General features: G+C 40.8%; 1 protein-coding gene across 1 annotated transcript; it reads right to left on the reverse strand.

Moving 5' to 3' along the window:
• Positions 1 to 9,218: 9,218 nt before the first annotated feature.
• On the reverse strand, positions 9,219 to 57,030 carry LOC126428323 (uncharacterized). Its single transcript, XM_050090262.1, has 4 exons — positions 56,688 to 57,030; positions 38,687 to 38,894; positions 27,666 to 27,903; positions 9,219 to 9,738 (listed from the first exon to the last, which is right to left on the reverse strand). Exons 1-4 carry the CDS (start codon positions 56,869 to 56,871, stop codon positions 9,562 to 9,564), a joined length of 807 nt encoding a protein of 268 aa, XP_049946219.1. The 5' UTR covers positions 56,872 to 57,030; the 3' UTR covers positions 9,219 to 9,561.
• Positions 57,031 to 72,089: the final 15,059 nt, after the last annotated feature.

Raw genomic sequence — 72,089 nt, forward strand, 5'->3', positions numbered from 1 at the left:
ACCCTCGCCATCTGGACCCTTCCCCCTTACACCCAGCTTCTCCGACTGATGTCAGTCTCCTTGCAACACGTTCTTTAATCCCGTAACCCTTCCACTAGCCCCCTGCCCCTTCACTCTCACCTACCTCTTCCTCTGTTCTGTACCCCATTCCTCCCTGTGACTGTGCGCTACACACAACTCCCCCTGCTTGCAGCCAGTTAAGACTGTTGCCACATTCCTATCCTGTGCACCTGTTGTATCTCCCTCTAGCTATTACCCACCCCCACATCCTTTCTCCCATCAACCCTGTCGAGCTTTGGTGCACACAATAAGCTGTGCTTGTGTACGAGTATTCGGCAGCTCTGAAGGAAGATTTGTCCAAAAGCTAGCAATGTTTTCAGTCTTTATGTTCCTATAGGCATTTCAACTATATCTTTGCTCCTCTCACTATTTATATTCAACAAAGTACTTTCAACTACCACACCCATATTGGAAACATTGTAGAAAAGATAACTGGGGTCTCCCAGTTTCTCAAATGAAAAGACCACAATGTAGCTTGCACAGCTTAAGGAAAGCAAAACATCTATAATTTTACAAAAGTCTCACGTTAGTTTAAAAAAGTGAATGACAAAATGTCTCTTCATTCACAGGAGTTTGAGGAACCTGTTGCTCACCAATGAGAAAATGTTTGCTCTGTACATTCACGATCAAAGTTTTCTACTGCAGCCAACATGGCTGCCCTGGAAAAGAAAACATTCAAAAAATCCAACAGATCATTAGATCCCTTCTCCCAACCACATTTCTGGCTGTGTGTAGCATTCCCTTATTACCATAATACTACAGACAGTCTACAAATGGTCAGAGCATTCTGATCACATTACTCTACATTTCCTGTGTTCCACTACCGATATAAATTCCCAGCTATTAAGTATGTAAACACTACTGTGTAGATACTGAGAAACAGTCCTCATCACTACATATAAAAGCCTAAAATGTTTTTACAAGAACTGGAACTAACTACAAGGAGCACAGACAAAATGCAATACAAGTGACAGTATCTCAAAAGTAAAGATAAAAAAACAATCCCTCTTTCAAAATTTCTATAAAAGATAATTTTTTTCATATTGAAAAATAGTGCATAAAAATCTGTTCAGGGATCACGTCGGAACACACATCAATTCCATGTAACAACGTTGTTGTCGTCATTTGAAAAACAATTCCTTTTGTGCTTAAGTAATGCTCGACTGTGCCACTGTGTTAGGCTATCATCTATACGCAGTGCAAAAGTGTGACAGTTCGAATTTAATGATGATGCCCAAGGGGAATCTAAGTTAATCTAACTTACATTTTACCAGAAATGAATTCTTATTTTATAAGAGGTACAAGCAGACATTTAGGTTACACAAATTTTAGTTTATATTTGAGTCAATATCCAAAGTAGTTACAAATATGAAATATGGATCAACTGAATTCTGTACATACCCTCTGTGTAAAACTATACGTTCCTCATTAAAGCTGTTTTTTAGACTGCACAAAAACAGAAAAATATTACTTGCATGTGATATAGTGGAATTCCAGAACATAAACTTGCTTTCAGCAAGGTTCACCTGTCAAAGCATTCAGTTGATCCAACAGTCATAACAGTATTTTACAAGCTACAAAGAAATATGGAAGGTATTTTTACAGATATGCAAGATATCCCATCAAATTATGACAGTACATTTGTCCATAGCTGCATGTCGCCAACACCCGTTGTTTTAAATACTTGCTGAGGCTTTTGTGGGAACTCCACGAATACCAAAGTCTCTTTGGAAAAAATAATGTCAATAACAATAAGAATATTAAGTAGCCATGTAAACGTTTTGTCTGATGTCCAATAAAGGATTGTGAGGGAGAACAGAAATAGCCACAAATGCTTACCATTTCTGTTACCAGATGAGAGCAGTTGCGCCCCTCTTCATGTAGAATAAACATGGTAAATGTATCTGTCATTGATACTGGTGTACCTAAAAAGCCTTGAACAGACCAGCAACTGTTATTCTGTTACATTGCTTTATTTCTCCATTATATTGCATTGTGATGCTGGGAACTCATCAGTTCCAGTGTACACAATTTGTGTTGTATGATAAGATGTGGAAGTTCACACTGATCCATGGAAGATGACATTTATATTCACTGCTATGTTATTAAATTCTGAAATAAAACTGTATAGAACACTCAATAGTGGCAATGGTTCCACCAACAGAGGAAGAACATGTATGCTGTCATAAAAATTGAAATGCTGCACTTCACATGTGGTAATGTTTTCATTATTTTCTATGCTACAGCATAGTAAAATTGATTAGTGCTTCAATACTTTTGACAGCAAAACATGTCTGATAAAAGGGGGAAAAAATTCTGATATTGTAAAATGCAAGACATTTATTTTGCATAAAAAGTGAAAAATTTTAACAGAATATGTAGCAAAATAGTCACTCAAAACATTAAAAATTGGTTCTGAGCTGGCTAAGCGGACGAAGAAAGGTGGAAAAAGAATGTTTCAACTGGGAGTTCTGTGTGATGAGAAGAGTAGGAAAAGATGGGTGGTAGCAATACACTGAAGGTAAGTTTTATTGAAAATGGTTAGGCAGTATGAAACTATGGAGCACTGAATGATTTGAGGCTGGAAAAAAAAAAACCAATGGAAGAAACTGGAAATCTGCCATCATATTTCCAGAAAGATGCTGCCATCACACTACCAAAGTAGAATCAATGCATTATTTTCATTTACAAAAGAAGCCTGCATTGGTTGTTAATGCAGAACATGTCATTACAATTCTTTAATGGGCTCTACTATGTGAGAATGAATTAACTTGAAAACTAGTGGGTGATGAGTCAAGCATCTAACTTTCATACACTGCTGTTTAGAATAATATATGGAAGAGCAGATGTACTGAAGGAAGATTAAGCAGGTAAACATTGCAGAGAGCCAAATCTGGTCTTGCACTTATTAATGAAAGGAAGACTAATAAAAATCAGGCCATACTCATTGCATTTGTGGACCTAGACAGAATGTTCAAATATGTAAGGTAGAAAAAAATCATTTGAAACCCTGAGATGAATACAGAGAGAGAAGTAATTTACAATATTTCCAAAAACAGAGTAGGAGTCATAAAATATGAGTGAGAAAGACAATGATGTGAGGCAGGTCTGTAGCTCTTCGTCACTGGCAAATTTAACACACATGCTGTGGTGGGGTTGGAGGGTTGATCGAGACTTTTGTAAAAACAGTAAACACACACGAGGATCTGCTACCAATGTCAGGATTCATAAACAGTGTGACTCTTCAGGTTGACAGTGAGAAAGATTATTCAGTGGAACTACCAGAAACTTTATGAAGAACAATTGGCAAATAGGAACCTGGTAAACATCAAAATTGTTATTAGCACAGTTGCAGAAGTTGTACCTTCTCTTACCTATGAAAGACAATAAAGGATGGCCCAATCAAGGAAGGTAGCAAGTGATACAGTGCACTTCAACCAAAAAACTTTACTGATGTGGAAATAAGGAAATAGTGCTCAAACGTGTCCATCTGGAGCACAAATTGTATGGATTGGAACAAAGGCCGTGTGAAAATCATAACTGGAACCATTTAAAATGTACTGATACAGAAGGGTGTTAAAAATTAAGTGAACAGGTAGTCCATAGAATGAAAGGCATAGATGATAGAACACGTAAAGAAAGATGCCTATGGAACCCATTACTAGAAGGAACTACTTAAAGATATATCTACTACAGTAGATATGCGTGAAGGAGCAATAGAGCAGATAAATTGTAAGAGTGGGCAGCGATTAGAAAACGTGCAACTGGTAGCAGAGGGAATCAGCTGTAGCAGATAGATGAAAAAAAATGATATACTAGAAGATAGGCCAGAACTGAATCGGACAAAAGGTGGTGATATAAGAAATTGCAACAAACCAGTAGATAGTGACGAAAAAACACAACAGGAAGATGATGGTTAGGATGTGATATGTACCCTACAGAGATGTAAAATAATCACTAGCTGACAATTTACCTCCCCATCTCTTCTGCAGTGGCAGAAGATACATGAAAGTTCTGGAGACATCATCTCAGCACCTCCGATACATATAAATACTGATCAGTTTCATTTGCAAGTAATAAATAGTTTTAAGTAACCCACCAATCCAAAAGCTTCTCACACCTAAGAATATGACTACCATGACATGCAGCTATTTCCATAACAAACGCCTTCTAATACACATTTTACACGTAACATCATGTGTACATTTGAACAACTTGATAAAAAAAATGATTTCAAAAAATTAAGAAACAAACAGGAAAATAATGGTCACTCAAATTGATAGCAAAATATATACATTTTTATTTTCTCTCTCAATTTTTGAGTGCAGTCAAGTCATGAATATTAGTTAATTTCTTCTTTTATGAAAGTGACACATTTGGCATTCATAATAACGACATCTTTTCCATTTTTAAAAAAAATATAAATTCTCATATACATCATGCAGTTCAATTACAAAAATTTATGTATATTGCAAAAATTTATTGATGCTGTAGTCATACGGATCATATCATTTTTAAGACTGTCATTTATCTATGCAGTGCTTGATTTGTAAAAACAGAGGTTCTGGTACTGTGGGAGTATTTCTTTTGTTATAATTTAGATGTCTTGAAACATTATTTTAATGCTTTTTTGGCCAGAGGTACCAGTAAGCCATACTGTCAAATCAAGCACTAGATATTTGTCTCCAAATATTTAGCACTTAATTGTAATATACAAAAAAGACCGTGTTTATCACTCTTATTGATAATTTAAAAGCCATGTGCCGGCTTCACAATACCTTTTTAAAGCCATGCAAAAAAAAAAAAAAAAAAAAAAAAAAAAAAAAAAAAAAAAAAAAAAAAAAAAAAAAAAAAAAAAAAAAAAAAAGATTAAACTAGGCCATATGTAAATCTTGGATGGCTGTTTTGGACGGAATAGACTGACACGCACAAACAGGAGAGGTATAACAGCCTGCCTCCTTTTCAGGAAAGACATAAATACTTTACAGAAGAAGAATAAGGAGAAATCAAATTGTCTGTGATGAAGCAGAAGCCAAAGAATAAATAAAGGAATGAAAAACAGATCCCTGACATGCAGCCTACTGAGATATGACCAAAGATAAGATACTAAGGTCAGCAAGTCGTATCAAAAATGTGGTATTCAACTTGATGGCTTCCACTGCTACAAGTAATTTTTCAGAAAGAGCCTGTCAGAGCAAGATTGGCAGTAGCAAGCATTTTTACAAGAATCTTGTTTAATTCACTGTTGACAGAAGTCCACTATTCATGGGGGAATTAATGAGCTCCCTGACACTTCTCTGTATGTTCTAGCACCAGACTTTTGTAATTATCCATAACATAACCAGATTCACAAGCTGTGTGCATTGCAGTGATCTAAATGATGCTGCTATATGTGTTATACAAGAAAGGTTGATCAGATAAATACAGCATACCAGCATCTCCATTATGACACTTCCCTACCCAGCACTGTGGAATTACCACATTCTTCCTAAAAAAAACACACAGTAAACATGAAGAAAATAAATTATTTGTTTCACAAATAAACACCACATATAAAATAGCCCTCTCTATACCATGTTAATATATTTCAGTGCAATGATAAAATATTAAGTGCTATAACCAACGAAAATAATCAATTTTTTTTTTTTACAAAATAAAGTAACTGGATAGATAAAAGACCTACAAGAAGGCGCCACTGGCTCCGGAACGCCCCCCCCCCCCCCCCCTCTCTCTCTCTCTCTCTCTCTCTCTCTCTCTCTCTCTCTCTCTCTCTCTGTGTGTGTGTGTGTGTGTGTGTGTGTGTGTGTGTGTTCCTGCTGCAAATGTGAATATATCTTTTTGTCTATCCAATTACTTTACCCGAAAACACAATACCTTCATGCACTTGATTGGAATAATTTCTGATGGCACAAACACACCAAAAGCAAAACCCTGAGAAAGTAATAATATGTCAGTAGAACAGGCATTACTGTGATGGAGTACGTCACTGTATGTAGACAGTATACTAACAACAAATTACAAACATTAAATTCCCGCTGTAATAACTGTCATGTACTTGTGTTTTCTGCAAATTATCATCTTTGATGACAGTCTAACCTTGCCCAGTGATGAGCGGGGAAAAACTGTAGCGCAACACAAGTAATGTAGTGCCCCTTTTGTTAAAAACCACAGTCGTCTGATCTGACTGTCAGAAAAAACACAAAGAATTTGCAATTTTCATTTAGTGAATCACAAGCACAGTTCTTATGAACAACAGTGACAACTCCATCTAAAAATATCAGTGACTACAGAGAATAATTCTGTTTACAAGTAAAATATCTGTGGCAACCTTACAAACTGACAGAATGTGGAATCAATATATACATTTAACAAAAAGGAAGACCACAATAAGCTTTGGAACACACTTGTGGAACAGAACTCTGAGAGCAAAAGACACTCCTCGGAAAGAACACAGGTAACATGTACACTGGAAGAGTAAGAGTTAGCGCAGCTGTTTCATACATCCGTATTCGAATAGAGAGTCAGTGGATTCTTTTTGTCTCAGAATTCGAATGTTTATGGATATATGTTAGGAATGATGATGATGATGATGATGATGATGATGATGAGTCCCATACTTCTTTACAGAGCGTAGGGGAGCGACACGGGAGTCCCGCGCCGCCTTACTAGGCAAGGTCCTAGTGGAGGTGGTTTGCCATTGCCTTCCTCCGACCGTAATGGGGATGAATGATGATGATGAAGACGACACAACAACACCCAGTCATCTCGAGGCAGGAAAAATCCCTGACCCCGCCGGGAATCGAACCCGGGACCCCGTGCTCGTGAAGCGAGACCACGAGCTGCGGTTAGGAATAACCGTCTATATAGTTAGCTGTTGCTTTAAGGTTTTCAAAGTCCAATGGACTGTTCTACCAATGCTGGCAATAACCTTAAAAGTTGAAGACAGGTCATCAGTTCAACACAATTAAACTACTGACAGTATTATTATTATTATTATTATTATTATTATTATTCTTTGTATTTTCTTTCAAATACTGTTACTTGTTACTTTGTTAACACAAAGACAGAAAGGTAAAAGTAGGATTAATATGCTCAATATGGAACAATTGACACGCTAACAACAATAACATGATCAGATAAATAGCAATATGCATTAAATATAAACTATGTCCATTTTAAGCCTTATGTACAAATCACATAGTGCAAAATATACAGGTAAGTTACACTGGACGGCCTCCATTACAGACACGGTAATACTTGACAACATTGAAAATGATGTTCTCGATAAATGTAACAATTATCACCAAACAAAAACTGCAAATTTATATAAATAACAAGAAATAGCTATAAGGAAAAATACTGCTGATAGGCTGGAACATAACACGAAATTATTACACAAACTTGTGAACAAAACTAAAAATTTCACACCTGGAAGGGTGACATCTATTTTTATTTTACACATTCACAAAAAAGAATCTGTGGCAAATCAGGAATGACAGATGATTTACAGAATTGGGCACAACAGCAAACAGCTACAGGAATGTACTCTGAGGCTGAGAAGAATTAAGTAACTGGAGGGCATATTAAAAAAAAAAGAAAAAAAAAAAAAAAAAAAAAAAACCAAAAGGTGTGCTTGCGGCCACTATGCTATACCATACATTTTAGACACTGCATCAGCACGTTTGGTGAGGTACTGGGAGTGCAGCCATATCATCAGTATTTCCCAGATCAACATTTCAATTAGGAACTTTCCAGTCATTTTAGGCAATTCACATTTATTTCTTCCAGGCAGGCCATTGAAGTGAGTGGCAGGCATCAGGATACCCAATAGTGAAATTTCAGAGCAAAAATTCTTCTTACAGAGAAGGTAAAATGAACCAATCTCCATGCTCCATCAAAATGAAAACACACACATGCTGCCATGGAGTAACATTAGGGTGGCTTTGTAAATGTAATTTTTTTTAATTATGTAAAGTAAAGTAAAGGAAATGAAAGGCAACCACTCACTTATATCAACTGATTTATGGTACATAACAGAAAACATTATTCACACAGCTTTCAAGCTCTTGCTCTTTTCCTAACAATTCCCGGTTAGGTCAGATTTTCTCCACTCAGGGACCGGGTGTCCTGTTGTCCTAATCACCATCAATTCATCCCCATCAACATACAAGTTGCCGAAGTGGCATCAAATCAAAAGACTTGCACCAGGCAAACGGTCTACCCGACGGAAGGCCCTAGTCACACGACATTTACATTAAGTGGTGTATGCCGTATTGTGACTGTTTTCTTAGCACAAATTCCCAAAAGATGAGGCATTGCCTGTAACCAGAATGTTATGTTTCATTAAATGACCTACATAGATTACCTACATAGACACTATACACAGCTGCATTACATTTACTTCCCTGAAGAACCAGTTGTACCATTTGTCTCATACTACACACACGGTCCGTTTTGTAGGATGGCTCGATAAATCGGCTGTATTCCTAAAACCTCATCAAACATCATCTCTGCTAGTAAAACTTCAAGAATCACAATTTCTATGTCCTAAGTAAGGCAACGCAAACATCTGTGGTGCGTTGAACATACTGATACCAGACGTCAGCTTTGATCTGTGATGTAAAATTGTTACGGCACATGTCGAAATAAGAGTGCTAAGTGAGACAGTACAGGACACTGGCAATATTTATTTTGTTTCTGTATTATTTTTGCAACTTTAGGTTATGGTGATAAACTGATCTGTAGCATAACCCGTGGCCTCGGTTAAACTGGAAGGTGACAATTTGATTGCGAGTTGAAAAATCCAACAAACGTGGCATTACAAGACTGACTATAATTCTTGTAACATCATAAATTTTTCCCATATCGGATTCTGACAAGTGTTGTATGTCCAATTTGCTGACATTGTGGGTCAAAGCAGAAGGATGGTATCAGCAGGTATTATTTTGTAATACTTCCATAAGGAAGTGCATAAAAACGTAATTGCACAAAATCTTGTACTAGTCAAGAAAATAAAAGGGTAAAACTACCTACAAAATAGTAGAAAACAAAATAACTAACAAGCAAACTGTTTACTCCACAGTACCGTGCCAAATATGTTCTGTCAGCAACTCACCTCGAAGATTGCTACAAGATTATCAGCCGAAATATTGGAAGAAGAAATATTATCCCAGATAAACTCAACAGTTTGCTCGCTAATTTTTTTAAATGGGCATGTAAGCTCCTTAAATAAAATGAGAGAAACATCGGTTGACAATCTATAGAAGAGAAATGAAGAGCTGCCTGGATTAAGTGACGATCTAATTTCCTTAGCGAATAAACATACTTCCACCTTCCAGACCTGGAGCAAAAGGCTTCTGAGGAGACGTGTGGAGTTCAACAAAATACACAAAATCTGCTCCAAGATGCAAGAAGTGTAGCAAACCCAGAACTAAATGCAGCACACAATTTAGTATCAGAATCTGCAGTGTGGGGTCAGGCAAACCCCGACCCAGAGCCACACTACAGCTGCTCACAAACGATGAATCCGCCCACGACAAGCAGGACGAGGCCCGTCATTTCGCGGCGTAGCTGGCTGCCGAAACTGGCCGACGCGCGGTGCTTGCTGCGCGCCAGTTCCACCAACGGTAGCACCAGGTGCAACACGTCCGGCACCATGAGACCCAAGTCACGGACCACCTGCAGAACATCAAATACAGTACAAATTCAGCATTAATCTTCCAGTCCGCAGTGGGCTTAACTAAGTTTTTATAGCTGCAATATTTTTGTGTTCGAACATCCCCTATAATTTTGTAAGGGTGCATCGGCCAGTTCAGTAACGGTTTACACGACACAATTGCGGTGACTCGGAGAATTTGAGAGTTCCTCGTACAGTTTTTGTGACAAGCAGTTTTGATCAGATCATTAATACCTTCCGAAAGGCAAGCTGTCACATATTTCATACACCAGTGTGGTCCTGTCAATCTACCTCAGTTTTGCAACTGCAAAAACATTTATTTGGTCTTGTGCATTATTTTGTAAAGCTACGATATCTGTCAGATTATAATTTTTTTTTATAATTTTTGTTCAAAACTTGTAAATTGAATCAGATGATTTGTTTTGCACCATTAAATGTTCAATTAGAGTTTTTGCAATCACTACACTCAAGTTTGAAACTTGACTGACACATAGAGGAAAGCGCCCACATGACAATGTCGGGTGTCAATGTAACTTTGCACACGTACATACCGTCGGTGGCGATGTAGATGACTGAAGATGCCATTCTCTGTGACAAGTCGAGGCTGCATAAGGGGTGTGAATAGTGTCAAATGTCGAATGATAACTGCAAAGGACACAAAGATGCTGTGCACTGATGTGTGTGGTATCAGAACCTGACACAATCTGAAAGGGACATCATTTCGGGTCACCATTTGGCTGACCAGTCGAATTGTGCAATATCTAGATTTGTGGGGCATCCGATTATGACAGTGGCCCGAAGTTAAACTGCGTGAGAACACAGTGATAGGAATACTCGGTGCACTCACTGCCTGTGAACAGATAACAGACTCCCTGCAACATTGGTCAGAGACCGGCAGTAGCCGGACTAGAGACTTACCGTACCACGCGTAGGCTGCCGTTAACATCACAATGCAAACAATTGCATTTCAAGTGGTGCCGTTACTGGGAATTGTGGACTGCTGACGAATGGCAGTGCATTCCATTCAGTGACAAATCACAGTTCTGCACTACCCTCGATGACCACCGTTAGTGACAATGGCAGCGATCTGGGGTGCGCTATAGTTCTTTGAATGTTTTAGAGGGGCACAGCAGAATTACTCCTGGCATCACAGTGTGGAGACCCATCGGATACGATTACAGATTGTGGATAGTGCAGATTGAGGGAACTACGATGGCAGAATGGCATATCACAGACTTCCCGCATCCTCACGAGTTACCTCTCACGGTGCCATTTTTCGACAAGGCAATGCCCACAGCTCTCAAACTGTCTGCGAGGTGTCGAGGTACTCCTGTGGTCGACAAGAAGCCCAGATCTGTCTCCGATAGAACACATGTGTGGGACCAGTCCCAGGATGTATCTGGGAGATCGAAGACCAGTTACGACAGCTGTGGGTCAGCTCGTCTCCGGAGAGGATACGACGGCGTTACAACACCCTTCCCGGCCGAATCAGTGCACGCATTCACACCGTAAGGGATGCAACACCGTACTGTGTGTCGGTGTAAGCTGTCACTGGCACACCAGTTGGAAAAGGTGAAATGCGAAGATCGACTAGTAGGTGCCGGATCGAGTGCACGTTTCTCGAGAGAGGCCAGAGACACACCTGCGAGCAACACACTACCGACGTCCTCTCGACAGCAGGTATTTAGGCTGCCGTCTCTGACTGGAGGGCCTCAGTCACTGACTCACTCTACAAGTCTGCCTGCCATCTGTTACATGCAGAGCGAGTTTAGTTCATCACCGTCTATGATAGTACGTAGCAACCAGATTAGTGACTATTGTGGGACTTGTACTTTACCAGGAGTGAGACTAAAGTTTGTAATAGCGAGATTACCGATACTGTCTGCGAGACTACTGTTACTGATGAGCTTGTACCACAACACGTGGACTCTATTCAAGTTATGTAAATATTCATGTAAATAAAGAACAGTATTAATCCATGTGTGCATTTGTGTTGTAGAAAGACGATATCGGCTACCCGTAACAACATCCTCTCCCTCGCTTCCTTCTGGTACGAGACTCTACATATTGATAAGTGGGTTCATAGTGCCAATTTCTTTCTAAATTTTAATAGTGAGGTGTAACACATAATTGTAAGCAAAATCATGGGTTACACTGTCTGTCCTTCTCAATGATGAAAGATTATTGTGATATTTATATTTTTTTATTAACAGTTATGGACAGTATATTGTCAGAGAAATGGTTTATTATTATGTGCAGGTAATACGGGCACAGCATATCCGTGAGAAGGTGTGATAAATTTAGTGCCTCCACCTGCTATGGGTCACTCATTCTTAGATATCACGGCTTGAAGGTGTATTGTGGTTATGGAAGAATGGTGCTTACACTAACAATAGCTTCATCATAAAACCAAAAACCAAAGTTTTAAAAGTATCATTTTGGCATTTGTTTTTGGACATTTTGATCTTTCAGAATGTGTTCTTGTTGTCGAGTCAAGTGAGACACAATCTTTATAATTGAGGCAGTTGAGCAATGATTGTATGATATTTGATGACAGTTATCTGTCAGTGTAATTATGTGTTTCATTTCACTATTAAAATCGACAATATGAACCCACTTATCAATAAGATGTTGCACCCCTTATGGTATGAATGCACGCACTGATGTGGTTGGGAAGTATGTCATACAGCTGTTATATCTTCTACGGAGGCAACCTGTGCCACATTGTTGTAACTAGTCCTTCATATCCTGGATGCTGGCACTGAGACGGAGTTAACGTCCAAGCTGATCCCACTGTTCTATCAGGGACAGTTCTGGGCTTGTTGCTGAATGGTGTTGAAAGAAGATATATCTTTCATCAATATGTATAACGGAAAAGGATCCCAGTTTTCATTCAGCCTCTAGCATTGAAGACACTGCAAAGGAAAAGATGTCCCCTAAGCAGAACACATGCTTGGCTATCCAGATTCTTATCAGCAAGTCCTAATCATAATGATTACATTGGTGCACAAGTTCATAGTGTTTTTGTTTTGCATGCTGGTATTCCATTTGTCAAATGCCATTTTTTATTTGTTGTTTATTAGAGTTTACATTTGTCATTTAGAGATAGTACGTGGGGCTGTGGACACTAGAAAATGGGAGTTCCAAGTGGAGAAATCAGAACATTCCCAACATATTCTTCTGTTTGAATTCAAACAGGAGTGACAGCAACGGAAGCAGCCACAAACATTTGCGGCTCATATGGGGATAACGCCACTGGACAGAACACAGCACGAATAAGGTTTTCTCATTTTATGGAGGATCGTTTTGATATTAGTGATTCTCCACATTCAGGAAGACCTTCAGGAATTGAGGAAGATGGTTTAAGAACATTAATCCACAACAATACATGTCAGTGTATTCAAGGACTGGCAAATGTGATGAACTGTGATCATTCCACAATTGTGCGACATTTGCATGCAATGAGGAAGGTTCAAAAATCAAGTGTATGTGTTCCAGATGCTGTAAGCTAAAATCACAAAAAATCTGTGGGTGCCTATATGTGCATCTCTGCTTGCTCATTGGCTCATGAATATCACTGACCATTCCTGTCTTGTATCATTAGTGGTGATGAGAAATTATGTCTTTATGCTAACATAATGAAAAGAATGGACTGGTTGAGTCCAAACAAAGCAAGAACTCCACGTACAAAGACCTGCATGCATCCGAAAAAGATAATGTTATGTATCAGGTGAAAAGGTGATGATGCAGTGTACGACGGATTGCTTCCCCAATGTAACCACCTCTGCTGACATCTACTGTCAACAAGTGAGATGTGTTGCAGGTGCAAACCAATAACAACGACCAGAAAAACTGCGCAAAGTGATGCTCGTTCACAATTACAACACCCCCCCCCCCCCCCAATATTCTCCTATTCAGAGTTGAGAGGTCATTCCACACCCACCTTATTCACCAGGTCTTGCACCCTCATATTTTCAGTTTTTCTGCTCTCTGTCGAACAACCTTCGGGGAGCTTCTTTTCCAGATGAAAATGCACTCTAAACATGGCTTGACAAGTTCTTTGGCGTAAAACAACACAGTTTCTACACCTGCGGAATCAAAAAGTTACCCCAGAATTGACAGACTGTTGTAAATAATAAAGGAGAATATTTATTGATCACTAAAGTCTCTGTTATGTGTATCTGTTGTGTCTATTAAACTTACTGAAATACACATCAAACTTATGCACCCACCTAATAAATTCATGACATATTCAACCACGGAAAATATACTATGTAGCATTCATTGATCAACCAAAATACACAGACAGATGAGAAAAACACTCCAGTAAACGTAATCACTGAAATAACATCACCTACCCTATCAACCCCAGAAGTTTCATTTCGTTTCCTCCTCATCTTTTTCTGGGTGGTAATGTAGCAAGTTATTATAACGTAACATTCGTTGCAGAAGGCCGGCAGCCATTTGGTACAGTGGCTGCAGGATGTCTATGTTTTTTGTCGCTTTGCTCAAAGCGCAAGTGATGCTGCTTGCTGTGAGAACTGCATAGCATAACAATCAGTCAATACAAAGATTCATACCCTCTACAAATCTAAATAATCGATATTACTTATTATGCAATTTTGTTCAAATTTGGTATACAGCCTTTTGTTATTAATGGAATGATGCTGTCCAAATTTCAGATTTTTATTTATTAAAGTGCCGGACATAAAGAAAATTAGCTAAAAGTCCTAAAACCAATGCTTGTTTTTTTATAACCATGTTAGGAACAAATATGAATTGATTTGCATTATCATCTGAAGCCATTACAAAGTTACCAGTGCATAAAAATCAGTTAATTAGAATTTTCTTTTTTAACACTTTAGTCACTGTGCATTACATATGGCAATACAAAAATTGGTCAAAATTATTATTTGATTACAATTTGTTGTGCGACTATGTGAATGACAGAGAGTGAATGTGGGAGATACATTAAAACTTAGTATGTCATTTTTCATAAAACCTTGTACAAATAGACCGTGAGAATGTTATGGTGCAACCAAGATTCAGATCATGTATGTCGGTGTGAGCTTGCTTTTGTATAAAGAGCCAGAATCAAAGTTAGAGGCGCAATAAGTTTATTTATCAATTTGGAAAATAATTTGTACTTCGCTTATTTTGATTAAACAATATACTAGAAATTGAAGTTTTATTGACGTTATTGATTGGATAAGGCAAATTTTGCTGTGATAATGATCTGGAAGGAACATTCTGATTGGTCATTTAGATCAACAGCCAATCAGAATTAAGATGTTCCCGTGCGAATATAGTGGAGTGGGCAGTGAGTAGAATAGTTCAAGATAGTCACTTGCTAAGTGGCTTACTGATAACACCATGTCGGATAGCTCCATAAAAATACTCTGGAAAATGAAGAAATAGTGAGTTAATTTGAACTTTCTGGTTGTAGTAACAATTCTGCGTGGCATGTTTCGTGCTCTGTACGGAATACTTTGGCGAGCACTTCTTTCAAAGAAGACCACTGAAACGATCGAATGTTTAACTCGTGAATAGTTGTGGGTCGGTACCTGGTAGAACGTGAAAATTAGTCGGGTCGGACTGCTTTTCGAGTGAAACTATGTTATACAGTGAATGATGGAGCATTACCATAGTAAATACAGACTTGATAGCCATTTCATGTGTTTCCATATGAAAAAAAATTAGATTCAATCTAATTTTAAATGCTTTCTGTAAGTAGACTGCATCATCCAAATGCCTGATTTTTTAAAATGAACTTTCAGCAGCCTCTGTGTGGTAGGTATTAGGTAGTGGTTTCATCGACACTGCTTTACACTGCCTAGCATGTATCTACCACTACAGAATGAAGGGATGTTGGAAAGAAGCATATCGAGGTAGGTGGACTTTTGACAAATGAAAGAGAGAACGCAGACAACCAACCCCGCCCCGCCGCAATTTGTGCATTTAGTGTCCAGGAAATGTGAAGTTCAAGTGAGTGCAAACTTTAAAAGCAGTAGTCTAGTTAACCCGATACAAGAAAGACCCACATGGGCATAAATGAACTTTAATAGAAAGACAGGGGAGCCATTGTGATCAAGGGAAAGATGATTCAGAAAGGACAGCGATAGCGAAGTGGTAGATTTAGCTGCTAGAACAACCAGAGGAGAAGACGGCTGACGATGTCGGCAACAGCTGAAGACTGCGTGACAACGAGCAACAACAGCCAGGAGTCTGTGGCAGTTGGCTGTAGTGGACGGAGTGTGGGCCCAGAAACTACATCTGCGGGGGCAGAGCTTGGCGAACAGACCAGCTGAAACATCTTGCCATGTTGACAATGGTGTGTGTGTGTGTGGGGGGGGGGGGGGGGGGGGGGCGGCACGCAAAGAAACTTGAGAACATGGCGGAAAATAATAACCATGCTATAGTAGATGAGAAAGGGGAGGTAAATTTGAGGAAAGTGATATATGCAGATGATGCCGTGGCTGGTGAATTTAGTTTTGATGCATCACAACCAAATGATAGTGGCTTGCCAGATTCAATGAGTGTTAATCACGGGACAAACAATGAACAGAACACAATGGAAATCGATGTTAAGTCTACACCGTTTCGGGTTCAAAGGTTCTAAAGGGAATCAAAGGTTGAAAACTCCACACCTATTCCTATTTGGGAGGAAAAAGTGAAGCAGAATCTAATGTTAATGTTAAATTTACACCTGTTATGGTTACAGAGATAAAGCAGGAACCTGTGTCAATTGCTTGTGACAGAAAGATAGTGTTTCAGAAATGTTAGCAAATATTTTGAAACATATGGGGGATATGAACACTAAAATGAATGGGTTGCATACTGAAGTTAACGTGTTGAGTTCTGATATAAACACTAAAATGAAGGAAATGGGTTCCGATATAAAGAACTCTTTAAGTTCTGAAGTTAATCAAGGGTTCACTAACATGTCAGTAGAAATGCAATCCAGAATGGAAAACAAAATTTCGAAATTAAGAGATTCATGGAAAAATGACATGATTTTTTTTAGGGACAGTGTAAAAAGTGAAATTAGTAAAGTAAAACAAGAATGTAATAATGCTGTTGTAACAGTAAAAAATGAACTGACCTCTCAGATTAACCAAGTTGCTCATGAAAGCTAACAGTTAAGAGAACAAGTATATGCAGAGTTAAATGAAATGCAGGAACAAGTAAATAACGTGGAAAAACAATGTGAGGATAGTCACTACAATGGAAAATCAAATCAAGGAAGGAAAGGACGTGTGTGGGAAATTTAGTGTGCAAGTGGCTGCTAAATTTACTAACATGGAAACTAACATAAATCAGTTTAGCACAAGTGTAGATGAACAACTGTGTAACCATGATGATAGACTAAAAAGAGTAGAACGAAGTGTTACTAACAGTAGCGGATATGTAATATCTAATGGTGTGGTAGAATCCTCAGAAATTGAATATGTGAAACATTGGCAGTTTTTGCGATTTGATCCAAGTAAAAATGTACATCCTAAAGAATTTTGGGGTGATTTTGAGGATGTTTACCCAAATTATGGAATGCTAAGCAAAATCTTGGTTTCATTATGTCAAATTTGATGGGAGAAGCTAGAGTATGGGGAAACTGGGCAGTAGACAAGTATGACAAGACAGAGGATTTTAAACATGCATTTTTTGAGGATTATTGGGGCAAATGGAAGCAGATACAAGTTTTAAACAAATTTTGGTCAAGTGAAAAAATAGGATCTGAGGAAAGATATTATTAAAAGGTTTGTGCAAAAATGGGTCACAACTATGTCATATTTGAGCTCTAAAGTGGAGACAGAACAGATCATTATGGGGATAGAGAATAAGTTGCCTCTGTACTGGCGTAATAAAATAATATCAGCACCTAGGGATGATACTGATAAATTTATTCATTATCTTGAGAGGGTAGAAAATATTTTAAAGGAGGAGGAGAATGCCAGGAGGAATTATAGACCTCCTGTTAAGACTGAAGACAGAACCAAGGCACATGTAACTAAAATAGGAGTGCAAAGATCCAGTAATTGCAGAGGCAGGTACCGAGGGAGAGGGGGTCCTACTGAAAGTAAATATAATGACAGGGACCAAAACCTTGAATATAGGCAGCAGCAGTCCACTGACTGGGCAGAGTGGTGCAGACTGCCAGCAGAAAGGAATATCAGTGGCAATGACCGCATATGGGGAGGCGGAAAACTAATGGCAGTCTGTAATGTTGCTAGCGTTTTCAGGCTGCGGCACCATAGGCTAAACCCACTAGCAAAACCTTTTGTAAGGCAGCCACCAGCTGAACATCTTGCGGGTGGTATCATAGAAACAGATGTTGCAGAGGAGAGGGACATTGTTAAAAATTGTATTTTTCAGGGAAGTATAGTAGATTTTTGCAAAAGAAAGGTCATACAAGCAATTCCAGGAACCACGTTAATGAGGAACAGCTACTAGAAAATAATGATTCAGAACAGGATGTTAGTGTGAGTAAGCACTGCAATGCAGATGAGGAGCTTACAGTAAACTATGGAGTTAGCACTATAATAGGGGAAACGGTATTAGAGGTACCTGAGGAAGAATATAGAAGGGCAGAGGAAGTTTTACAAAGATCAGTTGTTGGCAATATTATTTCCTTTTCTTTTTGTTTCATATTGTCAACCTAACTCTTCACCATTCGGAACTTTTTTGCTATTTTCCCTCCTTCTTCCCTATCGTAGTAAATAAGGTATATAAATGTACACAGACAGTAAATGCCATCCAAAAATAAGAAAACTGGTAAAAGAAAGATAATTCTGGAGGTATATGATTACTGAAGATTAACACAAATGAATGTGGAATGAAAGTGATGTAGTAAGGTATACTGGAAAAAATAAGGTAATGTGACTCCTTAATATGTGTTTTCTAAACCAATTTCAGAACACGCAGAAATGATGTTGGAAGATGTTTGTGATAAGAGACATAGAATGTGTCTAGTAGAAGTAAGTAAATAGATTATGTATCTGATGTTTCTTTGAGAGCCACTTAAGTTGGCATAAATATTTTCAACATTTTCAGTAATTTTGCATTCTTTGTGTATAATAGCTTGTTTCATGAAAAATCAGGAGATATTTAATAAGTAATATAAGGTAAATATTTTTTCTAAAATGAAAAGTTAAAGAAAATGTTTCTAATTTTTGAAAAAAATTTTTTTTATTTGGTTAAGAATTCTCTCACTATAAAATGCATTAAATAATTTTTTGAAAAGAGCAAAGTCATAGTGCCAATTTGGGACTGTTGCTATTTTTGAATAATGGTTAATTCATTCTTTACTGGAAATAATTACTACTGTATAAGACTATTTGAGAAAAGATGTTGAATTTCAATGAATATCGAGTTTTCTTGGAAAAAGGTTTTGTGAAAAGAAGCAGTAAATTTTGAACACACTAAAATTCTGGAAGGTTTCTTGCAAAGTTTTTCCTTTAGATTTGAGGGAAAAAAAGAACTATGATATGTGTATACGTGTAAGGTTAGGGTGCAGAAACTAAGAATGGTGACTTAGATGTACTGTATTTTGCAGGTATGAAATTTGGAAAAACCTGATACGAGACTATAGGAAACCAGGTGTAGGACTGATGACTGGATGCTGTATCACAGTGAAGTGCATCTAAAGCAACCGAAGTGTAAATGTGAAAAAGAAAAAATGTTATACCCCACTGCTGCTACAGAAAGTGTTTTTTTTTTTAATATGTCAAAAAGACACTCCCCTAAGTGAAAATAATATAACAAAATAAACATTTCATCCACAGCAATGATTAAAGCAAGGGTTATCCTGCTAGAAAATTTTGTGAAATAATGCTGGTCAAGGCGAATCTTTTGTATAACAATGTATTAGGTTCCATGAACACTAACACAGTGACTGTAAAGAGCATTAAATGGTTTCTTTCGTGTCAAAACATTATTTGATGTAAAAAAAAAGTAATGTATTTTTGATATTTCGTTAATTTGAAAAAACTGTAAGTAGGAAAAATTTTCGTTAAAAATCACATAGTTAAATTTGTCAATTCAGTTAAAGAATTCAGTAATAACATTACCATTATATGGACCTTAAATACACTTAAAAGTAAATGTCTGCTTGTGTCTGTATATGTGCGGATGGATATATATGTGTGTGTGTGATATATATATATATATATACCTGTCCTTTTTTCCCCCTAAGGTAAGTCTTTCCACTCCCGGGATTTGAATGACTCCTTACCCTCTCCCTTAAAACCCACATCCTTTCGTCTTTCCCTCTCCTTCCCTCTTTCCTGATGAAGCAACCGTGGGTTGCGAAAGCTTGAATTTTGTGTGTGTGTTTGTGTTTATTTGTGTGTCTATCAACATACCAACGCTTTCGTTTGGTAAGTTTCATCATCTTTGTTTTTAGATATAAAAGTAATTTTAGATTCATAGGGGGCGTGTAACATAGCAAATTATTACAAGATGACATTCGTTGCAGAAGGCACACAGTCATTTGGTATGATGGCTGCAGGATGTCTACGTTTTTTGTCGCTTTGCTCACAGCGCAGCTGATGCTGCTTGCCGTGAGAACTGCATAGCGCAACAGTCAGTCAATACGAAGATTCATACCCTCTACAAATCTAAATAATCGATATTACTTATTATGCAATTTTGTTCAAATTTGGTATACAGCCTTTTGTTATTAATGGAATGATGCTGCCCTGCTGTCCAAATTTCAAATTTTTATTTATGAAAGTGCTGGACATAAAGAAAATTACCTAACAGCCCTTAAACCAATGCTTGTTTTTTTTAAAACCATGTTAGGAACAAATACAGATTGATCTGCATTATCATTTGAAGCCATTACAAAGTTACCAGTGCATAAAAATCAATTAATTAGATTTTTCTTTTTTAAAACTTTATTCACTGTGCATTACGTATGGTAATTCAAAAATTGGTCAAAATTATTATTTGATTATAATTTGTTGTGTGAGTGCATGAAAATGACTGAGAGAGTGAATGTGGGACATACATCAAAACTTAGTATGTCATTTTTAATAAAACCTTGTAGAAATAGACCGTGGTAAAGTTATGGTGCAACCACGATTCAGATGATGTATGTTGGTGTGAGCTTGCTTTTGTATAAAAGCAGCCAGAATCAAAGTTAGAGGCACAATAAGTTTATTTATCAATTTGGAGAATAATTTGTACTTTACTTATTTTGACTAAACAACATACTAGAAATTGAAGTTTTAATGTCATTAATTACTATCAGATTACTGATTGGATAGCTTTTCCATGAGAATGACCTGGAAGGAACATTCTGATTGGTCGTTTAGATCAACAGCCAATCAGAATTAAGCTGTTCCCGTGCAAATATAGCGGAGTGGGCAGTGAGCAGAATAGTCTGAGATAGTCACTTGCTAACAGGCCTACGATAACACCATGTCAGATAGCTCCATAAAAATACTCTGGAAAATGAAGAAATAGTGAATTAATTGCGGTTCAAATACCTCATGACTGAAGCAGCTGTAGTTACGAACATTTTAATAAAAGTTTGGTGTTTCTAAATTAAATAGTTTGAAAGCTATGAGCTTGTGAAGTTTCTGGTCGTAGGAGCAATTCCGCGTGGCATGTTTTGTGCTCTGTACGGAATATGTTGGTGAGCGTTTCTTTTGAAGAACACCACTGAAATGACCAAATGTTTAACTCAGGAACAGTTGTGGGTCAGTACCTGGTAGAACGTGAAAATTAGTCGGCTCGGACTTGCAAAAATTCTGGCTGCTTTTTGAGTGAAACCATGTTGCACAGACAGTGAATTTTGAAAGATAGAGCATTACCATAGTAAATACGGACTTGATAGGCATTTCATGTATTTCCATATGAATAAAAAGTAGATTCAATCTAATTTTAAATCCTCCGAATGCCCGTTTTTTTTAAATGAACTTTCAGGAACTGACTTCCGACTAGAGTTACCCGGCCTCTGTGTGGAAGATATTAGGTAGTGGTTTCATCAATGCTGCTTTACACTGCCTAACACGTATCTGCTGCTACAGAGTGAAGGGAAGTCGGAAAGAAGCATATCGAGGTAGATGGACTTTTAATAAGTGAAAGAGAGAATACAGATGACCGACCACGCCCCGCCGCAGGGTGCTTCTCTTTTTTTGGTCCGCCAGTGTATTTACAACTACAAAAAACTGTCAAATCAAAGTCTATAAACACAAAAACATAATGCATAAAAGAAAAGGTAGCATTCTCGTGCCATCCGTGGACTTTGGTCAGCAGAGACAGGTAAGGGTAAGATTCTATACGTAGTAGTAGTAGTACCGATATCTGTACCCACACAATACCTGTTAATGCTATAGAAATCATCGTCTTAAAGTTGCCTCGAGAACAAAAGTTCCCACAACGGAAGAACATTCCTGTGCTAAACAACTGTAGAAATGAGAAATTACTGGGCCTTGCAGCTCGGAAATGACCACAGTTTCTTCTATGTTGTAAATGAACTGGCTATGAAAGTACAGCTGCAGGGTTCCAAGACTGTCACCGTAACAATGCTGTTAATTTTTTTATACATACCCTACACACCACTCTGGAGTGCAACGGCACAGGATACAGTACGGATGTGTGCTGTTAATAGTGAGAGGCATGTCCCTATGTAGCGCTTACTGATGAATAACACTCAAAGTGGAAATATCATATCTGTAATTACCAGATATTGTTGCCCTTCCTATGTTTACGCACACAGCGAGTAATGTATTTGGGAACAACATGAGTCTTCTGCACTCAATGGTGGTCACGCTGATTTAAAAGGGCACGCCGAGAAGAAATACCTGCTTGGACGCAGTAATGGTGTCTCTGGAGTGTCACTGCAGAAGAAAGCTAACATTCCTGGAGTGTACATACAAGAATATCAATTGGATAGATAAAAAAAGGGGTCTAGTTTTGTCAGGTAGTCTGGAAGCAGCAGTGCTGTACTTTTTCATTAGGTAAGTAATATATGGATGATTAAACAGAATTGATGGCATTGGCTGCTTATTTAAGAACAAGTAAGCAAAAGCATATTAAATGTATTGTATGGTGGCCAGTGTTATTGTTTTAAACAAGGAACCATCTGAAGATTGGAGAAGGAGTTCAGACATTTGTTGAATGAAGTCATTTGGACATTGGATATGCACATGACTAAATAACATTGCAGTACCTAGGACCGTACCACACATTTAGGTTTCTTCCCATTCCAGCGGCATATGGGGTTTGGGGTCAATGACTATTTCAATGTCTCTGTTGAGGGGTAACATATCACTTTGGAGAAAGTGATATGTTATGTTCTCTGTCTCTCTAACCCATAAAGGATAGTTAAGATCTCGAGTAAGCATCTTGTTATTTCAGTAGTAAATAAGTGTTTGCTTTGAACCACATATTGTGAGGGAAATTTTCTGCACCCCCCCCCTTCCCCCCATGTAATGAGAGCATAAGTGGACACAGCATATCTCATATCTGTAAGGCAGGGGCAATGGGCATCTGGATTACTGTGCATGGAAACACCTGCTGATCCGAGTAGTTATTCTATGAAAACACACAATAATCATTACATCTCTTGTCAAGCGAAACCCAGGGAGGACGTACAGAGTGAAAATGACATAGGCATATTAATATGTATTGTAAGCTTTGTTTAAGTTGTATGCTGCAGTAAAATCTAATGTGGAATCTATTCCATGGAGGTGAAATACATGTGCAATAAAGCAGCAGCATGTGAATTTATTTTTTCGTGCTACAGCTGGTGTTAGATTTTTCCAGCTGGTACGGACCCGGCACCTTCGAGAAAGAGTCTGTGACCTCAAGATATAGCAACACAGTCAAGTCAAATGATTAATATAGATAAGTAACAGTGGCCACAAAAACTTTTACATAGTCCACCTCCATAAGATTTCTGAAGAACAGCCGGCATACCGTATTTACTCGAATCTAAGCCGCACTCGAGTCTACGCCGCACCTGAAAAATGAGACTCAAAATCAAGGAAAAAAATTTTTCCCGAATCTAAGCCGCATCTGAAATTTGAGACTCAAAATTCGAGGGAGAGAAAAGTTTTAGGCCGCACCTCCAAATTGAAACAAAGTTGGTCCATTGTAATATGAGACACAATTTAGGTGGAATGAATGACGATACAGCTACAGTAGTTTGGTTCGAGTCGTAAGCTTAGCAGTTAAGCTTTACCAGGTAGCCATTGCTAAGCGTCAGGCGCTCCATCCGTATTTATACGGGAACCCTTCCTTTTTCACGTGCTTCGTCTGGTTTAAATCGATTGCTTATTTTTCTTTGATCTGATAAGTGTGGTTATCTTTGTTATAGGTGTTTACGTCACTCTAAGCTGAAAATGCATTATTGTACTGTGTCATGCATTGTTTGTCGCATTCTGTTAATGTGTGTTTACGACCTGTCGCCGGTCGCGGCATGGCTTGCTTTTGTGCACGCTACTGGCGCTTACGATAAAGAAAGAGAGGAATTGTCTCATTAGTGAAACAATGGCAAGAGACTGCTATTTGTTGTTACTTACACTGCTGCTTTCTTTGATAATGATCAAAAAGAACCAAATAATAGACTGCATATGATAGAAGATGTTCTGAACCAGAGTTGAGCTAAAATTTTTCACCGTTTGAAAATCTTTGCAGATGCCTCTTTTGTTCATTACATTCTGCACAGAAATTAGAGTCATCTTAGACTTAAAAATCTACTCTATTGCCGTGCTTCATTTATGACTGTATGGCTATTAGGCATAAGAATAATACGAATATAAACATGACATGATATGTATATTCTTCCGCGTTTGCTGTTGTCTCACACTAGTTTCGTAGTTTATTAGGCAGACAGGATTTAAATGAGATAGCAGCAAACATGAAAGAATACATGGCAAAATGTTTATATCGGTATTATTCTTATGGTGAAGATAATAGCCTGCTGCATGTGATTCACAATTCATAAAAGTTCCTATTAGCAACCATCTCTTCTCACAGGTAGGAAAAAGTTCAGAACGTTGGCGATATTGACAAACATCCCAAACAGTCTTGCCAGTCGGAATTTCATAGTACATTGAAATGCTGCTACATTCGAAGATGAACAATACGGACTTTGAAACTTCCTGGCAGATTAAAACTGTGTGCCCAACCGAGATTCGAACTCGGGACCTTTGCCTTTTGCGGGCAAGTGCTCTACCATCTGAGCTACCGAAGCACGACTCACGCCCAGTCCTCACAGCTTTACTTCTGCCAGTATCTCGTCTCCTACCTTCCAAACTTTACAGAAGCTCTCCTGCCGGAATTTGTATTTACTTCGTTGGATAATGTATGAAAATGCAGTGGTCGAAACTCGGGGCGGAGAAAAAAAGCTCGTCTTCCACCTTTTTTAAATTTATTTACTGACTCAGAGGTTTTGGCGCCAGTATTTATCTTTGTGCCCGCAAAGCATGCCTGTGTAGCGCTACATATATTCGACAGCAGAAGTTAGTTGTGGCGGCACCTACCAACATTTTTCAGAACTTCCACTTACTTTGCACTCTATTCTAAGCCGCAGGCGGTTTTTTGGATTACAAAAACCAGAAAAAAAACGCGGCTTAGATTCGAGTAAATACGGTATTACATTACACTGTTTGCTGCAATTTGTGTAATCTCCTCTTAGTAGTGCCTACAGGAGCAATATGTGGGGAGCTGAATGATAAGCCTATATTCTTTGCTTAATTCTGGTTTCTGAAACTTTCTAAGTAAGCTTTTTCAGGATAACTGGCATTTATCTTCAGTTGTCTTCAACTCAGCTTTTTGAGACTTTCCAGGACATTCTCCTACGAGTCAAACGAGAGAACATTTGTGTCCCACACCCTTTAGTGATATTGTAGGATGTGACATGATTAAACTCTATAGACTGACAGCCTTTTCTCAGTAATCTACTAATGAATCGAATTCTCCCAGCTACTGAGCATAGGTGATCATTCCATTTCATCTCCCTACAAAATGCCATATCAAAAATTTTGTACGAGTTGACTGATTCCAACTCTAACTCACTGATGTTGCTGTCATACATTATTATTAACACATTTATGTGTTTTTTAAAGTGCACCATTTTACATTTCTAAACCTCCACAACAAGCTGCTAATCTTTTCACAATTTTGAAGTATTATCAAGATCTTACTGGATATTTGTGCAGATCTTTTCACATAGTACTTCATAACAGCAAATGGCATTCTAATTATGGGCTATGTAGTATTTTTTTAAAATGGTAAAAGGTACACTGGTACAAGCAAATATAACATTATTTCATTAAATTCTGACAGCAGTTGTAATGAGTTATCAGCTCTTTCAGCCATCAGCTGGCTAGGTGAATTTGAGGACGGTCATCTAGGGTTATGTGGACACAGGAGGTAAATCCAGTGGAGATGGGCAGGCCAGTCTGAGAGTCTAACGCCAGGATCAGACGGACAGGAGAAGTCAGATATGAGGCAAGATGGGCAACTTGCCACAAGCCGGGGCTTTCTATACAATCATTTCTACCCGTCGAGGAGCAAAAGTATTACTTTTGGCAGCATTAAAGTTTTGCTTAATCTAATAAAGCTCCAAAAAATCTGAACACATCAAACTGTCTGATGATGATCAGACTGACAATTTTCAGGTGTTCTGGCAATAAAACCCAGATTATTATGACAATTTTGCTCTTTTGTATTTTCAGTATCTTAATTAAAAAGCTTACTATATGCAAATGTGTTTAGTTGCGTTAACAAGCGGTACCTGAAGTGAAAGGGAAGAGGTAAGTCAATAAGTAAGTTGTCTGTCCACTCAGCTTTTTCAGACTTACCATGACATTCTCCTATATGTCAAACCAGAGAACATTTGTGTCACCTTTCATCTCACTACAGTTCTTGTGCATTCACTTTGTTGGTTCAGTGAATAGCTCTATTTGTAGTGATTTCAAAGTATTCTATTTTGAGTGTCCCATTGTTCGTATGCACCAATGAATAAATGCAGAGAGCAATTCATTTTCTTTACTCTGACAAGACTAAAGGTGTAAAGATTATTCACAGAATGCAGCTGTATTATGCTGACATGTCTCAGTGAACAAGAAATTCACAAGGGCATAAATCACTTTAAAAGTGGACATTTAACTGTCTGCAACAAACTGTGTTTGAGTTGGCCATCCACTTACAAAACAGGTATGAACATTACAAGAGCAGAGCAAATAATTTGTGATGATCTTTGTGTCAGAACTGATGATACAATACACAATCTGAAGATTCATAAGAGCTGCATCCAGAAATCCAGAGCACCAACAATACAGCCCATTTCTGTAGGTTGCTGAATCACGGGCCTGCTGGAGCTGCATCACTGAGGAACAAACACAATAGTCTTGTTGGCAACAGCAGCAACATAGACCAAACAGCACCATGTTAATGGGAACCAAACAACAGTTCAGTACACAACAACAGCAATGGTTTGTTGTCACAGGAAACTATGGCAGCCGCCTCTGCAACTGGCAGCACCCGCGTTGCCAACAGGCAGCGTTTCCGTCACCAGCAGGCAGCCTGGCAATTATGGGGCTACTTGCATCCACTAGGTCACGTGTCCACAATTAATTCTCTCAACAAATTTCTCACAGATTTCCTTTACTGCTTATTTAATGTACAGATTGAATAACATCACTCTACTTTCCACTATTGCTTCCATTTGTGCCCTTTGACCCTCGGAACCACAGTCCGGTTTCTGTACAATTTGTAAATAACCTTTTGCTCCCTTACTGCATCTCTGCTACCTTCAGAATTTCAAAGAATGTGTCACTGTGATTATGAGATTCAAAAGCACAAGTTCTGACATTAATCAGAAGGAGATCATACACCAATAACTGTTTACAGACAATTCCTTACTCTAATCGCACCCTCTGTCACCACGATATACTCTACTGACGCTTCAACTTACCTGGTGAGTGTGACCCGCACCTCGGACGAGATTATCGACAAACTGGTCACGTGCACCGGTAACGAGGTGCAGGGTCGCGATGGCCGCCACTCCGAAAGCTGCTCGCGGTGTCACGGAGAAGCTGGCGTCCGCCATGCGCAGCACGAGGGCGGTCGAGGCCAGCTCCGTGACGGTGAAGAACAGCTGGTGGTTCCACTGCGAGTAGAACTCGTCGTTCCAGTAGTTTACGTATGCCCACCTGCGGGAGAAATGTAACAGAGTAACAGTATGGGGAGTTCCATGAAAGAGAAAAGGGGAAAATGGAATAAAAGAGAACACACACAGTACAAAGTGCCAAGAAATGCAAAAGTGACACACTGTAACATGGAGCTGACACCACATCATCTCTATCCTGGCAAACAGTCTGGTGACTATTAAAATTTCAACAGTTGGAAGGCAATATGCAATAACCACCACATTGGTATAAAGTGTACTACACGTTTTGATATACAACCGAAGGGCTCAATGTATGCTAATGTGCTACAGCAGACTGTAACTATTGTACTAAAACTTTGTCATTTCTCTTTGAATGTGATTTGGATATTACACTAAAATTACACCATTTCTCTTTGAATGATAGCCAGAAATCACATTAAAAATTATGACATTTCTCTTTGAATGCCTGCTGGTATGCAAATAAAATGAATGGAAACATTTTTTGTAGTTCTCTCTTGCGATAACTAGAAACCGTGGTCAGCCATGCTATGATCAACTCAGAGAAGGGATGCAGCTGTCCGTTATCAACTGTGTGCTCTGATGCTACTTCATCCCTTTTGGTACTATCCATCAGAGCTCCATTGCACACAGCAGCAGGTCAGTATTTCTCTTTAATGGTGTATGTTAAGTACTCTGCACGTATAGAGTATGAGGGATTTTTGAGGAGCAGGTGACATAATGGTACCATGGACCATTGGTAAGTTGCACTGACTGGCAATTCATCAGCTCAAGTTCGATTCCCACTTTTACTGTCTTTTTTGTTATTCTTTGCAATATTAAACTATTGATTATAAAATTTAAATCTATTTAACAGTTCATTTTACATACATAAAATTTATATATTCAGACAGTTGCCAGAGACTGCAGTCGTGTGTGTGTGTGTGTGTGTGTGTGTGTGTGTGTGTGTGTCTCATCTATTTTTGACACAGGGCATACTGCCCGAAAGCTAATTTGTGACAAGACTTTTTGTTGTGCCTATCTGCGACTAAGCATCTCTGCTATATGGTGAGTAACAACTTTCCTTTTCATAATATTATTAATATATTCACTTAAGTTTTGATTACTACCCTTGCAAGTCAAAAGGCTATGCCAGCACATTATAGTACAAGGTTTGTCCGGAAAATATATATAAAAGTTGAATAACGTCTTTATGTTACAAGTTGCAGTCACCGCCAGGTGGGACTACTGCTGTAATCAATCCCATCAACGCTCAGTCCCAGTCAGAGCACTCTGCGTGAAGGTGGGAGTGTGCGGCAGCTTGTTGACAGTTCCCCTTTTTCACCTGTCGTCAGCATGGAGCTCTCTCTGATTGAGGAACAGCGCGTCAACATCAAGTTTCTTGCAAAGTTAGGCAAGAATGGCCGTGAGATTTTTGAGTGTTTGAAACAGGTTTACGGAGACAATTCTCTGAAGGAACCAACCGTGAACAAGTGATTAAAAAGGTTCCGGGATGGCTGAGAAGAAGTGGACGATGACCCTTGCCCAGTACGCCCGTCGACATTGAGTTCCGATGCAAATGTTGAACGAATTCGGGCTTGTGTTCTTAAAGACTGTAGATTGACAGTCAGAATGATTGCTGATGAGCTGTCAATCCCCAAAACAATCGTTCACGAAATCTTGACACAAAAACTTGAAATGAAGAAATTATGTGCAAAAATCGTACCGAAGCTATTGACGCCAGAACAGAAAGCTAAGAGGGTTGAGTGCTGTGAGGATTGGTTGGAAGCAGAGGAATGAGGGGACTTTCTAAACCGAGTCATCACGGCAGACGAGTCCTGGTTTTACGAATTCGATGTGGAGCTCAAATCTCAAAGCAAGGAATGGAAACTAGCAGGAGAACTGAGAACAAAAAAGTCACGAAAATCAAGGTCCAATGTGAAGACAATGTTGACTGTTTTCTTTGATTCTAGGGGCATTGTTCACAAGGAATTTGTCCCTCCCGGCCAGACAGTGAACAGAAATTTTTACATTGAAATTCTGACACGTCTCAGAGCTCGTGTGGCCCGAGTTCGACCGGAGTTGGCAAAAGGGGGCAGGTGGATCCTTCATCACGACAATGCGCCCACTCACACGTCGCTCGTTGTGCGCGAGTTTTTGGCCCGAAGCTCAATCACCATGACAGACCACCCGCCTTATTCACCCGATTTAGCCCCGTGTGACTTATTCATGTTCCCGAAATGCAAAATGGTGCTTCGGGGGCGGCACTTGGGAGGCGTGGAAGCCATCAAGGTGGAAACGACACGGCAACTGAACAACATCACAACTGAAGACTTTCAGCAATGTTATCAACAGTGGAAACGGCGTTGGAAGAAATGTATCGCGTCTCAGGGCGAGTACTTTGAAGGAGACCATATTGTAATACCTGAATAATTGTAAAATAAAGTTATTATTCAACTTTTATACGTATTTTCTGGACAAATCTCGTACACAAGTAAAATTTTGCATGAGCTGCCACCAGGGTTGAGAAAACCAAACCACTGGGTAAAATTAGGTTTTTATGAGGAAGCTTGGTTTTCTCTCTTTCTTTCTTTCTTTCTTTCATTTTTTTTTTTTTTTTTTCAAACACTAACTCATTTTTAGATCTACTTTATTAGTGCAACTTTTCTTGTCCTGCCAGCACTGCATCCACTGAGGGACTCTACTCTACCTACAGGCTTGTTTGCTCAAAATTAAGAAATAATTAAATTTAGGAGAGAAAAGATCTAAGAAATTAGTGATAAGCTATAAATTTCTGAAGCTTCCAAGTAGTAGTGAACTGTACTTTACAGTAATTATGATTCTACATTAAGTTAACAGTTTCTTTTCTGGAAGTGTTCATGTTATTTAGCTGTGTTCCTTCTATTGCAAGAAATGATAAAAAAATTAATAAAATAAGTTCTTGTAATAGTAAACAGCTGCCTTAATTAAATATGATATCTCTTTTTAATTTGGGTAAGGCTAACTATGTAACATTTTGTACATTAATTGAATTTTTATAATTAAATATACTTGGGTTTTATTGTGTTTTTTTGCAGTTAAAAAAAAATTTTTTTGGGTCAGGTTAAATTACAACCCTGGCCACCACTGAGTCTATTTTTTATTTTATTTTACACATCTAGTTCTATAGGACCAAAGTGAGGAGCAAATCTCCATGATCATGGAATGTGTCAGTACATGAAATTACAACAGAAAAGTAATAACAGATAAAATAAAATGTTTATAAATCTTAAAGAGAGATCAGGTTATAAAATTATGTAAACACAATCAACAACATAACACAGGAATCAGCTTAATTTTTCAAGGAACTCTTCAACTGAACAGGAGGAGTGACCCATGAGGAAACTCTTCAGTTCAGATTTGTGCTAAACTCTCCAGTTCAGATTTGAAAGCACATGAATTACTGGTAAGATTTTTGAATTATTGTGGTAGCTTACTGAAAATGGATGCAGCAGTATAGTGCGCACTTTTCTGCACAAGAAATAAGGAAGTGCGATCCAAATACAGATTGGATTTCTGCCAAGTATTAATTACATAGCGAGGCCAATGTCAAAATCCAGATTAGTGAACAGGGGTCGACAAGAGGTTCGCGAACTTACACCACTTATTGCTCGAACTGCCGGTTTCTGAACCAAAAATATCCTTTTAGAATGGGAAGAGTTATCCCAAAATAAAATACCATATGACACAAGCAAATGAAAATAAGCAAAGTAGACTACTTTTTGTGTCGAATGATCACTTACTTCAGATACCGTTCGAGCAGTAAAAATGGCAGTATTAATTCTTTGAACAAGATCGTGAACATGGACATTTCATGACAGTTTACTATCTTTGTTGAATTGTGTGTTAGAAATTGTAAAAACTGAGCCTCACTGTGATTTAGCATTAGTTTATTTTCTACAAGCCATGAACATATGTCATGAACTGCACTATTTGAAACAGAGCCAATGTTGCACACAACATCCTTTACTACCAAGCTAGTGTCATCAGCAAACAGAAATATTTTAGGATTACCCGTAATACTACAGGGCATTAGGAACAGGAGTGGCCTCAACACAGATCCCTGGAGCACCCCCCCCCCCCCCCCCATTTGACTGTACCACACTCAGACCCCAATCACAGCCATTCTCAACATTGTGAGTAATGACCTTTTGCTGTCTGTTGTTATAGTAAAAGCTGCTACTCCCCGTATTCCGTAATGGTCCAACTTCTGGAGCAATATTTTGTGATCAACACTACCAAACAAACGCCTTAGTTAAATCAAAAAATATGCCTAGCATTTGAAACCTTTTGTTTAACCCATCCAGTATCTCACAGAGAAAAGAGAATATAGCATTTTCAGTTGTTAAATGACTTCAAAAGCCGAACTGTGCATTTGGCAGTAAATTGTGCAATATAAAATGATTAATTATCTTTACATGCACAGCCCTTTCAATAACTTTAGCAAACACTGATGGCATAGAAATAGGTCTAAAATTATCTGTATTACCCCTTTCTCCCTTATTATAATGCAGTTTTACTACTGAGTACTTTAATCATTCAGGAAACTGACCATTCCCAAAGGAAAAATTACAAGTATGGCTAAGAACAGGACTAACATGAGCTCCATAGTACTTTAGCATTCTGCTAGATACTCCATCATTTCCACGAGAATCTTTAGTTTTCAGTGATTTAATTACTGACTCATTCTCCTCCTTGTCAGTATCACAGAGGAGTATTTCAGATATCAGTCTCGGAAAGGCATTTTCCGAGAGAGTTATACGATTCTCTGTAGAAACTATGCTGATCAGAAAGCGACTGTTAAATACAGTACATATACCTCACTTATCACTAACAGAAACATTTTTACAATGTGTTGACTTCATATCCTTGACCTTGTGCCGCTGACCAGACACTTCCTTCACAACTGACCTTATGGTTTTAATTTTATACTATGAATTAGCTATTCTATTTGCGTACCACATACTCTTTGCCTTCCTCATAATGTTTTTAAGCACCTTACAGCACTGTTTGTAATGGGCTACTGTAGCTTGACTGTGACTATTTCCAACATTTTGATACAATTCCCACTTTCTTCTACATTATATCCTTATCAGACTAGTCAGCCATCAGGCAGCATTTTATGCTAGTACCCTGTTTAGAACATTCTACTGGAATGCAATTTTCAAAGAGCATGAAAAATGTGTTAAGGAAAGCATTATATTTGTCATCTATGTTATCAGCTCCATGAACATTCTGCCACTCTTGTTCCTTAATGAGGTTTAAAATACTCTCTCTTGCTATTGAATTAGCTTTTCCACATTTGTAATTGTACATAACACTTGTTTGAGTACAAAAAGCTTTTAGTGTTAAAATTTGTGTCTCGGTCTGAAAGGCCATTTACCCTTTCACTAGCAGAATGCCCATCTACAAATGAATAAGGAATAAAATTATTGTCTATAGCTGCGCTACAGTTTTCTTGCACCCCAGTTGGAAGAAATATAGTATTCCATCGCGTCCATACGAAGTACAGACGAGTAATGTAATCTCCATTTTGTGTACAAGGAACTATTACACACTGGGTTTGTCACTCAGTAATAGCATTTGAGTGTTGAGTGTTTTGAAGTAGATAGTGTTATGCCATACATCAGAAAGATAAACATCTACCAGCAAGAGTCGGGATTCGAAACTGGCACGATTGTGGCCTGTCGAGAATGAGGTTTATTGTTCGGTGATACTGCTAGAGTCAGTTGGAATCCCACGTCTGTCATGCAAATATGGAATCAAAGGATTCAGGAGGACCATATTCAACCCCATGCAGGATTTCACTGACCCCAGGCAACCAACACCCGAAGACGCAAACCTGCTATTTACGGGCTCAGCACTTTGCGAGATGGTACGAGGCACACACAGCTTGATCTCTTCTAGCTTGCACAGCTGGTATGTGCTGGTAATTTGGACAGGAGGTATGACATTTCTGATGTGTTAAGGCCAGTGGCTGTCTCACAAGTTCAAGGCTTCAATGACATTAACTTTCCAGAAGATATCACAAGACTGCATGTTACCCATGATGTCCCACATGTCTCAATACAGAGGTTGTTAGACAATTGTCCTGGCCAGCGGGTGCTCCAGATATCTCAACCCCTGAAAATGTCTGGTCACTGGTTTGCCAAGATATTGGAACGCCAGCGTGGAAGTGTCAAATGATGTACACAGATGAACAAAAACAATTCAAAGTATGTTACTAGAAATCGGAATGACTGCCTTTTGAATAGTCTATGTTTACACATCTGAATTTGCATATTGGATCACTATCTATTATATTAACTTCAATTAGCCACTGTCATACCGCTGGCTTAGTTGTGGGGTATCTTTGCAGGCAGCCGCGTCTGTAGTGCGGAACACAGTACTGATATGTTGTGTTGTGTGTAGCTCTGCATGTGAGAGGCTTTTTTTTAGTATTCAGGTTGAAGTGTTGCTACAAGTGCTGTTACAGTAAAGTGATGGAATACGGAAGTGATTTAGAGGAAAGTGTGTCAAGAAGTAATGAAAAAAAATGAGCAGCGCCGTCGATAACGTGTTTATGTATCCTCTCGTCGCATGTCGCACAGCATCAATCGTCCTCGCCGTGTTCGATCTCCCAGAATGAACTGATGTGTTTCAGTAAAAATTTAGTTACCATAAAAGAGTGCAGTCAAGTGCCAGTTTCTTGAAGCGAGCACGAGGACGTGCGTTCGATCATCGCGTTTCTGCATTATCGACAATCAGCCGTGCCGCGACGGTTATGCGCACGCTCGTACAAGTGAGAACTGAGAACTGAAAAATTAACTTTACGAGCAGTGTTATATCATTACTAGCGACAAGGAGGACAAATTTCCATAACCGACACGTGTGACCAAATCGCAGTCCCCTCACTACAGTACAGACTAGACATCGGTAATCATTTAAAATTAATGTGTGGGCTGGAATTATAGGTCACTGCCTGTTATTGCCACACATTCTTCCAGTACATTTTACAGGTGCTTCCTGTAATGACTTTATTCAGTCCACCCTCCAAGACCTACAAGAAGACGCACCCCTGCAAACAAGAAGCAGCATGTGATTTATGCGTGACAGAACTCCAGAACATATCAGTCTCCATTACAGATGATAGGTACAGGATGACGAGTTTCGTGGCCTCCACGTTCCCCTGACCTCAGTCCTCCGAATTGTAATCTCTAGGGGCACACTAAGCAACTGGTGTGTGTGTCAACTTTGTTGTATGTAAGTGTACAATCTTGACAGGGTTTATGCTGTTTTGGAAAATACTGCTTTATCTGTCTAGATGATTTGAAAATGGGTTCAGGTAACATGAAAATAAATTTCATTAAATAGCTTTGGCTGTTTCTATACCATGATAGCTAGTCATAAAGTTTTAATTACCTGAAAAAGCAAATCAAGCTGAGACCACGAGTTAGTCCTCTTTATACTGCAATGGAATACATTTCTTTGTCAGTGACGGATGACTGGGTGGAGACCCTGGCCATTCTGTAATGTTCAGCCTCAAAAATTACCTCATCTTCATTCTGGAAATGGCAGCAATGCAGTGGATTCTCTGTGCAAAGAGAGAACAATTCACCAGGTGCTATGTCAGGAGAATATGTGGGTCGAGGTAAAACTTGACAGCCCAAAGAGGCAACGTGGGAATGGGTCTTATGCAGAATGAGTTGGGGTGTTGTTGTGGAGGAAGAACACACACTCAGACACCTTCCTGTGGTGTTCCACCTTTACAGCCTTCTGTGATGGCATGGGGTTTTGGTAGGATACTGCTGTGATGGTTTGTCCCTTACAAGCACAATCTGTTAGCAGCACAACAGTAATCATAAAAACTATTCAACATCGCCTCGTCTGAGGGAAGTCGGATCTTTTCTTTCCTCGACAGTGACAAATCCACACATTTCCACTGCTTGCTTTGCTCTGTTGTTTTGGGGCATAGTGGTACTGCCAGCACTCATTCACAGAAATAAGGTGGCTAAAGATGTCATCTGGATTGGTCCGAGACAGTTGCACCATTTCCACTGCTGCCTCAGTTCAGTGGGGCATCTGATTAGGTGTGAGCAGTTATGCATGAAGTCAAAAACTGGTTCACAACTGATTTTCACTTTTTCTGATATCACCTCAATTTGTGAAAAGACACTCTCGAACCACCAGGGACTCGCTTCTCTTGTGATTCTAACTCCTTCACAGAGAGACTTTGTTCTTCACCAGTCAGACTCATGAACACTAGCAAGCATTTGTGAAAAACAACTACTGTGCAATATGATGGTGTATTCTTGTTGTACACTTCCACCAACTCTGCACAGATTGCTGCAGCACTGTTTCCTTCAAATGTAGAAAACAAATACCCACACAATACTCCGCTTTATCAGTAGCGTGTGCCATTCTGTCTCGACAGCTCTAGTGGCGTGCTACAATCCGAGATTATTATAATTGATTGAAGCAATGTCACAGATTTGCTGCAGCTATATTATCTGACATATTGTCAGAGGGCTTCACACATACATAGTAAAACCAAAAAAGGTTTTTCTTTTCTGACATATTACAAGTGCTCCACACATTCAAAGGCCCTGCTGATGCTAGTTCACAGTTCTGGTAGGTTTGTGGGTAGAAGACGTGTAACATTGCAACTTTCACAAAAACCCACAGGAAAAAAAAAAAAAAAAACATACCACAATCTATCGGGAGAATGTGGAGGCCTCGACACGAGTAGCTGATCGTCAACTCCACCGTGATTGATCTATCGGTTTCTCAATTCTCTGTTTAACAATCCACAAACATCATGACGGAAGTGGGGGTGGAGCACCATCCTTTTGGTAGACGAAGTTCACACTGACGGTCTCCATTTGTGGCATGAGTCAATTTTCCAGCATGTCCAGATACATATATCCTAAAACGGTCTTTTCACAGAAGTATAAGGGACCGTAAACTTTAAACAATGAGACTGCACAGAACACATTAACCTCTGGTGAATCTCAAATTTGCTGGAAGATGATGTGGGGATTCTAGGTGCCCAAGATTCACACAACCTGCCTGTTCACTGTGCCATTCACAAAAAATGTTGTTTAGTTGCGGAAGACGAGTTTCTCACAAAATCTGTCGTCTTCTATAAGCTGTTGCAACTGTGTGGAAAATTCAAAGCATCATAGGGAGTAAGAACTTGAGCAATTGGAAGCAGTAACGCTCCAGCTTCAGCTGTTTTCTTAGATCTTCAAAATGGTCAGTTGTGGTACATTCAGCTCTCTGCTCTCTCTCTCCTTCAGCTTCTGTGGGCTTTGTGTGAGAATCGTCCACACGCAGTCAACCGATTTTTCATTCACTGCAGGCCGACCCATTGATTTCCCCTTGGAGAGGTGTCCTGAAGCTTTGAACTGCACATACCATTGTGAAACAGAGTTGGCAGTTGGTGGATTAATGTTGAACTTCATTCTGAAGTGTTGTCACACTATTTCGGCAGACCGATGTGAATGTGTTTCGAGCGTCACCATCTTGCCAAACTGCTCACTACTGCACTCTCGTGGCAGAAATCTAAACTTGTTGCAATAACACTAAACATTCTGAGTTTTTCTATGTGAGCATTCAGTTTTCTGACAATATGTCAATGCAGCTACACCGAATTTACGAAAAGGCTTCAGTCGTGTACAATAACCTTGAACTGTGGTGTAGGGGTTTCAGTGTGTATTAGGACACACAGGTTGTAAGGTGCTTCTTACGTGAGGAAGACATTTTTACCAGTTTTAATAAATTATTGTCTCTTATTGATGTATTCGCGATAGTTAGGAAGTGCAGTAGTCTGTTGCCAGCCACGAGTCGGAGAGCATTTCCCACGCTGGCTGGCTGGCTGGCTAGGTGACGAAGCAACCATATGTCGCGCGTAGTGGGGTGGGGCTCGGCGCTGGACCGTAGCAACAAGCGACAGCCTGGGAAATATGCATGGCGGGAAGTAGCGCCATCTTGGCACTAAAGTAACCGATTTTGTTTATTTATATTTAATAATTAAAGTCATTTATGACAACACGAATACTAGGAGGAGCCTCTGGATGTTTAAAACTATTTATCATAATTTTGCCTCATTAAAATTCACAGCCGTTCATTAACAAATGCATATCTTAGTAAGTACGAACTCGATCGGAAATCCACAAACTGTGACGAAACTAGTAAGAGGTATGGACTGCGCGCCAAAGTCGGCAGTCAGCGTTAAGAGCTCTTCCTGTCTCGTTCGATGGTAGCCACGCTCTCGGTTAGAAGTAGTTTGTGACGTGAGTGTTTCATTATTGATCTAATAGGAATAAAAGTGATATTACGGCATTCTGAATGTTAATTTCGAGTAAATAGATACCCCAAAGTTGATCTACAGCAATTTCAGATAATTAGCTTCCACCGACAGACATCCTACATGCCAGTGAAGAATCTGCATGGGACGACATTTACGAGAGCTGCACCGCACACAGGTACGAGGAAATCTGACGACACGACCCACCGAGGCAGATCGAGGAAGGTCCGACTTACACTCGCAAATTTCGGGTGGAAATGCTGACCAGTTATACTGTACATCACATATACCATCCTCTACGGACTCTCGGCTAAGCCGAATAATAACAATATCAGTTCAGAAGCGAGGAGATCTTGCAAAGTGGAAACAAACAAAAAATTGATTTTCAAGGCGCAACTCAAACCACTACCAGTCGATCTTACGTTGCCCAAAAGAGAAGAGCATGCGACAGAGCTACAGCGGACCTCGTCCAAAGTCGGCCGTGCCAGCTTCCGGTACTCACCACGCGTAGTAGTGCGCAAAGATGGAGGACAGGAAGAGCACCAGCATTGAGGCACGCAGCCGGTGCTGCAGGGCCAGCAGCGCCAGGTAGCGCACGCACTCGTACAGCCCCAGCACGAACACCACCGTCACCACCCACATCTTGAGCGTGTTGGACGTTGCGTTGAAGTACATGTGCTTGTACGAGGCAATGCCCGACTCGTACGTACCTGCAATGCGCAACTGTGCTTAACAGAACATTGTACCTGTCTAGGCTTCTTTTTTTTTTTTTTTTTTTTTTTAATTATTTATTTTTTGATGTGTGTGTAATCACACCAATCTCAAAACATGGAAACAGAAAAGATTGTAACAACTACAGAGGTATCTCTTTAATCAGCATTGTGGGTAAAATCTTCTCAGGTATTGTTGAAAGGAAAGCGCGAGTATTAGTTGAGGACCAATTGGATGAGAATCAGTGTGGGTTTAGGCCTCTTAGAGGCTGTCAGGACCAGATCTTTAGCTTACGGCAAATAATGGAGAAGTGTTATGAGTGGAACAGGGAATTGTATCTATGCTTTATAGATCTAGAAAAGGCAAATGACCGGGTTCCTAGGAGGAAGTTATTGTCTGTTCTACGAGATTATGAAATAGGAGGCAAACTTTTGCAAGCAATTAAAGGTCTTTACATAGACAGTCAGGCAGCAGTTAGAGTTGACGGTAAATTGAGTCTGTGGTTCAGAGTAGTTTCAGGGGTAAAACAAGGCTGCAACCTGTCTCCACTGTTGTTCATATTATTTATGGACCATATGTTAAAAACAATAAACTTGCTGGGTGAGATTAAGATATGTGAACACAAAATAAGCAGTCTCGCATATGCGGATGACTTAGTTGTGATGGCAGATTCGATTGAAAGTTTGCAAAGTAATATTTCAGAGCTAGATCAAAAATGTAAGGATTATGGTATGAAGATTAACATCTCCAAAATGAACGTAATGTCAGTGGGAAAGAGATATAAACGGATTTAGTGCCACATAGGAGGAACAAAGTTAGAACAGGTGGACGGTTTCAAGTACTTTGGATGCATATTCTCACAGGATGGCAACATAGTGAAAGAACTGGAAGTGAGGTGTAGCAAAGCTAATGCAGTGAGCGCTCAGCTACGATCTACTCTCTTCTGCAAGAAGGAAGTCAGTACCAAGACTAAGTTATCTGTGCACCGTTCAATCTTTCGACCAACTTTGTTGTATGGGAGTGAAAGCTGGGTGGATTCAGGTTACCTTGTCAATAAGGTTGAGGTTACGGATATGAAAGTAGCTAGGATGATTGCAGGTACTATTAGATGGGAACAATGGCAGGAGGGTGTCCACAATGAGCAAATCAAAGAAAAACTGGGAATGAACTCTATAGATGTAGCAGTCAGGGCGAACAGGCTTAGATGGTGGGGTCATGTTACACGCATGGGAGAAGCGAGGTTACCCAAGAGACTCATGGGTTCAGCAGTAGAGGGTAGGAGGAGTCGGGGCAGACCGAGGAGAAGGTACCTGGATTTGGTTAAGAATGATTTTGAAGTAATAGGCTTAACATCAGAAGAGGCATCAATGTTAGCACTGAATAGGGGATCATGGAGGAATTTTATAAGGGGAGCTATGCTCCAAACTGAATGCTGAAAGGCATAATCAGTCTTAAATGATGATGGTGGTGGTGGTGGTGGTGTATGTGTGTGTGTGTGTGTTAGGGGGGGGGGGGGGGGGGGGGATGTGTGTGCACCCTTTTCGGAAACTGAATGTAAATTTTAAGGTCATTGTTTTAGTAAGCTTTCATTCCTTTGGTGAGTGGTGTTGTGGAACATTCTCAGATACTAAGCGCATTGTAAATCAGTAAAATGGCTGTCAGTAAGTATGATAAGGTCAATTTTTAAACTGTTTGTCACACAAATTCTTCTTCTTGTAGGTGTCATGTTGAAGGATAGATACTATTTAAATTTTTGCATCGTTCTTCTGTCACGTAAGCTTGTACTAAAATTTTTTTGGTGTCCTAATAATTACATGATATTTCATTATAGGAACTGAAGCTTAGTTATAAGTAATTAATTCCAAGGAACTGCAACAAATTTCCTGGCCTCTGTGATGAGCATTGTTGAAAGAGTTGGCTTCCCTAACAGTGATAGTTATGTGCAAAGTTTTTTTGTTGTCTTCGAACATAGATATTTTCATAACCATATACAACATTTTGGGTTCCTCTGTTTTAACTGTATAATATGGGTCAGTGTGACAGTGTATTAAAGTTCTGGTTGAGAATAATGAATTATTTAGCAGTAAAGGAGACAACTCACCGAAAGGCAGAAGTGCTGCGTCACTGACAGATATGAGGTGTGTTCAAAAATAAACCAAACTTTTGCTGTATCAGCTTTATTGCTTACTGTACAACATTTTAAGCACTGTCCCTTTCAAAATAGTTCCCTCTACTAGCAACACTCCACTCCCATCATTTCTTCCAGTTTTGGAATGCCTCCTGGAACATTTTTTGGGATGGCGCACAGGTTTCTCGTCGCATTGTCCTGTATCTCCTCTACGGTTTGGAAATGACGTCCTTTCAACCATATTTTTCAGTTTGGGGAACAGGAAAAGGTCTGCCAGGGCTAGGTCCGGAGAATACGACAGACGGGGCACAACGGGAAAGTGATGTTTTACTAGATAGCAGCAGACAAGGAGTGACGCGTAAGCTGGTGCACTGTCGTGATGCAACATCCAACCCTGTTTTTCCCACAATTTAGGCCTCTTCCTGTGCACTGCATCCCTCATGTGCACTAGGGTTCCCTGGTAGACTTTTTTGTTTATCACCTGACCATGTGGCACAAATCCATGATGGATAATGCCTTTTTAGTCAAAAAACACAAGCAACATCACCTTCATCTACATCTACATCTACATCCATACTCCGCAAGCCACCCGCTGGTGCGTGGCGGAGGGTACTTTGAGTACCTCTTTCGGCTCTCCCTTCTATTCCAGTCTCATATTGTTCGTGGAAAGAAAGATTTTCGGTATGCCTCCGTGTAGGCTCTAATCTCTCTGATTTTATCCTCATGGTCTCTTCGTGAGATATACGTAGGAGGGAGCAATATACTGCTTGACTCCTCGGTGTAGGTATGTTCTCGAAACTTCGACAAAAGCCCGTACCTAGCTACTGAGCATATCTCTTGCATAGTCTTCCACTGGAGTTTATCTATCATCTCCGTAACGCTTTCGCGATTACTAAATGATCCTGTAACGAAGTGCGCTGCTCTTCATTGGATCTTCTCTCTCTCTTCTATCAACCCTATCTGGTACCGACCCCACACCGGTGAGCAGTATTCAAGCATTGGGTGTACAAGTGAACTGTAACCTACTTCCTTTGTTTTCAGACTGCATTTCCTTAGGATTCTTCCAATGAATCTCAGTCTGGCATCTGCTTTACCAACAATTAATTTTATATGGTCATTCCATTTTAAATCACTACTAATGCCTACTCCCAGATAATTTATGGAATTAACTGCTTCCAGTTGCTGACCTGCTATATTGCAGCTAAATGATAAAGGATCTTTCTTTCTATGTATTCACAGCACATTACACTTGTCTACATTGAGATTCAATTGCCATTCCCTGCACCATGTGTCAATTCGTTGCAGATCCTCCTGCATTTCAGTACAATTTTCCATTGTTACAGCCTCTCGATACACTACAGCATCATCCGCAAAAAACCTCAGTGAACTTCTGATGTTCTCCACAACGTCATTTATATATATCGTGAATAGCAAAGGTCCTACGACATTCCCCTGCGGCACACCTGAAATCACTCTTACTTCAGAAGAGAATGACAAGCTGTGTTCTGTTATCTAGGAACTCTTCAATCCAATCACACAATTAGTCTGATAGTCCATATGCTCTTACTTTGTTCATTAAACAACTGTGGGGAACTGTATCTAATGCCTTGCGGAAGTCAAGAAACACGGAATCTACCTGAGAATCCGTGTCTATGGCCCTCTGAGTCTCGTGGACGAACAGCGTGAGCTGGGTTTCACACTATCGTCTTTCTCAAAACCCATGCTGATTCCTACAGAGTAGCTTTCTAGTCTCCAGAAAAGTCATTATACTCTAACATAATACGTGTTCCAAAATTCTACAACTGGTCTATAGTTCTGCTCATCTGTTCGACGTCCCTTCTTGAAAACCGGGACGACCTGTGCCCTTTTCCATTCCTTTGGAACGCTACGCTTTTCTAGAGACCTACGGTACACTGCTGCAAGGAGGGGGGCAAGTTCCTTCGCGTACTCTGTGTAAAATCGAACTGGTATCCTGTCAGGTCCACCGGCCTTTCCTCTTTTGAGCGATTTTAATGTTTCTCTATCCCTCTGCCGTCTATTTCGACATCTACCATTCTGTCATCTGTGCGACTTGATCTTTGACCGACTCGTGTGCTTTTTTTGGATGATGAGAACCTTTGCCCATCCACTGCAATGACTGCAACTTTGTTTCAGCATCATAGCTGTACACCCGCATCTCATCGCCTGTTATTATGTTCTTAAGAGTTTTCATTGCCAATAACAGAGGCAAGCTGTTCTTTGCATATTTCAACACAGATCTGTTTCTCATCTTCAGTCAACAAACACGGTACGAATTTTGCACTGGCATGACATATCTCAGGTTTTTCACTCAGAACTTGATGGCACAATCCTACGCTGATGCCCACCTCTTCAACAACTTCCTGAACAGCTAAACTATGATTTCTGTCAATCACAGCATGAATACTATCCAATTGGCCATCATCTGTCGATGTGTAAGGGAAGGACGTCCAGACTCGGAATCTTCACAGACCGATATTCTGCCCCGTTCAAAACATTTAAACCACTCGTAGCACTGTGTGAGAGTCATACAGTCCTCCCCGTATGCTTGGCTAAGCATTTGAAATGACTCTGTGAAAGTTTTGTCTAGTTTGTAGCAGAATTTCACATACAAACGTTGTTCTTCAAGCTGCTTCACTGCACTAGCCTGACGAGCAGGCTGTACACACACTTACTTCAGCAGCTGTGGTTTGCTTGCTTATTGTCCCAGCAACAAGAGGCAAACAGCAGTTTGTCGTCTTAATCTGCTGCTAGGTGTGCTCAGCAGCCACTGCGCGCGCTCTCTGTTGGTTGGCATGCTACACTACTGGCCATTAAAACTGCTACACCAAGAAGAAATGCAGATGATAAACGGGTATTCATTAGACAAATATATTATACTAGAAATGACGTGTGATTACATTTTCACGCAGTTTGGATGCACAGATCCTGGGAAATCAGTACCCAGAACAACCACCTCTGGTCATAATAACGCCCTTGATACGCCTCGGCATTGAGTCAAACAGAGCTTGGATGGCGTGTACAGGTACAACTGCCCATGCAGCTTCAACACGATACCACAGTTCATCAAGAGTAGTGACTGGCGTTTTGTGACGAGGCAGTTGCACAGCCACCATTGACCACATGTTTTCAATTGGTGAGAGATCTGGAGTATGTGCTGGCCAGGGAAGCAGTCAAACATTTTCTGTATCCAGAAAGGCCCATATAGGATCTGCAACATGCGGTCGTGCATTATCCTGCTGAAATGTTGGGTTTTGCAGGGATCGAATGAAGGGTAGAGCCACGGGTGGTAACACATCTGAAATGTAATGTCCACTGTTCATAGTGCCATGACCGAGATGTGTAACGAATCGCACCCCATACCATCACGCCAGGTGATAAGCCAGAATGGCAATGACGAATTCACGCTTCCAATGTGCGTTCACCGCGATGTCGCCAAACACGGATGCGACTATAATGATGCTGTAAACAGAACCTGGATTCATCTGAAAAAATGAAGTTTTGCCATTCGTGCACCCAGGTTCGTCGTCAAGTACACCATCGCAGGCACTCCTGTCTGTGATGCAGCGTCAAGGGTAGCAGCAGCCACGGTCTTCGAGCTGATAGTCCATGCTGCTGCAAACATCAGCGAACTGTTCGTGCTGATGGTTGTTGTCTTGCAAACGTCCCCATCTGTTGACACAGGGATCGAGACGTGGCTGGAGGATCCATTACAGTTGTGTGGATAAGATGCCTGTCATCTCGACTGCTAGTGATACGAGGGCGTTGGGATAAAGCACGGCATTCCGTATTACCCTCCTGAACCCACCCATTCCATATTCTGCTAACAGTCATTGGATCTCGACCAACGCGAGCAGCAATGTCGCGATACGATAAACCGCAATCGCGATAGGCTACAATCCGACCTTTATCAAAGTCAGAAATGTGATGGTACGCATTTCTCCTCCTTACATGAGGTATCACAACAACGTTTCACCAGGCAACGCCGGTCAACTGCTGTTTGTGTATGAGAAATCGGTTGGAAACTTTCCTGACGTCAGCACGTTGTAGGTGTCGCCACCAGCGCCAACCTTGTATGAATGCTCTGAAAAGTTTATCATTTGCATATCACAGCATCTTCTTTCTGTCGGTTAAATTTCGTGTCTGTAGCACGTCATCTTTGTGGTGTAGCAATTTTAATGGTGAGTAGTGTATTTCAAAAGTTTTCAATGCACCTCATACACAAACAACAGGTTTGCTTTGCTTTGCTGGTTTTCAGAATGAAATTCCTTTCTTAACCTGTAGGAGAAAAACACACATACACACACACACACACACACACACACACTCACTCACTCACTCTCTCTCTCTCTCTCTCTCTCTCTCTCTCTCTCTCTCTCTCTCTCTCTGTGTGTGTATCTCTATCACATGCAGACGCCTGTCTCCCTATATTGAGGTCCTCTGACTGGCACCTCTTTCCTGGCCCACGGTGAGTGTACTGGGGTGAAGTGAGGGTGCAGGGTGGGAGGGGAGATGGAGAGAGGCAGGAGCCAGGGAAAGGATTGGGGGGGGGGGGGAGGGGGGGAGTGTCTGGAAACCTTTGGGAGAGTGAGGAGCCATCTGTGGGTTTGCTAGGGGTTCAGGTAGAGGGGGCAGGTGGCAGATAGCTGGGTACGCAACTTCAGACTAGAGCATGAGATGGCAGCACACAACTAGCTGGCATGTATTGGGTGGGGCTAATGGGAAAGGGATGGTGTGTGTGTGTGCGCTGCACTTTCTTCAAGCAGTTCTGGTATTACATGTGTACTTGCTCGTTTGGCACAGCACACAATGACAGTCTCTAAAAGGTTACATTACACACAGGTACTGTATTGTCACATTGTGTGGTGTAACAGGGCATTTTATCAAACACCCTTGTCCACTATTGGTACTCATGCCAGCTAAAGATGATCGTGGCAGCAGATATTTGTTACGTAATGTGTCAGAAAGGAGCAGATATTGTGCATCCCAATCTGTGTTTGCACAGAGGGTGCATCACTATAACAAAAAGGGCTGTGGCGAGCAGTTGTGTGGTGTGTAGCATTTGCTTGCTGTATGAAGTTATACGAATGCTTTGGCACTCTCAGTTGCTCGCATCATGGACTATAAAGAGTCAGAGGGCCACTCACTATGTCAACAGGGGCCCAAAACAAATGAATCACTTTCATGTTGAAAAGAGGTCAGATGTTACATATAAGAATGTGTTATGTTCAGTTAAATTCTTTTGAGTTACAGTCACTGGAATTTGTCATTGTGATCCTCGAAGACTTTAAACACAGAGAAGCGCAAACAAAAGTTTGGAGTTTATTTAGTAGCTAGAAGTAGGTTTTGTGATCTAACATTACAGCTTCACCCGGTGAGGATCAAAGTCTAGAAGAAAAGGAAGCTCGTACATGGCAGTGGGACAGAGTAGCTGGACCACTATAACAATTACTAAAGGTGACTGCTCGTCATCAAGATTTATAGCAGGTAACTGACAGACCCGAAACATTGAAAACGTATCAAGTGCGGACAGAAGCTGCAGTGCAACACTGCAAACCCACGTTTTTCACCATCGTTGCCAATGTAGGCAGTGGCCAGACAAAACGCTTGTGGCCCAAAGTCGACAGATCTCTACCAGTTGCAGCTGACAGAAACAGAGGAGTCCTCGTTCAGGACATAGTGAACAAACTGTAGTGCCAGCACTATGTGAGGAAAGCGTAGTTTGTTCTCTCTGCAACTCCACTCACCCACAGATGTCTATGCTTTGACTTTGAAAGGCAGGGCTCACTTTCTCTGCAACCCACGCACCCCTCCCCCTCCCTGAAAAATTGCACAAGATATCGTGAACGAACTATACATCCCACTACACTATCCTTCACACCAAATGTGCATATCTGTAATGACAAGACTACAGCCGAAAAGTAACTGCCACAGCTGGAGAGTAATGTAGTATATCATACAAATGTTTAGCAAAGCACCCGATACATAAATCTTTTCTATTTATTGTTTTTCTCTTCATGTTTTTGGTATTGCCATATGGGTCTGAATATCTTGGAAATTGTTTTTATAAAAAGGCAAGATAATTTCAGATGAAAAAATAAAATTGTTTATGTAATACAAATATACAAATTTAGCACCATGTTAAACTGCTAAATTCTTGTGGGCAAGTGTTGAAGCCAAATATTAGTCATATAAAATCAAATATGAAATTAATGTATAGATTTTAATTTTGGCCTACTAACATTATTTTATGTTGGAGAAACGTGTCTTAAGGTGAATAAACAGAGAAAACAAAATGTAACATGATAAATTATGCAAAAATTATTGTTAAGTAATAAAACTAATAGTGTTGCATTTCATAACTCTGAAAGTTGCGAGCTAGTTATACAAAAAAACACAAATACGTTGGTGGCAGAGGCCAGAATTTGTTGTCCTGTTTTCGTCTTGCAACTTCAATAGCACGATGCACATTGTGCCAGCATGCTGTGGGTTAGGGCAGTTGGGATGAGGGTGTCACGAGCTATGCTTACCCAAACAGGCAGACACTTGAGAGCAGCTGATATTATTGGATGCGTAACTGCTTTCTTACTCATCATAACAAAACTACTGATAAGCGAGTGGAACCACGGATATCAGCTAGTTTTACGTAAAAGAACTGTATTTCTATTTAATAATGGAAAGAAATTGAAGAAATGTATGATGAAATCAAAGAAATTATTCAGATAGTGAAGGGGGACGAAAATTTAATAGTCATGGGTGACTGGAATTCGGTAGTAGGAAAGGGGAGAGAAGGAAACGTAGTAGGTGAATATGGATTGGGGCTAAGAAATGAAAGAGGAAGCCGCCTGGTAGAATTTTGCACAGAGCACAACTTAATCATAGCTAACACTTGGTTCAAGAATCATGAAAGAAGGCTGTACACATGGAAGAAGCCTGGAGATACTGACAGGTTTCAGATAGATTATATAATGGTAAGACAGAGATTTAGGAACCAGGTTTTAAATTGTAGGACCTTTCCAGGGGCAGATGTGGACTCTGACCACAATCTATTGGTTATGAACTGTAGATTAAAACTGAAGAAACTGCAAAAAGGTGGGAATTTAAGGAGATGGGACCTGGATAAACTGAAAGAACCAGAGGTTGTACAGAGTTTCAGGGAGAGCATAAGGGAACAATTGACAGGAATGGTGGAAAGAAATACAGTAGAAGAAGAATGGGTAGCTTTGAGAGATGAAATAGTGAAGGCAGCAGAGGATCAAGTAGGTAAAAAGACGAGGGTTAGTATAAATCCTTGGGTAACAGAAAAAACATTGAATTTAATTGATGAAAGGAGAAAGTACAAAAATGCAGTAAATGAAGCAGTCAAAAAGGAATACAAACGTCTCAAAAATGAGATGGCCAGGAAGTGCAAAATGGCTAAGCAGAGATGGCAAGAGGACAAATGTAAGGATGTAAAGGCTTATCTCACTAGGGGTAAGATAGATACTGCCTACAGAAAAATTAAAGAGACCTTTGGAGAAAAGAGAACCACTTGTATGAACATTAAGAGCTCAGATGGAAATCCAATTCTAAGCAGAGAGGTGGAAGGAGTATATAGAGGGTCTATACAAGGGCGACGTACTTGAGGACAATATTATGGAAAGGGAAGAGAATGTAGATGTAGATGAAGATGAAATGGGAGATACGATACTGTGTGAAGAGTTTGACAGAGCACTGAAAGACCTGAGTCGAGACAAGGCCCCGGGAGTAGACAACATTCCATTAGAACTACTGATAGCCCTAGGAGAGCCAGTCCTGACAAACCTCTACCATCTGGTGAGCAAGATGTATGAGACAGGCGAAATTCCCTCAGACTTCAAGAAGAATATAATAATTCCAATCCCAAAGAAAGCAGGTGTTGACAGACGTGAAAATTACCGAGCTATTAGTTTAATAAGTCACAGCTGCTAAATACTAACGCGAATTCTTTACAGACGAATGGAATAACTGGTAGACGCCGACCTCGGCGAAGATCAGTTTGGATTCCGTAGAAATGTTGGGACACGTGAGGCAATACTGACCCTACGACTTATCATAGAAGAAAGATTAAGGAAAGGCAAACCTACGTTTCTAGCATTTGTAGACTTAGAGAAAGCTTTTGACAATGTTGACTGGAATAAACTCTTTCAAATTCTGAAGGTGACAGGGGTAAAATACAGGGAACTAAAGGCTATTTACAATTTGTACAGAAAGCAGATGGCAGTTATAGGAGTCGAGGGGTATGAAAGGGAAGCAGTGGTTGGGAAGGGAGTGAGACAGGGTTGTAGCCCCTCTCCGATGTTATTCAATCTGTACATTGAGCAAGCAGTGAAGGAAACAAAAGAAAAATTTGGAGTAGGTATTAAAATCCACGGAGAAGAAATAAAAACTTTGGGGTTCGCCGATGACATTTTAATTCTGTCAGAGACAGCAAAGGAGTTGGAAGAGCAGTTGATCGGAATGGATAGTGTCATGAAAGGAGGGTATAAGATGCAAAACGAGGATAATGGAAGGTAGTCGAATTAAGTCGGGTGATGCTGAGGGAATTAGATTAGGAAATGACACACTTAAAGTAGTAAAGGAGTTTTGCTATTTGGGGAACAAAATAACGGATGATGGTCGAAGTAGAGAGGATATAAAATGTAGACTGGCAATGGCAAGGAAAGCGTTTCTGAAGAAGAGAAATTCGTTAACATCGAGTATAGATTTAAGTGTCAGGAAGTCGTTTCTGAAAGTATTTGTATGGTGTGTAGCCATATATGGAAATGAAACATGGGCGATAAATAGTTTAGACAAGAAGAAAATAGAAGCTTTCGAAATGTGGTGCTACACAAGAATGCTGAAGATTATATGGGTAGATCACATAACTTATCAGGAGGTATTGAATAGGATTGGGGAGAAGAGAAGTTTGTGGCACAACTTGACTAGAAGAAGGGATCGGTTGGTAGGACATGTTCTAAGGCATCAAGGGATCACCAATTTAGTACTGGAGGGCAGCGTGGAGGGTAAAAATCGTAGAGGGAGACCAAGAGATGAATACACTAAGAAGATTCACAAGGATGTAGGTTGCAGTAGGTACTGGGAGATGAAGAAGCTTGCACAGGATAGAGTAACATGGAGAGCTGCATCAAACCAGTCTCGGGACTGAAGACAACGACAACAACAACAACAACAACAACAACAACAACAACACAATGGAAAGTCAAGGGTAGAATAGCAACGATACTACAGAAAGGATAGAGTGCTACTCACCACATAGAGAAGGCACTGAGTCGCAAACAGGTGCAGTGAAACACCGCTACACCTTTAAACTTCCATACAAAAACGTCCCCTTTTGGAAATACAAAAAACACACACATTCTGACTAACACAACTCACACATAGATGGCAAATGCCTCCTGGCTTATGTGTGAGTTGTGCTTGTGTGAATGTGTGTGTCTTTTCTATTTCCAAAGCAAGATTTTCCATTTGACACAATTGTCCAGAAGCTTAAATGTTTAGCAGTCTTTTCATTGTGCCTGTTGTCACAGTGGTATAGATTCGTTTCAACAGGCACAATGAAAAGACTGCTAAACATTTAAGCTTCTGGACAATTGTGTCAAATGGACCTTTCAGTATGATTCTTTTTCTTTACACCCAGCAAATAATTGAGGACGTACGTTGCAAGTGCTACTCTGAGATGAAGAGGTTAGCACAGGAGAGGAATTCATGGCGGGCCGCATCAAACCAGTCAGGGGGGGTTGCTGCTGTATAAATATTTTGTTTACTTTATGTGCACTGCCCCTGAAGATAGTTCTGTAAAACAACAGGGACTGAAAATATGCATTTTATAAATGGAAGACAGCAATTTGGAATTACTTTTGTTCTGCAGGAGCAAATAGGATCCTGAAAGAGATTACTTACTTCTCTGGGTCCAATAATTAGGTATCTGTGTGGGCTTAGAGAAGCAACAAAGTGTGTTAATGCTGGGTGCCACAGTTGGTAAGTGTGGACGAATGAGGAAGTATGCTCACATTCCCCATAGTCGATATTTGCCTCATTCCATTACTGCTTTGTAACAATGATTGCAACAATTTTTACAATTACTGTTGGCCTATCAATGTTTTCAAAATGTTGCATACATAAGAACCATTATGTGACTTGGCAAGTTGGAACTATTCCATTTATTACGAATTCAACTCCTGTTATTAACCTTTTTTTCCCCTTTTTTCACTTTCCTTATATCTCAAACCAAGCACACTTTCTAAATAGTACATGTGCGGGAGGTGTTCAAATATTCCTAAACATCAATTAAACTGTATCCATCCTAGATTCATTACTCAAGATAATATTTTTGATGAGCTGATCCTAATGCTGCACTTAGTATTACTAGGAAATAAGTTATACCTAACTGAAAATTCCACCTCATACATAATAAGAAAAACCTTGTGAGCTAATATGTATTTCTAGGTATAGTGACACCCCTAGTTATAAAGATTGGCAGTTCAACTTTCAAGTAATGTATCACAAATTCTGTGAACCTAATTAATTTATGATATAATTAATATTCAATCTTAGAAACAGCTACATTGTGCATTGCAGATTTTCCCTCTGTGCTTACTAAATTCCAATCTTTGCCACTATGCTTTTGTAGGCTTGAATTTTATGCACACTGCATTAACCGATTATCTCATTAAGATATTTTTGTAATTTACTATAATTTTCATCACGGTGTTTGTACTCATAAGCCAGGTGTTACCAACATATACCCAGAAAATGATTCCATAAACTTTTCCAAATTCCTAACCCACCACTTTTTTACAAACCAAATTTTTATCAATACTTAAAGTTCATCCTGAATAGCAAAATCTAACCTAGCCATTTCTCAAATGATTGTGCAATTTCCAAAAGAACAATTTGTTCAGATATCAGTCTTTAAATAGTCAGACGTCACTCAAAATCATCAGTCTGTGTCCACACCTGATGAGCTAACATACATGTCACACCTATGTGAAGTCTGTTCCCAGTGTTTGCTTATACAATAGCTACGTGCAATATGTTCATGAAAATGTGTGTATCAGCCTCTGCAATAACTCAGTACTGTCAACATCTGAAAACTTTCAAGTGATTTCTGTCACTCAAATTAATGACTTTTTTGAGTGAATTGTATTGTGTTGGTAGGAAACTTGAGCTATTGTTGTGATTACAAGTGAGTGTTCAGAGCAGCGACTTCCATTGGGGACAGAATTAAGTGAACTACTGCTGTGTTCTTTTATCTGGTGAATTACTACAAGATAGTATACGAACTGTGATGTTTAATGTAAATAAGAGCAGTGTTCTGTGCTGCCCTTAATCACTCTGTTTCAGTGTTTTGTTAGAACTACTACTGATTCTTTTACAGTGTTTATAAAAGACTGTGCTTCAATAACTTTGTAAGTTATTCAATGACTTCTTCCACTGAACTCTTGATTGTCTGTGGGTACAGAGTTGATTTACACAGTATTAAAAAGCTGTCCGCAGCTCGTGGTCGTGCGGTAGCATTCTCGCTTCCCGCGCCCGGGTTCGATTCCCGGCGGGGTCAGAGATTTTCTCTGCCTCGTGATGACTGGGTGTTGTGTGATGTCCTTAGGTTAGTTAGGTTTAAGTAGTTCTAAGTTCTAGGGACTGATGACCGTAGATGTTAAGTCCCATTGTGCTCAGAGCCATTTGAACCATTTTTTCACACAAAGCTGAAAACTTGTCGTCGTAAACAATAGTACCTTGAGGACAAAAAATGTGCGTAAAATGCAACCAAAATTGTGGTGATGTGTACATCTTTGAGCAAACACCATTCCGTACTCCTTAATACTTTTAGCTTGATGACTACAAACTGATGTGCTACCAACGAGACAATGCAGGAGAGACTACTACATTCAGGCTGGTGTGCTTACACTCTGTTTGTACAAATCAAAGAAAATGTTGTTTCTTGTCCAGTGCCGCTAAATGCAACTATAAGGAGCTAGTGTTTCTTTATGTTACAAATTAGTTCATCATTTCTTGTAGCTGAGTACAATAATAGTGTTGTCTCATACAGTGGGATAAGTTCAAATATCTGTTATGTCAGGAAGATAGATAGTTGACCTTATTACAAACTGTGGGACAGAGGGCTGCCTGTGGAATGTGTGTAGCATGAACTGTAAAAATTCTGAGTCAAAATACGACTCCATACAGCAAATCTCTGCTGTGCTAAACACCAGCAGCAAGTGCATAGAAAAGAAATTCACATCCCTGCCAACACAAGAAAGGTGAAACGTATTGGGCACTATCTGAGGCGGAAGTGAATTTATACAAGAGAACAGAGAAACTGTCAATGTGTGCATGGTAGGCAGATCAACAGTAGCGTCACATTCCCCAATTTGTTGAGACATTATTGTAGAAGAGGTGCTGAGTGTTGATAATGAAGGTGATTTGGTTTTACACTTTAATGTATTATAAGTACTCAATATTTACTTCCGTGTTATTTACTTAATTGGACTGCCTTTGCACTATACTTTGACCACTTTACCTCACAAACTGGAGGGACTGTCTGAGATATAGCTGGCCTTGAAGTAAACAATACCTATGCAAATTGTTGAAAATAACTTCTTGTTATCAAAAATTGTAGCCTAGTACCAATACTCTGCTTCCAGGAACTGTTTCTCAGAAATTTGTTGTTTTCTTTGAAACAAATGTTAGAATTTTAAAATCCTCATTACAAAAAGAGTATCGTCTGCTACATTCAGCTCATGCAGCATACCATTTCTGCCACATCTGCTATAATATGTTTTTGTCCACTACACCTTTGTCGGTGTCTATTTATATAGTCAATTACCATTAACGCAGCACCACATATAATTAGTTCATATTCTTGTCTAAATATACACAACATGAAATGTTTACTGACAGCTTCAAGCATAGTAGATGACGAAAATATACGTACAAAAATGTTTGTTGCTAGTGTGGATGTAGAAGTAAACAATGAACACGGTTGCAAATATGTTGTGGACCTGACCGGAAGCAACGTCGCAAACAAAAACATATAAACTCGGAGTATATGTGGCTTATTGTAGTACAGCAATTACAAGGTAAAAATATGTGTTTGTTTGATGTTTTGTGTGGTTCAAATGAACTTCCACAGTGACTGAAGTGGTAGGCAGTAAAGTTGAAGACTAACGAAATTAAGTACTTTCAGTTAGATAAGTTTCTTATTCAGTAACTTTTCATGTCATAAAAAAAAGTTGCCTTGAGGACCTTGCAATTGGTAAACTCACATTCCAATACATTTATTACCTATTAATATTTGTGGTTAATAAATATAGTGTTTACAATTGACTGCAGAATTCAAGACCACAATAGCCGAAGTAAATACAATTTCCATGTTGGCTGCACTTCTCTGTCTAGGTTTCAGAATAGTGTTTTACATTCTGATGCAGAGGCCTATGTCGGGGTGCCGGTAGACATAATGCAGATTATTGAAAATCTCCATACATTCAAAGAAAAATTTATTATAAGAGAATGTTACTGACCACTACTATGATTTTATCAGAATATTTGGACTCATTAATATGAAAATTTTTTAGCATTCAGATCAAATACATTTATCAGTATACAAGCAGCAGAGAGCATTCTGTGTTGTTACATGTTTTGTCTGAAATGCAGTAGTTGTGGAGTGTAAGAGGAAACTGTTAATATTAGCCTACTCAGTGCTCAAGTTATGATGATATGTGCCAGTACTCTGTACCTCTACCACTGGTGAAAACAAAGTGTTAGAACAATGTTTCAAGATGTCTAAATTTCGCAAAAATGCACCCCCGCCCTCCCCCACCCAGAAGGTTACAGTACCAGAACCTCTTCTTTCTTACAAATCAAGTAGGCCTATTGGCTGTATTGTAGAGGAGTTGCCTGCTTCTTCGTGTTAATGTGTAGCTTGACTTCTTCACTTCCCTGAAAATTCTCCTTTGTAATGTTTACGGAAAATAAAATGTGTGAATGAATTAATAAAGAAATGGAAATATAATCATTATGTTTAGCAGTAGGGTTTTCCCACTTGTTGAAAAAAATTTTAACCCCATAAAAAATTTTATTTTTATGGCTTCAGAAGGGGTAGTTGGATAAAATAAGTTTCTCGCTTATCCCATCTACAGTACACTGCTGTCAAAGCTCCTTCCCCTCCAATTCTAATTATGTCACGTATAAACTCAACCTGTATCAAACAATTCTATCATTCACTTTGACAAAGATACTTACGTCTTTTGTGTCTAATCCCCTGCCCCCTCCTCTCAACTCCCCAATTAACCTTTCCCAAGATGCCACACTGATTTTGCTTTAGTATAAAGTAAACGAGACCCCAAGATCAGATCACTGTAAATAGCTCAAATGAAAGATTTCATAAATTAAATGATAAGGCAAGGGATACCTATGATGTGCAAACTTAGTGAGTGACAACTCTTTGTTGGAGACTCAGTAAAAATTCTCATTACAAATCTAATCTCATTCCTTGAAGCAATCGTTATGACATTTTCAGAGTTTGTGAACTGGAACCTTTTCTCTATGTAGAACCATGCTAAAAAGCATGGGACACAGTGGCCTTATTACTGTGTACTAGCTAATATTAAAAAACAATTCCACTGCTACAGCCCTTATTTCATATGAGATACCCGCAATGAGTTGTGATTACATTGATAACCTACAGAGAGACAGAAACCAGAACAGACTGCCTTCACCACAACCCACTAACACGCAGAGATGGCCTAAAACATTCTTACGAGACTGTCATCTCCTGCAGCACACACTGATGAATAGCGTAGCGATGTATCTGATTTCTTTTGATTTATGGCTTTATATAATAGTTGTAAGTTAAGTTGTTAATGTGTGTCCTGATATTGCTCCAAAATACACCACTAAATATTTACACGAGAGCTTCACATTGTTGGTAACTATTCAGTGTATTTCTATTGTACAAAATGATGTCTGTAATAACACAGAGTGAACAAATCTTATTAAAGATTGTCATATGACCATTTCTGTGGCTAGGCTCTACAAAATTGTGCTATTCAGCAAGCTCTCTTTGTTAAATCTCATGAATATATGATCACACAATGACAGCTGATATTGTTTCATGCAGTATTTAATGTCATGTAAGACCCAGTCACCCATCCATTCACTGAGATCAGTAGATCACAAAGGAGAACCTTCAGGGATGAAGAATGAATCAAGGCATCCATTTACTACAAAAGACAAGCATATCATAAAAACTTAATACATGCACTCTTATTAACAATAAACTATCACTATCATGTTCAGTACTCCAGCTAACGTGACATAGTAAACTAATAATAAATCCACTGTTGCAAAAAATAAAATAAAAAAATAAAACTACAGTTTCTGCGGTAATATTAAATCCAAGCCTTTGAACCAAGGTCCTCATGCGTCTTTTAACCCCTTACACGAACGATGAAAGATCCATTTCGAATTGTATCAACAGAACACTTGACATCATGGGAAATACAATCCTGACGTACATTAAATAATCCAGCAATAACGGTTAACATCTAAAATACCGTCAGAGAGAAACTAACTCTTGCATAAAAACGCGTATTAATGACCCGAATGTCATACACTGAATACTTACCTTTAAATACTGTATCCCAGCAAGAGCAGGAACAGAAATGTCTGTCAACTTTTCGGGCGTACTGGTTCCAGAAATAATACAGGACGCCAATATGAAGAGGAGGGAAGAAAGCAGGCGCGAAGAAACCGCATATTTTTGCTATATATCTATGGCCGGACTCTGTAGACTGGCTGCCAAGAACCATCTTTATTGTACTTGGTCCATGTATGTCATCAAAACCAAGCACGATATTTGTGCACCTCAACAGAAATTTGATAAACGCTAATCTTTGCGTTACGAATCACAGTCATGTTTTTATCTCGATCAGACGTGTCAACATATGTCGCACTATCTATTGACACTATCTACATGTACTCCGCCTACTTTACTGTTGTCTCCATGCTATTTATACTTCGTTGATTGATTACCCCGCCATGCTGTTTGTGTTACCTAGCAACCATTGCATCTTCAAACAGCTGATCAACACTATCGATAGGTTTGTCGCTAAATTATCGAAATGACAAATTTCAATTTTGTTCTGCACGATGCAAATATGTGACGCAAACCAATGTGTATCCATTTCAGTCCCATCATACTGTAATACGCATTTAGAATTTGAAGCAAAAAACATGGTGTGATCAAGAGGATTTTTTCAAAGTCTTTGCCAGGAGGTTAGATTTAGTAGAAGAAATGTATTTCACAATACAGTATCGAAGATAAACAAGTGCTCGCAGCTCTTAAGATACACATTTTACTGGCTACACTAAATGGCCTTTTTTCTAGTTTTGGTCCGTGCTGCCCATGGTGACATAGAAACTTCGGGTTTAGTGAAGCAGGGAATACAACTCGTCGGCTTTGACCAATAACGTCAGAATTGGCCACAGGACATTTATTACACTGATGAAAGAGCCGACAAGAGTGTTCAGAAACAAAGGAATACGAGAGACGAAAAATATAGTTTATATATATAGGCAAGTAGTATTTTCTCGTTAAAGATATCGCGGATTTGTGTCGTATTAGTTCTGTGGAAAATGAAGGGGTAAAACGGATGGAAATGTTGATAGCATAGAATACCTCGCGTCACATATATATGGATTGTATCCCGAACCTCATTCCAACTGTATTGGTTAATTGCAGTACGGGATGCAAGTTTAGCGTATGTCGATTTCTTCGTTTTCGTTAGCATTAATATCCTGTTGTTCAGTTGAACAGGTCAACTGAAGCACGGGATACAAATTTTACATGTGTTGTTTCTTTCTCCTCCGCTACCATTAATAGTCTGTTCTTACGTAGGTAGTAGTACTACCGATGGCGGAAGGAGCTAAGTACATAATATTTGTGTCCCATACTTCCGTTGACCTATATACATGTACACTGCTAACGAAAACGTGGAAATGGCGTACGTTACATTTGCAACCTGTACCTCAGTTGAACTACGCGAAGAGGCAGTAAGACTACACATACACAATTTGTATCCCGTACTTCACTATGGGGCACACCTTCGGTGCTAATAGTATCGACTGGAAGTTATAGTTCTGATCACATCAGTGACAATAACATCCCATTCTTTAGTTGAGCTATGTAGCTATACACATCATTTGTATCCTGTTAACATACACTCCTGGAAATTGAAATAAGAACACCGTGAATTCATTGTCCCAGGAAGGGGAAACTTTATTGACACATTCCTGGGGTCAGATACATCACATGATCACACTGACAGAACCACAGGCACATAGACACAGGCAACAGAGCATGCACAATGTCGGCACTAGTACAGTGTATATCCACCTTTCGCAGCAATGCAGGCTGCTATTCTCCCATGGAGACGATCGTAGAGATGCTGGATGTAGTCCTGTGGAACGGCTTGCCATGCCATTTCCACCTGGCGCCTCAGTTGGACCAGCGTTCGTGCTGGACGTGCAGACCGCGTGAGACGACGCTTCATCCAGTCCCAAACATGCTCAATGGAGGACAGATCCGGAGATCTTGCTGGCCAGGGTAGTTGACTTACACCTTCTAGAGCACGTTGGGTGGCACGGGATACATGCGGACGTGCATTGTCCTGTTGGAACAGCAAGTTCCCTTGCCGGTCTAGGAATGGTAGGACGATGGGTTCGATGACGGTTTGGATGTACCGTGCACTATTCAGTGTCCCCTCGACGATCACCAGTGGTGTACGGCCAGTGTAGGAGATCGCTCCCCACACCATGATGCCGGGTGTTGGCCCTGTGTGCCTCGGTCGTATGCAGTCCTGATTGTGGCGCTCACCTGCACGGCGCCAAACACGCATACGACCATCACTAGCACCAAGGCAGAAGCGACTCTCATCGCTGAAGACGACACGTCTCCATTCGTCCCTCCATTCACGCCTGTCGCGACACCACTGGAGGCGGGCTGCACGATGTTGGGGCGTGAGCGGAAGACGGCCTAACGGTGTGCGAGACCGTAGCCCAGCTTCATGGAGACGGTTGCGAATGGTCCTCGCCGATACCCCAGGAGCAACAGTGTCCCTAATTTGCTGGGAAGTGGCGGTGCGGTCCCCTACGGCACTGCGTAGGATCCAACGGTCTTGGCGTGCATCCGTGCGTCGCTGCGGTCCGGTCCCAGGTCGACGGGCACGTGCACCTTCCGCCGACCACTGGCGACAACATCGATGTACTGTGGAGACCTCACGCCCCACGTGTTGAGCAATTCGGCAGTACGTCCACCCGGCCTCCCGCATGCCCACTATACGCCCTCGCTTAAAGTCCGTCAACTGCACATACGGTTCACGTCCACGCTGTCGCAGCATGCTACCAGTGTTAAAGACTGCGATGGAGCTCCGTATGCCACGGCAGACTGGCTGACACTGACGGCGGCGGTGCACAAATGCTGCGCAGCTAGCGCCATTCGACGGCCAACACCGCGGTTCCTGGTGTGTCCGCTGTGCCGTGCGTGTGATCATTGCTTGTACAGCCCTCTCGCAGTGTCCGGAGCAAGTATGGTGGGTCTGACACACCGGTGTCAATGTGTTCTTTTTTCCATTTCCAGGAGTGTATATAGGTATATTTAATCAATGTTACATAGACCCCATGTCGTTCTTTTCGAATAGGTAGTGCCAGGGTAAAGGTCAACTGAAGGACAAGATACAAATTTTAGTTGTGTCGGGCGTTTCGCCTTTAATATTGCTAGTACAGATTCGAAAAAATCGTACTGATACTAGTGCTGGAAAACGAAAGAAGAACGACAGCTGCGAAATTTCTATTACGTACTGGAGTATACGAAAACATACGTAATGGTGTGACACAACAATGAAATACGTCAAAATAGTAAAATGCAGTAAAAGAAAAAAATAGGAAATTGAACTTACCACACGGAAACTTCTTAAAAGAACCGAAGCCGCCTACGAAGACATCAACAAAAATCACATACCCACATACACAACAAACAAAACATTACGAGCACACACTGACACAAACACACATACTCGCACAGACATACATATTCACCCCCTACCCTCCATCCTAATGTGAAATTAGCTAACATATTTCGAACGGTACATTTGGCCAACACGTTTAACAAAACATTTAAACGGGCAATATGTTTGCGCCTCCATGAATATTCGACTACGTAACTTTGAAGTGTGGAAATCCGGCGTTTCCCCTCCCCTACAAGAGATTTCACAGCTGACCAATAATCCTCGATGCTATTTGTGCAAGCCCCTGTGGATAATGATTTGAACTCAATATTGTGATTAACTACGGGATGCTGATAACCGCTTTCCCCTAAATCCCTATATGAAGAAAAACCATCTGAAATTACAATGGACCTTCGTTCCTTCCATTGGTTACTACTTTAAACACTACGTTGTCACACTCTTGACCTGAAACTACAGCACCCCAAACCCATGATTCCTCCGGAGGTTCCTCCGTGTTGTACTTCCTTTTGCCAAAATGCCACTCGTCAGTTTCGACCATAACACCTGGCCCCCTATATTTCAAGTATTCCCCACAAAGTTCCCTACAAAAAGAGTACCAATCCACAATTGTACACTCACCCACACGCCATTCATGGACACACAGCTATACAGGATATCTCAAACACCAACAGTAGGTGATTTTCATGTCTCTCAAGGCGAGCTTAGATTTTTCGAACCACGTCCCTCGTCTAATGGACCGACACAACAGATCTTTGCTGCAGCGCCATACGAATAAGTCGTGAGTACGGTGACGAGATACACTTGTGAGGCGCGCATGTTCGCCACACTCGCGACATCGAACATACTCGGCAACGAGACCACACATTTCTAAAAAACAAATCGTGGCCAACATGTCTACGCCCATAGCCTCTCTCAAATCATCCAGGTTCATCGGAACAGATAAATCCATACCTGCAAACGGAAATTAGATACTAAAAATTGTCCTAAAATAAGAAACTAATATTCCAAATTACCTCAATAGCACTAAGAATGAAATTAAGTACCGAATGAATTGTAAAGAACCAATTAATTAAATAAATGCACACGAAGAATATTTTGAGCCAGGCTATATGTAGTGATCTCTTTTAAAATCACATTCAATTATTTTAATGAACAATGATAGCGCTTATCCGGAACACAGAACTGTTTTACTATCTATGGCTGAAAGTGAAGACATTATTATCTATGAGTAATGTAAGACGTCATTTGTCAAAGCCGACGGGTTGTATCCCTTGCTTTACCAGACCCGAAGATTCTGAGCTTCATGCCACAGTTCAACAGTCACGTCAATCCGTCTCGTTTTAGTTGTTGTTGTTTTCAGTCCAGAGACTGCTTTGATGCAGCTCTCCATGCTACTCTATCCTGTGGAAACTTCTTCATCTGCCACCTACATCCTTCTGAATCTGCTTAGTGTATTCATCTCCTGATGTCCCTCTACGACTTTACCCTCCACACTGTCCTCCAATACTAAATTGGTGATCCCTTGATGCCTCAGAACATGCCCTACCAACGATCGCTTCTTCTGGTCAAGTTGCGCCACAAACTTCTCTTCTCCCCAGTTCGATTCATTACCTCCTCATTAGTTAAGTGATCTACACAATTAATCTTCAGTATTTTTCGGCAGCACCCCATTTCGAAGACTTCTATTCTCTTGTTGTCTAAACTATTTATCGTCCATGTTTCACTTCCATACGTGGCTACACTCCATACAAATACTTTCAGAAAAGACTTCCTGCCACTTAAACCTATATTCGATGCCAACAAATTTCTCTTCTTCAGAAACGCTTTCCTAGACATCGCCTGTCTACATTCTGTATCCTCTCTACTTCGACCATTATCAGTTATTTTGCTCCCCAAATAGCGAAACTCATCTACTACTTAAAGTGTCTCATTTCCTAATCTAATTCGCTCAGCATCACCTGATTTAATTCGGCTACATTCCATTATCCCCGTTTTGCTTGTGTTGATGTCCATCTTATAACCTCCTTTCAAGACACTGCCCATTTCATTCAACTACTCTTCCAGATGCTTTGTTGTCTCTGACAGAATTACAATGTCGTCGGCAAACATCAAAGTTTTTATTTCTTCCCCACGGATTTTAATCCCTAATCCTAATTTTTCTTTTGTTTCGTTTACTGCTTGCTCAATATGCACATTGTATAACATCAGGGATTGAATAACATCAGGGATAGACCACAACCCTGTCTCACTCCCTTCCCAACCACTGCTTCCCTTTCATGTCGCTCGACTCTTGTAACTACTATCTGGTTTCTGTACAAATTGTAAATAGCCTTTAGCTCCCTGTATTTGACACCTGCCACCTCCAGAATTTGAAAGAGAGTATTCCAGTCATCATTGTCAAAAGCTTTCTCTAAGTCTACAAATGCCAGAAACGTAGATTTGCCTTTCCTTAATCTATCTTCTAAGGTAAGTCATAGGGTCTGTATTGCCTCACGTGTTCCAATATTTCTACGGAATCCAAACTGATCGTCCCCGAGGTCGGCTTCTACCAGTTTTTCCATTCGTCTGTAAAGAATTCGTATTAGTGTTTTACAGGAGTGACTTATTAAACTGATAGTTTGGTAATTTTCACACCTGTCAACACCTACTTCCTTTGGGATTGGAATTATTATGCTCTTCTTGAAGTCTGAGGCTATTTCGCCTGTCTCATGCATCTTGCTCACCAGATGGTAGAGTTTTGTCAGGGCTGGCTCTCCCAAGGCTATCAGTAGTTCTAATGGAATGTTGTCTGCTCCCAAGCCCTTGTTTCAACTTAGGTCTTTCAGTTTTAATTTAGTTCAGTTTAGTTGCGACAGCAGCGCACCAAGCGGCCAGGAGGCTACAGTTCTGTTTACGATATTGGGTGGGTGGGAGTAGTATCATTTACCGGGTGATCATAAAAGTCAGTATAAATTTGAAACTGAATAAATCACAGAATAATGTAGATAGAGAGGTGCAAATTGACACACATGCTTGGAATGACATGGGGTTTTATTTGAACCAAAAAAATACAGAAGTTCAAAAAATGTCCGACAGATGGCGCTTCATCTGATCAGAATAGCAATAATTAGCATAACAAAGTAAGACAAAGCAAAGACGATGTTCTTTACAGGAAATGCTCAATATGTCCACCAGCATTCCTCAACAATAGCTGTAGTCGAGGAATAATGTTGTGAACAGCACTGTAAAGCATGTATGGAGTTATGGTGAGGCATTGGCGTCGGATGTTGTCTTTCAGCATCCCTAGAGATGTCGGTCGATCACGATACACTTGCGACTTCAGGTAACCCCAAAGCCAATAGTCGCACGGACTGAGGTCTGGGGACCAGGGAGGCCAAGCATGACGAAAGTGGCGGCTGAGCACACGATCATCAACAAATGACGCGCGCAAGAGATCTTTCACGCGTCTAGCAAAATAGGGTGGAGCGCCATCCTGCATAAACATAGTACGTTCCAGCAGGTGTTTATCAGCCAGGCTGGGGTTGATGCGATTCTGTAACATACCGGCGTACCTCTCACCCGTCACGGTAGCAGTTACAAAACCAGAATCACGCATTTCCTCGAAGAAAAAATGCCCGATAACGGTAGATGTGGAAATCCAACCCATACCGTGACTTTCTCGTCGTGCAATGGAGTTTCCACGACAGTTCTAGGATTTTCGGTAGCCCAAAGTCTGCAGTTGTGGGCGTTGACAGACTCTCGGAGCGTGAAATGAGCTTCGTCGATCCACAACACGTTACTCAACCAATCGTCATCTTCCGACATCTTTTGAAACGCCCACACCGCAAATGCCCTCCTTTTGACTAAATCGCCAGGTAACAGTTTATGATGCCGATGGGTTTTGTACGGATAGCATCGGAAGGTACGCCTCAGTGCCAACCAAACAGTAGTGTATGGAATGCCGGTGCGACGTGCGACTGCACGAGCGCTGACTTCCCTGTGCATAGACGAACCCGCTACAGTCTCCATTCCTTTCTGAACTGTCTCAGCAGCATTACGCCTTGTGCTCGGTCGGCCCCTACGGGGTCTATCGTCTAAACAGCCCGTGGCTTCGAACTTCGAAATCATTCTCGCCACAGCTGCATTTGTCAACGGACCTATACGCGTTCGAATCCCCTTCCTATGGCGATAGGATCGTAACGCTGATTCTCCATTCTGATAATACGGCTTCACTAAAAAGAGCCTTTTCAGGTAACGTCAACATGTTGCGATTGCTGGCGCATCTGATTCTCTCTCTCATTACAGCTCCTTTTTAGACACGATTATCACGCGCAGTCGGACATTTTGTGAACTTTTTTTTTTTTTTGTTCTAATAAAACCCCATGTCATTCCAAGCATGTGTGTAAATTTTGACCTCTCTATCTACATTATTCCGTGGTTTATTAAGTTTTCAAATTTATACCGACTTTTTGATCACCTGGTATATTGATTTGTAACATAGGTTTTTTTACAGTAGAGTGCGTATATAGTGCCATAAAACTCGATAACAACTAGAAAATGACACCACATTTGTCTTTTCTTAGTTTCCTAAGGACCCTGGCAGGTGTGAAACAGTTCATTACAGGACAATTTACTTACAATTCTCTTGTAAGGTACCGATATTTACTGTAGTATGTAGTTTTACTTTCAGACAAAAAATCTAATAAACACTAGAAGACCTGACCTTTTACAGAAAGACGTCGTATATCTACCCAACAACATGAAGTTTTGTTTGCTACACTTCCAGCCAAATCAGTCAATGTAGAACGTAAGAAACGAGTATGGAACGCAATACTTACATTATTTAATGTATAAAGTACGTCACCACAGCTGTAGTTGATGAGAAAACGACACATGCGTGTTAATAAACGTCAACAGCAATAAAATCGTTTCCCAATACAGAAGAAATCAGTTCCACATTTGTTACTACATCTGTGCCACGAACAGCAAGAATCTCTAACACATTTGCTCATGAAACAAAACGAATTACATTTACAAAAATTATCGTGTATTAGAAAGTTAGGTGAAGTGCAGACGAATCATTAGACCCCATAAACATTGTTAATGTGTCAAGGAAAGTCCCTTTCATACAATCAGTCAGGGTAACTTTTCACCCATCAGGGTATCTTTGTACCACTTATCACGTTTTTTCAAATGGTTGCTGCTCCACCTTCTTGCATTATTTTGTACTAAAATTATCAGCTTCATTACCTCTGTGATTCCTAGTTTGTATTTCAGTTGTCTTTCCAACTTCCTACGAGCTCTTGGGCTGGTGATTATCCTTTAATTGCATTGGCCTTGAGGAGTGGACGTGTACGGGTATGGAGACAGCCTCATGAATTCATGTACCCCGCATGTCGGCAGGGGACTGTTGAAGCTGGTGGAGGCTCTGTAATGGTGCAGGACGTGTGCAGTTGGTGTGACATGGGACCTCTGATACGTCTAGATATATCTCTGACACGTGACACGTACATAAGCATCCTGTCTGATCACCTGCATCCATCCATGTCCATTGTGCATTCCGACACACTTGGGCAATTCCAACAGGACAAAGCGACATCCCATACGCCCAGAGTCGCACAGAATGGCTCCAGGAACACTCTTCTGAGTTTAAACACTTCCGCTGGCCACCAAACTCCCCAGACATGAACGTTATTGAGCATATCTTGGATCCCTTGCAACGTGCTGTTCAGAAGAGATCTCCACCCGTCGTACTCTTACGTATTTATGGTCAACCCTGCAGGATTCGTGGTGTCAGTTCCCTCCAGCACTACTTCAGATACTAGTCGAGTCCACGCCACGTCGTACTGTGGCACTTCAGCATGCTCGCGGGAACCATATGCCATATTAGGCAGGTGTACCAGGTCCTTTGCCTCTTCAGTGTATCATACATTTCGTCCACGCAACCTATAAGTAGAATTTAAAATATAACTGCATCATAGCAAAAACTAGCCACCAGAACTGTTTATAGTCTATGGGTACATTGCCCCAAAATGTAAACTACATAGTAAAAATATGTACATATTCCAGGCCACTGAAGATGCCTTGCAGAGAATAAAGGCGAAACGCGTATGGCACGAAAATTTTGGTTCATTCAGTTGTAGTCAGACGGTCCAAAAAGTAAAAATTATCAATATACCGTGTACCCAAGTGATTTCTTTCGTCTATGCTGGAGTTTGTGGGAAAGTATTCAAATGTTCTTCTGTCTAAAAAATGGTTCAAATGGATCTGAGCACTATGGGACTTAACATCTATGGTCATCAGTCCCCTAGAACTTAGAACTACTTAAACCTAACTAACCTAAGGACAGCACACAACAACCAGCCATCACGAGGCAGAGAAAATCCCTGACCCCGCCGGGAATCGAACCCGGGAACCCGGGCGTGGGAAGCGAGAACGCTACCGCACGACCACGAGATGGGGGCTCTTCTGTCTAGTAGCCTTGTAGTTGTTCAGTAAGTAAAGGAGCATTTCCGAACAGACTTAAATACACTCCTGGAAATTGAAATAAGAACACCGTGAATTCATTGTCCCAGGAAGGGGAAACTTTATTGACACATCCCTGGGGTCAGATACATCACATGATCACACTGACAGAACCACAGGCACATAGACACAGGCAACAGAGCATGCACAATGTCGGCACTAGTACAGCGTATATCCACCTTTCGCAGCAATGCAGGCTGCTATTCTCCCATGGAGACGATTGTAGAGATGCTGGATGTAGTCCTGTGGAACGGCTTGCCATGCCATTTCCACCTGGCGCCTCAGTTGGACCAGCGTTCGTGCTGGACGTGCAGACCACGTGAGACGACGCTTCATCCAGTCCCAAACATGCTCAACGGGGGACAGATCCGGAGATATTGCTGGCCAGGGTAGTTGACTTACACCTTCTAGAGCACGTTGGGTGGCACGGGATACATGCGGACGTGCATTGTCCTGTTGGAACAGCAAGTTCCCTTGCCGGTCTAGGAATGGTAGAACGATGGGTTCGATGACGGTTTGGATGTACCGTGCACTATTCAGTGTCCCCTCGACGATCACCAGTGGTGTACGGCCAGTGTAGGAGATCGCTCCCCAAACAATGATGTCGGGTGTTGGCCCTGTGTGCCTCGGTCGTATGCAGTCCTGATTGTGGCGCTCACCTGCACGGCGCCAAACACGCATACGACCATCATTGGCACCAAGGAAGAAGAGACTCTCATCGCTGAAGACGACACGTCTCCATTCGCCCCTCCATTCACGCCTGTCGCGACACCACTGGAGGCGGGCTGCACGATGTTGGGGCGTGAGCGGAAGACGACCTAACGGTGTGCGGGACCGTAGCCCAGCTTCATGGAGACGGTTGCGAATGGTCCTCGCCGATACCCCAGGAGCAACAGTGTCCCTAATTTGCTGGGAAGTGGCGGTGCGGTCCCCTACGGCACTGCGTAGGATCCTACGGTCTTGGCGTGCATCCGTGCGTCGCTGCGGTCCGGTCCCAGGTCGACGGGCACGTGCACCTTCCGCCGACCACTGGCGACAACATCGGTGTACTGTGGAGACCTCACGCCCCACGTGTTGAGCAATTCGGCGGTACGTCCACCCGGCCTCCCGCATGCCCACTATACGCCCTCGCTCAAAGTCCGTCAACTGCACATACGGTTCACGTCCACGCTGTCGCGGCATGCTACCAGTGTTAAAGACTGCGATGGAGCTCCGTATGCCACGGCCAACTGGCTGACACTGACGGCGGCGGTGCACAAATGCTGCGCAGCTAGCGCCATTCGACGGCCAACACCGCGGTTCCTGGTGTGTCCGCTGTGCCGTGCGTGTGATCATTGCTTGTACAGCCCTCTCGCAGTGTCCGGAGCAAGTATGGTGGGTCTGACACACCGGTGTCAATGTGTTCTTTTTTCCATTTCCAGGAGTGTACATATCGGTAAAATCTGCGTATAGGAATAGAGTGTAAATTGCTAACTGGTGCTTCGTTGGCATTTGCAGATATCAATATTGAGAAAGCCATACATCGTTCCAGAAATTAAGTCCTGGCAGGAACAAACAGAAAACTTTTCAGTGTTTATTCATTTCAGTTACAGTTATTACCCTTGTAAGTAAAGAGGCAATAGGGGTGGTAAAAAAGGAATATATAAGAAAATTTAATATGAAAATTTATTAAAAAGAGTTAGATCAGTGGCTGCAATGTTTGCAATGCAGTGTCTTGCTTTCCATGTTTGTTGTTTGGGAGCAGTGGTGTATGGGACACGAGGGGAGTGGGTGACTTAGGACATACTCTATGTGATCAAAAGTATCCTGACACCCCGAAAACCACATATTTTTCATAGTAGGTGCATTATGCTGCCACCTATTGCCAGGTACTCCATATCAGCGACCCCAGTAGTCATTAGACATCGTGAGAGAGCAGAATGGGGCGCTCCGCGAATCTCACGGACTTCGAACGTGGTCAGGTGAGTGGGTGTCACGTCTATCGCGAGATTTCCACGCTCCTAAACATCCCTAGGTCCACTGTTTCCGATGTGATAGTGAAGCGGAAACGTGAAGAGACACGTACAACGCAAAAGTGTACAGGCCGATCTCGTCTGTTGACTGACAGAGACCGCCGACAGTTGAAGAGGGTCGTAATGTTTGATAGGCAGATATCTACCCAGACCATCACACAGGAATTCCAAACTGCATCAGTATTCACTGCAAGTACTATGACAGCTAGGCAGGAGGTGAGAAAACTTTGATTTCATGGTCGAGCGGCTGCACATAGCCACATGTCACGCCGGTAAATGCCAAACGACGCCTCGCTTGGTGTAAGAAGCGTAAACATTGGACAATTGAACAGTGGAAAAGCGTTGTGTGGAGTGAGGAGTCACGGTACACAATGTGACGATCCGATGGCAGGGTGTGGGTATGGCGGATGGCCAGTGAACGTCATCTGCCAGCGTGTGTAGTGCCTACAGTAAAATTCGGAGGCGGTGATGTTATGATGTGGTCGTGTTTCCCACGGAGGGGGCTTGCACTCCTTGTTGTTTTGCGTGGCACTATCACAGCACAGACCTACATTGATGTTTTAAGTACTGTAAGTAGGCTGTTTAGGTTTTTATGCTGGTAACGCCATAGCGCTCTGTATGAAAATCACTGACTGTGCTGTGTGCAGTCTGCGGCTGGTTTGCATTGTTGGAATATTTGCTATTCTAGTGTCGGCAGTTGGATGTGAACAGCGTGTAGCGTTGCGGAGCTGGAGGTGAGCCGCCAGCAGTGGTGGATGTGGGGAGAGAGATGGCAGAATTTTGAGAGCGGACGATCTGGACGTGTGTCCATCAGAAAGAGTAAATTTGTAATACTGTATATCATGAACTGATCTATATATATGATGACTTTTGAATATTATTAAGGTAAATACATTGTTTGTTCTCTATCAAAATCTTTCATTTGCCAACTATGCCTATCAATAGTTAGTTCCTTCATTAGTTAGACTCTTTTATTCAGCTGGCAGTATTGGCGCTCGTTGTATTGCAGTAGTTTGAGTAACGAAGATTTTTGTGAGGTAAGTGATCATGAAAGCTATAGGTTATTGTTAGTCAGGGCCATTCTTTTGTAGGGATTATTGAAAGTCAGATTGCGTTACGCTAAAAATATTGTGTGTCAGTTTCGTGACACTATAACAGCACAGGCCTACATTGATGTTTCAAGCACCTTCTTGCTTCCCACTGTTGAAGAGCAATTCGGGGACGGCGATGCATCTTTTGAGCACCTGTTCGTAATTAGAGATGGGGGATCCGCTCTTGAACTAATTCATAGAGTTGAATCTTTCAAAGGAGTGAACAATCAGTGATTCAGAAAAAAAGAACGGTAGCTCCAAACGTTTCCCACGGCAGAGAGAGAGAGACGGAGCATATCAGCGGCGCCTCTGCTGGTCAGAGCACAGTGCACGCCACACAACACAGCCAGCGCCGGCCTCTGCCCTGCTTCTGCCTTGGCTGCCTGCATTGTGCAGTGCCCCATTGGATTTTGTGTTTCACATATGCCGTGCCTTCTCTGTGCGTCGTCTGCCGCGTGCAGTGTCTGGCGGCGATCGTTTCAGTCGCACGTCCTGCCCTCTGGGCAGTTGATGCGAGTAACAGGACAGAGAGCCACCTAGCGTATAACATAGGAACTACTTGCAACAACCTGCTCGCAAGGGAACGGACGATTTGTCTCGGAGCGGGTGAGTTCACCGCTCCCCCCACCCTCGGAACTCGCCCGCTCAACGCTCACCCCACCGTCTCGACTCTAGCCAGAGCGTTGAGCAAAGCGACTCAGGTGTCACTCTGGTCTCTGCGGTCTCAGGTCACGCAGTAAAACAGCTCGCGGCTCGACCTGCTCGACTCAGCGCCTCTGCATCGGAGTTCGTCCCTACTGGATATTGTTCTTCGTAGTAATACCGCTATGTATATTACATTATTATGTTATGTATACATCAATTGTTTTTATTTTATTTCTATTTGTTTAAACTGATGAGATTAGGTTCCTGATGACTCCTCTTACTATAGGATTTTTATTATGGACACTCGAACTTACGCTTTAATTACGAGGAACCGATAAACGTATCACAAAATGTGATACACCAATATTTTCCTTGTTTTATTCTGCGTAAGGCTATATGCAGCACTTTCGTTTTACAGTCAAATTTATATTTTTTTTTTCTTATTCTGGTACGGATTTTGCGATTTTAGGCGTCTTCGGAAGGAAACGTTCACTTTAAAAATATATGGCTTGCGATGTATTTGTATGAGGTTAATGAAATTTTAATACATTATAGCCAAATATATTGTTAATGTAAATCTCAAGTTACAACATTTTCCGATCACCCAAAAAACCACGATAGTGCAAAATAAATCAATAATCAAAAACTTTGTCATATCGTGGAAATTTCAATAAACAATACAAAATTCTTACTCATTATCTGTGTTACTTCAAAATAGGATCAAATAAGATCAAAATACAGGTATAGTAGTGGAATAAACCAAGTTTAAAGGGCAATGTGCCTTCCATTTATTTTCTATTGTAAATGAGTGGTGAGTCAGGAAAAAGAGCTAATTCATTTCAGGGAGTGAACAGTTCTGATCCAATCTCTGAAAAGAACAGTTTTGCCCATCTCTATTCGTAATGCACCGCGACAATAACATCCCTGTAATGGACTGGCCTGCACAGAGTCCTTACCTGAATCCTACAGAATATCTTTGGGATGTTTTGGAAAGCCGACTTTGTGCCAGGGCTGACCGACCGACATCGATATCTCTCCTCAGTGCAGCACTCCGTGAAGAATGGGCTGCCATTCCCCAAGGAACCTTCCAGCACCTGATTGAACGTATGTCTGCTAGAGTAGAAGCTGTTATCAAGGCTAAGGGCGAACCAACACCAAACTGAATTCCAGTATTACCGATGGAGGCCGCCACGAATTTATAAGACATTTTCAGCCAGGTGTCCGGATACTTTTGATCATAGTGTATTAGTGCATTAATAAAAATATCATAGAAAACATGAACATACAAACGACATACTTGATGTTAGTGCATTTGGTAAAATTAATATCGCAACAATATTAATCTGTGCCTATCATGAAGTCACAGTGAAACACGATATGTTTATTTTTGTAATCTTGCATCATACTGATAAAGTTTAGCACAAGCTGCCGCTGCTCTGTGGTTCCGCGCAGTACTCTGGCGATAGTGGCCCAGCAGCTGGTTGAGTTTAGTAGCAGTGTGGAATGCTGAAGCAGCAAATCAGCAGTTTGAGGTGGCGGTGGCTTCGCCTTCCTAGGACTGTGTGCAACAAGGCAGCAGGGGGCGTCTACTGTCTGGAGCCTATGGCGTCTGGCTGAGAGCCGACAGGCCCCACGCCGATCCCAGGTCCCACGGAGACAGGCTGGAGAATCAGGCGATGGCACTTACAGGCCAGCCTCACCTCGGCAGACCCAGTTCGAAACCCGGCACCGTCAGGGCTAGCTGATGGGT

Source organism: Schistocerca serialis, chromosome 12 (assembly GCF_023864345.2).
Source record: "Schistocerca serialis cubense isolate TAMUIC-IGC-003099 chromosome 12, iqSchSeri2.2, whole genome shotgun sequence".
Classification (NCBI taxonomy): domain Eukaryota; kingdom Metazoa; phylum Arthropoda; class Insecta; order Orthoptera; family Acrididae; genus Schistocerca; species Schistocerca serialis.

Bases quoted from the DNA above. Each gene is read 5' to 3' on its own strand.
- LOC126428323 (XM_050090262.1), bottom strand. From the start codon at position 56,871: ATGGTTCTTGGCAGCCAGTCTACAGAGTCCGGCCATAGATATATAGCA. The intron at 27,904-38,686 runs GTGAGTACCGGA...TTTCTCCCGCAG, and splicing joins TTTGCGCACTACTACGCGTG to GTGGGCATACGTAAACTACT. The intron at 9,739-27,665 runs GTAAGTTGAAGC...GATGTTCTGCAG, and splicing joins GTGCGGGTCACACTCACCAG to GTGGTCCGTGACTTGGGTCT.